Genomic DNA, 72,089 nt, shown 5'->3' on the forward strand with positions numbered 1-72,089 from the left:
AATTGAGGGGGAATTTGTTGATAAATTGATAAGTCAAACGCGTTAAGATGAATGTCTCAAATCGTGTTGAATAGAACAGTCGTCTGACGATATTGTGCATCAGACGGGTTGTGCTTAAGCAACTTGCAATTTAAGCATAGTCAGGCGTTAAGCTGCTAGGCAGACATCTACTGACATTGTTGTTACTATGAGTCATCAGACGTCTTACTTAGCTTAAATGCAAGATATGTGGAAAACACAGATAGACGTCTGTCTACAAGTGCTCTGCAAACGTCTCGTCTTAAGCCGAATGGGACAGCTATCTTAATTTTATTAATTTGTTGTCGTTTTATCTTCCCTCTCAGACAATAAAATGGTCACATTTCAAAATAATTGGAGGGAAAATATTTATTTAATCTTATCTTATAAATATCTTCAAAAACGAATAACATGAAGACATGTGTCTATCATGTCATTAAAATGTGACATACATGCCTGATGTTTCATTACCACACACATATTCTCTTTTAATGATGTTTTTTATGTTACTTACGTCTTTTGTTAATGATGTCTCTTAAGACACATGTCGATAGATTCTATAAAAGGGTGTCTTGCACGCCTAAGACGTCTCACCTTCCATTTGAGTTTTCTGAAACCCTAGATATTTGTTTTCACTCTAAAAAGCTCTTTGTCATCTCTCTATAATATCAGTCGCCCTCTTCTTCATTTAAACCTTAAAATGACTAAGATAGTCTCTTTCGCTCAAAACACAATGCAGGTAGACTTTGAATCGGTGTACGCTTCAGGGTTGTCGGCGATGGTGGCGATGTTCGGAACTTTGGAGGCTTCCGGCCTTAGGAAGTTTCTAGGCGGTCTGTTCATTCTTCACGAACTAGAGGTTCGTGAGTTCTTTGCATCAACGAAGTTGGTCGGGGACTCCATTATAGCAACGGTGAAGGGTGCTGAAATTTCTATCTCCAAAGGTCTTTTTGCCAAGATTCTTGGGCTTCCAACGGAAGGCCTCACAACTTTTGATGAGATTTTGGCCGAGAATGTCTCGGAAATGCAGGTCGTCTTTTCAGACGTCTTTGGTCCGTCGCGGTTCATGGGAATAAGAAGTATCTCAAATTTGAGTATTGTCTTCTTAATGATATTGTTTCTAAGTCTCTTCAAGCGAGAGTAGGGTCATTCGACGCTTACACCCATGAGAGATTTGAGATGATGGTGGTCATATCGAAGGGGATAGCTATCAACTGGGCCTCCATCCTATTCTCTACTCTATGTTTGATGGTATCCATGTCGAAAAAGCGGAGTGTGGGCTTCTTAGTCCAACTCAGTAGGGTTCTTGAGCACCTGCAGGTGCCCTTAGGCAATGGTGCCAATATCAATGTGAGCAGGATCATAAACTACAGTACTGTTAGAAATTACATCATACGGATGAAGGTGGTTAAAGAAGCCAAGTCCACCACATTCGTCCCATAGTTAAGTGTCCAGTCGGTCACTCAGTCTAAGCGTCCTACAACATCCAGTCGTAAAACCACTACAAAGAGGAGAAAGGTGTAGGTTCATGAGTCGACTACAAGTACCACAAGCCCGAAGCACGCTTCTGTCGGAGAAACCACTGAGGTTTCCTCTGTTGCGAAGAAGCCTAGACTGGTATAAGTTCCTTCTACAGAGTTGCCTCCCTTTGTGGCCCATGTTTTGCCTTCGGATGTAGCATCTTTTGAGGCATCTACTGTGAATCAATCTGAAGTACCAGCGTTTATCGAGCCTGCTGCCCAGACTGCTGATATTCCTGCAGGAGAAGCATCTCTTAAGGTAATCTCCCAACCCATTCTGGTCGTAGTGCCTATTGATGTTCCTATTGTGGAACCGATTGCTGAGTTAGTTGGCACTGATGAAGAACGACCTACAGGAGACTTTGATGCTCCCCTACAGCACCAGCGGCTGCTGAAGCTGTTGGTTAGAGTGCTGAAACAGTAGCTATTCAGATTCTTGTTGCAGAACCGGCTGATGCCCCTCATCCTGAAGTTGTTATCTCAACGGCAGTAGTTCCCGTTTCTAGCTTCTCTCCAGCAGCCATAGCGAGACAAATCCAAGCTACCAAAGGAATAACCTTTAGGGAACCTGTCCCTACTGTCAAGTCTGTCGAAGTTGCAAGTAAGGGTAAAGGACCCTTGGTTGATATTCTTGAATCTCTCTTGGAGGTGCAGCAATCTCTTGACCTCATCATGGAGGAGGTTGAGTCCACTACCTCTAAGAGAATATAAACTTTTGACAAATGGTGCATCATAAGACTCCATACAAAGTTCAATGAAGTAATTCAAGGTGCTAATCTAAGTAAGCAGTGGAAGGCGCTGCTCAAGTTGGAGAAATTGGTACTCGCTTTGACCCGCACCAAGGATGTTCATGAGGCTCTCAAGATAAGAGAGCTCGTTGTTGCAGTCGCCAAAGGGCATGCCTTGTTCCCGATTCTTAGTGAAAGGGAGGACAACTATGATTCTTTGGAGAAGACGGATGAGGTAGACGGCAAAGTTAACAGTCGTCTGCAATTAATCTTGGACTCATACAGCTCAACAGCTTTGTGTTTTATTCATGGCATGGAATCATCTAAGACTAAAGAACTTTGTAGGGAGGCATCTAATGTCGAGATGAATAGTTCGGATGCTGAAGAGGAGCTAACATTCGTTGAGAAATTACAGCCTCCTCCTACTCGGTCTGTTGAGGAGATTCGTCTTCTAGATCTTCTCACTACTGAGCAATAGTAGCCTCCTTTAGTTGAAGAGCAGGCGGCTCTTTACACTACTGAGAAGGAGTTGTCTCCTACTGCTGAGCAGCAACATCCCTCTATCGATAAAGAGCAGTTGCTCACATTGGTTAAAGAGTAGGCGGCTCTTCACACCATTGAGCAATAGCAACTATCTCCTACTAAGGAGCTGCCTCAAGTTGCTTCCTCTGCTATTGAGTAGCTCTCAACCCTTGCTTCTAAGCAAAAGTCATCTACTTCGGAGAAGAAGTCTTCTAAAGAAGTTGAGTAATAGACTGCCCCTACTTCCAATAAGGCATCATCTACAGCTGCTCAGCAGCTCCCTTCTTCTCCGTCTGAGAATCAGACTTCTAAGGTCGTTGTGGAGATCTCATCAAACAAGGATATATTTGATGAGAGGTGATCCTCCCACAAGTCCAAACAATCAGCCTCCCTCAAATCTAAACGATCTTCTACTTCTTCATCCAAGAAATCCATCTCTAATAAAACTCTCAGTTCTGAAGAGGTTTTGGGATTTATCAAGGATCTATGCGACGAGATTGAAGCGTAGATAGTGAGTCTCGAGCTATGATCAATGTGAATCGAGCCTCATCTCCAAATAAAGAACCAGAGTCGTCTTCCATTCAAGTAAATATTCGAGCCTCCCCTATTTGATTTGTCCCAACTGGCTCCCATATTGTCTCTTCTACTCCCACTTTCTCTAAGACGTCTTCTCGGGGAACCATCGATCTCCGGAACTTCATTATGGAAGTTCGTGCGCCTATGCAGCAAAGCATCAATTTAATATTCGATAAGTTGGAGATTTTAGAAGAGCGGGCTACTTTGAATTCAAAGGCCTCAGTCGATGTTGTTGCGATGCAAGCAAAAGTTTTTAAAGATACATCGAGGACTTCGGTTGAAGTATCGATGATGAGGAATCAGTTGATCTGGATGAAGTCATCTCTAATCAAGACCTCCTTTGATATTTACAATGAAACAAGGTCTTCAATGAATATGTTCGCCCTTCAGTTGCTCGAAATATCAAAATCCCTCAAGATAGTAGAAGCTGAACGAATCGAATATGTTAAAGCAATCGCTCAACGCTTTTAAGCTGAATAGATGTCGTTGTTAAAGTTGTCGACCTTACTACTGATAATGTTAAAAGGGGGAATGTAGCAATCGAGGGGGAAGAGGTGAAAGTAATACTTGCGGTCGGGGCACTCGTTCCAAGAGGAAGCAAGACCGTGGAGGAAGTCGAGGAAGAAAAAGTCATTGGCAAAGTCTTCTCTTCGGCAAAACCAAAGACGGTCAAAACAAAGGCTGAAGCTTCAAAAATTAAAAAGGGGGGAATCTCAAACATTGTATATTTTATGTATTTCATATTTATACAAAGTTCTTATTCACTTTTAATTGCGTAATTTTAACTTAGTTTTAACATCATCAAAAAAGGGGAAATTATTATATCAAGTTAAATAAAGAAAAAGGAAAATTAATTAAAAGAGAAATAAATAATTAAGGAAAAATGTTTTAATTAATTTAAATGAACTTAGGTGAATAAGTTTAAATCAATACGACATAGTTTTAATGATGTGTTCGTGAACAAAACTAAGTTTTGTAAATTTTCTATGCGCAGGTACGTCTGAAGAAGTGCGCGAGCAGACGTCTTACATCAACAGGCGTTTTGGTCTGAAGAAGTGCGTGAGTAGGCGTCTCACTTCAATAGACACCCTAGTCTAAAAAAGTGTGCGAGCAGACGTCTCACTTCAACAGACGCCCTGATCTGAAGAAGTGCGCGATCAAATGTCTCACTTTAACAGACGTCATGGTCTGAAGAAGTGTGCGAGCAGATGTCTCACTTCAACAAACGCCCTGGTCTAAAGAAGTGCGCGACCAGACATCTCACTTCAACAGACGTCCTGGTTTGAAGAAGTGCGCGAGTAGACGTCTCACTTCAATAGACACCCTGGTCTGAAGAAGTGCGCGAGCAGACGTCTCACTTCAACAGACGCCCTGGTCTGAAGAAGTGCGCAAGTAGACGTCTCACTTCAATAGACGCCCTAGTCTGAAGAAGTGCGCGAGCAGACGTCTCACTTCAACGAGCGCCCTAGTCTGAAGAAGTGCGCAAGCATACGTCCCACTTCAACAAACGCCTTGGTCTGAAAAAGTGTGCGAGTAGACGTCTCACTTCAACAGACGCCTTGGTCTGGAGAAGTGCGCGAGCAGACGTCTCACTTTAATAGACGCTCTGGTTTGAAGAAGTGCACGAACAGACGTCTCACTTCAACAGACGCCCTAGTTTGAAGAAGTGTGAGCAGACGTCTTACTTTAACAGCCGTCTAAAGAAGCGTTTGTCTGTCTGATATGCTCATTAGCATAACAGACAATAGTGCTCGTTATCAGAAGTCTGTCAAGTCATCTTAAACCGCTTAACTTCCAAGTACTCAAATATTCCTTTAGTCCGTGTTCTACTTTTCAGTAAACCTCGTTCTACCTAATATTCTACAGTACAATCTGGTACGCCACGATCCAATGAATATATATTCTTATGTATGATCTAGTACACCTGGCGTACATCTAACGGAAAGCTAACACGTATCCAAGAGAAAGATTTGATTGTTGCTACACTTAAATATAAAAGGTGATCATAGTACAACATCGAATCTCTCGCTTCTCCCATTTGAATGAATTAAGAATTGCTTAGCGGTGTGATTACTTTCTCTCAAAGATTTATCTGTATTTCACTGAGCTAAGTTAAGCTATTGTTTATTGTTTTACCTGAGTGTATTTTCAGCATTGTAAGTTAAACAGAACTTTGTCGGTTCAACAGAGTGATAGCTATGAGTTTAGAAACAGACAGTTGTTAAGTCATGTGTTTCTTACTAGGTTTGTGTAGTTTCTATACGAATCTAAGTCTTCTAGTAAAAAAACTTTCTGGAAACAGAAGAAGGGTGACATAGGAGTTTTATCTCCGAACATTCATAAAACTCCTTGTGTTATTTCATTTCTTCATCTTACAATCGTTTATATGTTGTTTCAAATCTAGCAACCATTTCTGCCCTTGAATTCGTTCAAGAGTTTGCGACGATTTGCGAAGAATAAAAACAGATTTTCATTTCTAACAGAATTAAAATCGAATTGAAAGTTATAATAAACACAACAATATTCAATCCCTTACTATTGTTGTACCCGATCCTAACCGACTACTTTCTAGGGTTGAAGTTTTCAAAGTTTAATGTTCTATTTGATTTTAAAAAAAAATTTTGAGGGTTCCATTTAGTTTGTAACGATTGTGTTTTATAAAGGAAATCAATTTTATTCATTAATCTCAATGTCCGTGACTATGTCGCTCAACTATGTTCAATAATAATTATTATATATTTGGTAAGTTATAAATTTGTTTGAAGTTCAACTTATCAAATTAATTTATTTTGTTTAATAATTTCATCTTAACCTAATTTACTATTTAAATTTAGAAGCTTTCTTCTAAATAAATGTTGCTTTATTGAATGATAGTTATTATATATTTGATAAGTTATAATTTTATTTGAAATTCAACTTCTCACACTAATTTATTTGGTTCAATAATTCTTCAACTAATCTAATTTACTATTCAAATTCAATTACCTTATTTTTTATTATTTTTTATTAATATTATGTCTTATTGTTAAATACATTCTAAATCTAATTTTTATATATTTAAATTATTATTCTTATATAATATATTATAGTACAATACTACTATATAATCAATGTTATATTGACTTAATATTTATATAAATGTTTATTTAATACATAATTTAAAATATTTTAATAATTATTACAATAACTTAATAATTAATAAAAAGAATTACAATCATCTTATTATAAAATTATTGAGATACACTCTATAAATTTATTGGCTACATCTTTCACAAAATTATAGTCTTTCTAAGTTATTCATTTTAGTTGGAATTTATTAATTTAAAATTTTACAAATTATAATAAAATATAAAAAAAATATATAATTAAAGTTATGATAATAATTCTAATATAATATATAAAAATTATAATTTAATATAAATAAGTTATAATATTTAAAATAAATTATAATCTATCATAATTATAACTGTACGTAAATATAGATATAAAAAATAGAAATAATTAAATTTAAAATATATTAATAGGAATATAAAATAATATAATATAAAAAATAAATTATAACTGTATAAATATAGATATAAAAAAAATTTAATTATTAAATTTAAATACTATTTAATAATATAAAAAATAAAAGAAGTGAGATTGATTAATAAACTATGTTTTGGGAATATAAACTTTAATCGAAGTTAATTTGAGAAACTTTGGACAATGATCCTAGTAAGAAGAGGAGGAGAGCTCGGACAATGATAATAAGAGCATGCCTTCCTTGACCAGACTCTTAGGTTGTCCTTTATCTTTAACTGTATCAATATCTAATTACATTGGTAAAAAAAAATTCACTTAAATATATATAAATTAGTGTTTTATTTGTAAACTAAAGAAGTCTTTTTAGATAATAAAAAAGAAGATTGAATTTGGTCAATATAATATTGGTAGGATCGAAGTTCTAAATGAACTTTATTATTAGTAATTTTTAGTTATAGACTGGGTTGTTCTTGTTAGTTTGCTTAAACTTGTTAGGCTTACTCTTTACCCTATGGGTAGCTTTGCTGGAATAAAATGTGTAGGCTCTATCTATTTAGAATTAATTTATGTTTAAATTAAGTTCTATATTTGCAAAGTTGTAAGTTGTAACCTAAGATTTGATAAATAAGTAAATAAATGAATCATTATTTTATAAAATATTTATAGAATAGGATTACCAAAAACACGTACATTATTAGTTGAGCCTTTATAAATATAGTTTGCTGGGATGCAAGTTGTTACTTTGCTTAAAAGATTCAATCTATGCTCTTATTTAATTAAGATCATTGGGATTGAAGACAAATTGCAAACAACCCAATAATAGTTCTCAGTGGTATTGAAAGGAAGTTGTAATTGAATGAAGAAGTACCTACATTTGAGAGTCAATAGCTAGAGAGATAATTATGTTAGTATTGAGTTACACATAGATGATAGATAGATAGATAGTCCAAATCCCCAAAGAAAAGAAAGAGTAACTAATTAATTAATTAATTAATATGTAGCCCACAATCTTATAAGGCAACCCTAAACCGGGTGTCTTTATCTGAAATATGTAAAACCCTAAAACATTACATTTGTGTCATTCCCAAGAAGATCCGGCAGGGCACGATCGTCTCTTCAGATGCCGGCGGCGCCGAGTTCTCATAATTCTTCATGTTTTTCAGAGACTGCGATGCACCATTAACAATACGCATGTTATATTATTATTATTATTATTTATACATTTCTCCTCTATCACTCTACTCTACCTAATTCTAGTCAGTCCTATATATAATTATTCTTTAAATTTTAAAAAAAAAAAAAAATACAAAACAATGGGTTGAGAATCTCAAGTCGTTGAGATAAACATAAAATTGGCTCAGGGAGGAATTAAGTGACTGTTTCACTTAATTTAACATTAATCAGTATTCATTATTACAATTTAATAAATTTATTAAGAATTTATTTTCAGAAAAAATTATAAATAAAAAAAAAAGTGAACATATAAATGATCATTATGTAAAAGTATATGGTCTATATATAAAGGAGATAAGCTAGTACTAGCAATTACCATTTGCTGGATACTTACTGATCACACTACTCCATATATTCTCTCTCTCTCTCTCTCTTTCTCTTTAATTAAAACCCTAGAAAATTAAATGGTCGACGGTGGCAGTGAGGCGGCGGCGGAGAGTAATTCGAGGTGGACACCGACGAAGGAACAGATAAGCATGCTTGAGTGTCTCTACAAGCAAGGGATTAGAACTCCGACGACGGATCAGATTCAAGAAATCACGAAAAGGCTCAAAACCATAGGCAACATAGAGGGCAAGAATGTGTTCTATTGGTTCCAAAATCACAAAGCCCGACTAAGACAGAAGCAGAAACAACAGCAGCAGCACCACCATCGTCTCACTTACTTCCGACGCCAGCTTCTTCTTCACAATCATCCTCTTCCTCCTACAAGTAATAATTCTTTCTTTTTTGATTAAGCAAGTTATTATAATTAAAGTGAGAGGATTTGAGTGATGTGATTAATTTGATTTACAGACTACAAATATGTTATGCAAGTGAATGATTTTGGAATGAACAAGTTTGCAATTCCCTCCCAATGCACAAGTTTGAACATGAATAATACTATTAATAGCAGCACCACTACCAACTTGAGAAGTAGAAGAAGAAGTACTGTTGAAGTTTTGCCCTTGTTCCCACTTGAACCTAGCGGCACCTTGAGAGAGAGATCAACCGTCACCACCGCCCCCGCCGCCGCGGCAACAATATCACCACCGGAGGAGAAACCCTACTTTGATTTCTTCAACATGAAGGGATCATCTAGCTAGAGATGGAGATCTTTCTTGGTGTTTTGTGTTTTCAGATGTTTAATTTTATTATGTCACAATGAATCATGCATGCATTCGGTTATTTTATTTTTATAAACTATAATTTGCTGGTTTGATTGATATAATCTTATGCATCCAGATCATGTATGTGGTTTCTGTATTGGAAAAATAATATAGAAATTAAACAAGGGAGATGATCAGATGGAATTAATTGAACATATATACTAAATATATACACCTTTAAACTATGAATTCAGATGATTTAAGTTTCTTCACTTGTGGTAAAGCCCTTGACCAAGCTCTGACAAATTATGTCCTAGCAACTTGATATCGATCAGTGAGATGCAGCTGTTATATATGTTTTGACAACTTATATTAGCTAGCTGAAATGGTACAAGTTTTTAATTCTTTACCTAATTTGTGTTCTTGTGTTAATTTTGTGTACTTATATCACACTTCATGTCATCAACCACTCTAATTATATATTATAGTAACTCATCCATCTCCCATTATCACATACTAAATCTACCATAACTTTTTAAATCCACCTAATGCATTCTTATTATAGTAATTATATGAGTAACAGTTTTTATGGTAAATTATGTAAGAAAGATGGGTGATATAATAAATTAAGCCTTTCATGAGTTCCTTATTAATTTAGTAGTCTTTCTGTAAAAAAGAAAAAGAAAAAAGGACAACTGGTATGTTTCTATATTACAATAATCTCACCCCAAACATTATACATTTATGTAATTGTGTTTTGTTAAGAAATACGTCGTGGAGCTCAAAGCCGAGTTGTAGATTCACAACTTTTTTAAGTTATCGAGTAAAGTTTAGTTAAAGTTAATTGTGTTGATAATTTAAATTAATAATGTAATTATATTGACGAAAAATGAAACTCATTAAATAGTTAATAATGAATCTTATTTAAGAGATAAAATGTTTCAAGTTGATTATTACTATAAACAATTTAATATGAGAATAAATGGTAGGTGTCTTTCATATAATTAAATCATAAAATAATTTTTTGAAACCAAGACCATCAAGTTTAAACATTAATTTTTACTTAATAATTAATATTTTATGACAATCATAATTTTAGAAAAATTGTTATAGTTAAAATTTAAAAAAACAGACTTTTTCGGTTTAGTAAGATATCATGGTTAAAATTGTGATATTATTTTATTTTATTTTGCATAGATATCAAATTATAATGTGATTGTTGATAACTTTCTCTGATTCCCTGAATCCAAACCTAAAAATAAAGATTATATATTTGAGATAGGCCCTTTAATTAACCTTTTGTAAAGAAAATAAAAAATTACAAGAGGACAACTTTAGTAAGTAGACAGTGTATTTATAAAACCGAGAAAGGGAGGTCCTCTTAGGTAAATTTCACGAAAAGATACCAATAAGAGGTGAAATTCAAGGTTAATAATATTTGCAAAACTGATATTTTGAACATGTAAAATGTCTATATTGTCTTGTGCGTCACACGAATATATATATATATAATGTGTGATGCGAATATGTATACAATTCGCGTCACGAACTATATAATTCGTGTCATATGACTATATTTTGTTTAAATAGAATATTTCAAGTACATGAATATATTTAAGACATCCTGTCAAGTTCGTAGACAAATTTAGTATTATTCACATTTATAAGACCGGAAAGGGATGCCCAGGATGTGATTTTTTTTATAAAATTAACTTAATCAAAGTTTGGGTAACTCTATGTCATCACTTACCCTACTCAATTGTTACAAAAAATTACGTTACAGAAACTTCACAGGTATCAATAACGGCGTTCGAAAACCGTTACTGATAGTCATGGAATAACAGTAACGGTTCTAGCCGTCTAAAAACCGTCACAGAAACAACGCTAGCATCTGTAACGGTTTTCGAAAACCGTTACAGATAGTAATGGAACAATAGTAACGGTTTTAGCCGGCTAAAAACCGTTACTGAAAGACTATCTGTAACGGTTTTCGAAAACCGTTACAGATGCTAGCGTTGTTTCTGTGACGGTTTTTTATTTGTTAAACCGTTACAGTTAGATTTATAGTAACGATTTTTGAAATTATTAAACCGTTACTAAACCCTAATAGTTTTTTGTTTTTTTTACAAATTTTTACCTATTTAAAACCTCAATCATCAATAACCAATAACCAAAAACCAAAAAGCACACAATCATCAATAACCAAAACCCAAAACTACAATCATTAATTCAAAACAATAATCATCCACAAACTACAATCCATCCAAAAACTACAATCATATCACAAATTCACAAAACCATTAATTAACGTATTTCAAATTACATTTCAACTAACCAGAATTGAAATGGGAAAGCGACGATCAAGTGAAGGGGATCATCTCTAAGTAGGAGGGGCATCATCTCGAGTGGGAGGGGCAGGTGGAAGTTGATCACGGGGAATCCTGGATAATAAGAAGTTCATCGTCGATCTCATCTCAAGCATTTCATCCCGCATTCTCTCACGCTCCCTTCGAGCTTCTTCACGTTCATCTTCACGCTGCATCAATAACTCTTCGCGCTCCATTTCACGTTGCCTTTGTGCTTCCTCACGCTCCATTTGACGCTCGATTAAGGCTTCTTTGCGCTCTCTCCGTGACTGAAGCTTCTCAGCTTCACGCTCCTCTCGCATCTTCTGTATCTCCTCAAGTAAAAGTGCGTTTTGCGTGTCACTGCGCTGTGTGCTAGTACCACCACGAGCATCAGGTCTAAAAGATCTTGGTGTTACACCGGAGCCCAAACCCACAACTCGCCCATGTCCCTGAGACCCGAATGCGCACTCAGCCAACTGCAATTCATTTCTATTCGGGTCTTCTTCTATAGCAGTTCGCAAGGCAGTCTACAAACACAAATTACATTTGATTACATACATACATATGATAAATAAAAGAAATATAACTAATAAGCACGACTTACCACTTTTTCTTGAATAATAGGGGGAACCTCCGAATTTGGATCTTGTAGAGTTGGTTTTGTTGTATGAGTGTGCAGAAATAATTCCGCAAAATTAGGCGACGTACCGGTAGTCTTCTCCTGTACAAATTTAATTATTAATAAAAACGTAATAACATTATAAACTTTGTTATTCAATGATAAAACGAACCATTTGCTTCTCCACTTGCGAAAATGAGATGCTGCCCGCATGATTCTTGTACACAACATGCGACCTATTTTGCGCATTCACAACACTTGTTTTCTGCTAATAAGAAAACATTTGTGTTTAATGAATGATTAATGTAAGAGCTATTTATAAACACATTAATTTACCTTGAATTCCGGCGTGAGAAAGCGACGATCAAGTATATAATTCCAATCACTAATTTCGATCTCGGGAGGGGGATTTGCCCTAATCGCTTGCTCGTCACCTTCACGGGATTTAATGTACATGGTGTTCCAATGACATCTCCATCTATCCCATAATTTGTTGGCTTGAAATAAACTTTGTCTTCGATAGTTGTTGATGTCATCCCCCACAGCCACAAAAGGATCCTAAATAGTAAACATTAAAATACGATTATAGATTGTGTTGAATACATAATGGACTTAATAATATAAAAAGTTACCGTGATAGCCATCCATATGTGATCTAGCTGTGTGGAGCTCAGGTCCGACCAACGCAAAGTCCTATGAGGTAGTGCATTGGAGTCTCGAATGACACTCCCAATATGCCTCGACCAAGCTGTCCTATTCTCGCACATTGGTTTACCATCAACAGGGTTAAATTGTAGAGTCATCTTTTGCCCCGCTTGCAATCTACCAACAGTTTTATTCTTGTTCTTGCCCCGTCTCCTTCTCGAAATAGATCCTAAAATTAAACAAAAAATTATATAGGATCACAACAACTAACTTAAGCAAAAACACAAGTACCTCCATCTTGCTCCTCAGACGGGGGTTGTGTCTCATCATCATCATCATCACCGGGGATAGTGTTGGGTACACTATCAACATTCATAACATCATCAAGGTCCAAATCAATTTCCCCGATAGAGTTACACAATTGCACGGGATCTTCTGAATGCTCCTCGGTCCTTCGTACAAGGTCGTGTAGCGCGCTGCTTAAACTCTTACCTTGCATTCTTTTAGGTGCCATGATAGCTGAAAATATTGAATGTAATGTTTATAAGACAAATTTACAAGTAACCCTTCATAGAAATTAATTCAACCTTAATTAGAATAACGGGGATTTATTGGTGTCACAATTTTCCATTCAAGCCTTGATGCCATATCTGTAGAGTAAAAGACTTGTTGTGTTTGGCTTGCCATTATGAAAGGTTCATTTAATTGAGTCTGTAGAATCCTGTTGATATTTATACTAACATAACCATACTTATCAACTTTAATGCCCCGATCTTTGTGATAAACATCAAACCATTTGCATTTGAAAAGAATCACTCGTCTTCCACAAAAGAATATCACTTCTATGATTTCATTGATCACTCCATAGTAGTTAATAGTCTCGGTCCCATTATTACCAACAACCAAAACCCCGCTATTTTGGGTAGTCAAGCTCTCGTCATGTTTTTCAGTGTTAAACTTGTACCCATTTATTTTGCACGAGTTATATTTTTTTGCATACAATGTAGGCCCACGTCCTAAAATCTTAAGATTCGTTGTCCTATCGGATTGATCGGTTAGTTGCTCCACCTATATATTCATTAGAAATTATTGTTAAACTAATTGTCATATACTAAAAAAGAAAATTGTTAAGGCGATTACTTACTCTTTCTTGGAAATATCTAACGTATTGTTTATCCCGAGCCTCATTGGAAATATTTGGAGGGCGTGATTAAACGAAATCGCTGCGCAAATGACAGATTAAATTATTACTTAAAGCATAGCTCATAATGACATTAATGGACTTACTTATAATATTCTTCAGTTTCGCAACAATTTTTTAAAATGTACCAATGAGCACGCTCACGATCACCCGGTTCATATGTGTAGGATGTGCCATTAGATAAGTCTTCCATAGTGATGAAAATGGAGAATGTTGTACTTGTATTTATGGATTCATCATTTGACTCTTGATCGTCCAAATATCGGGCACACATGCTCATACTCTCATTCAAAAGGTAACTCTCGCTGATTGAACTTTCTGGAAAGTTCCTGTTCCTAAGGTATTTCTTGAGTGTGCTCATATATTGTTCAACTAGATACATCCATCGATACTGAACGGGCCCTCCAAGACAAGCTTCAAAAGCTAAATGAACTGGCAAATGCACCATTATATCAAAGAAAGAAGGTGGAAAGATCTTCTCCAATTTGTAAAGTGTCAAGACAATGTCATCATGTAATGTTTCCAATTGCCCGCGTTGTAAACTTTTTTGGCAAAGCAACCGAAAGAACCTTGCTAAATTCACCACGGCATCGTACACATCATCGGGAAGTAGGCCACGTGTAGCTAGTGGAAGGAGATATTGTAATAGAATGTGACAATCGTGACTCTTCAATCCTGATATTTTTTTCTCCTCCATGTTTACACACGCCCCAATATTTGAACAAAAACCGTCGGGCATTTTAATATCTTTCAAAAACTGACATAAACGTTTCTTATGTTCTGAGGACAATGCATATGGGGTCGGCAGACACCGAATAACACCATCAACTTCAACCGGATGTAACGAATGTTTTATGTTCATTATGATCAAATCTTTCCTTGCTTTAATTCCATCCTTGGTCTTTTCTTTGAAATTCATTAAAGTTCCCAACAAACTATCACATATATTCTTCTCAATATGCATTACATCCAAATTATGTCTCAACATCAAAGATTTCCAGTAAGGCAATTGAAAGAATATACTGAATTTGTTCCAATTATCACCTCGGGATTCATGTATAACTTTCGTTTTCTTAGGCAGGTACTTTGTCAAACAAATTACCTTTAGATCTCGCGCTTGCAATTGAATTTCGGAACCCGATAATAGTACAGGAGGATCTCTATGCTTCGTATGCCCGTCAAACGTATCGGTCTCTTTGCGCCATCGATGATTAGACGGGAGGAATCGTCGATGATTCATGTAACACTCCTTCTGGCAATTTGTTAACCTCAAAGACGCGGTGTTCTGATTACAAGACGGACATGCCAATTTACCCTTTGTACTCCATTCAGACAAATTTGCATAAGCCGGAAAATCATTAATAGTCCACATAAGAGCTGCCCGTAAATTAAAATATTGTTTTCTGCTTGCATCGTATGTCTTCACACCGGTATTCCACAATTTCGTCAACTCTTCAATAAGTGGCTCTAGAAATACGTCAATACAATCACCAGGACTTTTTGGTCCTGGAATGAGCATTGAAAGAAGAAAATTGTTTTTATCCATACATGTGGTAGGAGAGACGTTGTAAGGGATTAGAATAACTGGCCAAATGTTGTACGATGTTTTTCCGCTAGCAAAAGGTTGAAAACCATCACTAGCCAAACCAAGTCGCATATTTCGAGGTTCTGTTGAGAAATTTGGGTACAAGTTATCAAAGGTCTTCCATGTCATTGAATTAGCAGGATGCCTCAGCACATCATCTTCGGGATTGTTATCTTTATGCCAAGTCATGTGTGGAGCAGTTTTGGAACACATGTATAATCTTTGCAACCTCGGTTTTAATGGAAATAGCGCAGCGACTTGTTAGCTATATACTTACCATTCACCTTCGTTCGAATTGCACCATTAGATTTATTGACATTCCACCTAGAAAGCCCACAAACTTTACATTGCTGCAAATCCTTATCCTCTTTACGAAAAAGCATGCAATCATTCTTACACGCGTCAATTGTTTCGTACGATAGGCCCATGTCTTTAATGAATTTCTTGCACTCATAATACGAATTCGGTAGTTGATTATGAATTGGCAGTATTTCCTCCTTCAATAAACTCAACAATAAATCAAATGACGTGTTTGTCCACTGACCTACATTCTTGATGTGAAGAAGTTTAAGAAGAGTTGAGGCTTTGGAAATGCGAGAACCTTCATACAAAGGTAGTTTCGAATCGTCCAACAATTTGTAAAACGTATTAGCATCATCAACGGGAGGCTCATTTTCACTCGACCGTTCATTATCAATGTTGACATTAGGGTACAAATCACCAATAATATCTTCCATTAGATGATCCTCAACAATAATATTTTCCATTAGATGATCCTCACAAACTTCAACAGGTTCGTCTTCCATGATATTAGTCTCGTTATTTGGTGGTTCATTGATCGGTTCGTCTTCAATTTCATCATCTGATTCATCTTCCTCCACATTCTCGGTAACAGCATTTACAAGTTGACGTCCAATTGATCTCTTTTCACCGTGAAAATACCAAAAACCATAATTTTGTCTTATGCCGTACACAATTAGATGGGATCTAACCACACTCTTATTCTCATATACTCGATTTGCACACCTTACACAAGGACATGCAATCGATGATCTACCCGTAGACCTTTCAGCAAATTCTATGAATTTGTCAACCCCCTCACTATATTTAGGATCGGTACGAAGTATAGTCATCCATGTTTTGTCTGGGATTTCCATCTAACCTAACATACAAATTAATAATCCAACAATCTAACATCAATAACCTAACATACAAATCATTTATTAATCTAATAATCCTATAATCTAACTTAATCAAATAAACCAACAATCCATCAATAATCTAACATACAAATAATCTAACTTAATCTATCAATCCAATAATAATCTAACATACAAATAATCTAACTTAATCTATCAATCCATCGTTAATATAACATATATACAAATTATCCACTAACCTAACATACAATTATCCACTAACCTAACATACAAATAATCTAACTTAATCTATCAATCCATCGATAATCTAACATATATACAAATTATTCACTAACCTAACATACAAATTATCCACTAACCTAACATACAAATTATCCACTAACCTAACATACAAATTATCCACTAACCTAACCTACAAATTATCCACTAACCTAACATCAATAATCTACTTATAACAATCTAACATTGATTGTAAATAAGAACTAACCTGGATTTTGAAGTGCAAACTACAATTCGCGGCAGCAAAGACAATGGAAAATTGAAACTCCGATAGAATTGAAATGGATGCAACCTAATTCAACAGTTCAAACGCAAAAGTGATAATGAAAACCTGATTCAACAGTTCAACATATAAGAAGTAACATGATTGAATACCTGATTATACCGTTCAAACGACAGTGAAGAACGAATTCAACAATTCAAACGTGGAAATTCAAAATTATCTGCCAAATAGAGAAATAGAAATCGAATCAACTAACCTGGATTTATGAAAGACATTCAAAAATAAACAAATTCTGCAAAATGATTTTAGTTAAAGAAAAGCCAACAACTGTCACTTTTTTCTTGAATCTATGTCCTTTATGAGAATATCATACTTTAATTACTTGACCTAATTAAGGGGAAAAAACCCATAAATAGAGTGAAATAACAGAAGAAAGGGAAATGTCATTTCTATTCAAAGCTCACAGAGCAAATGTTCATCGCCAAAATCAAATAAACACCACAAAAGCTGAGTAAACAATAACAGTTAAAGAAGGCACCAACAGATATGTAAATGATATTACCATTGCATATTAGTACCATTTTACAAGATAAGAGAAAACGTAAATCAATCAACTATCATTATTTGAGAACTTGATATCCATCAGAACATAAAAAAGCAGAAAACAGTAAAGATCAATCAACCCAGTCCAAATGCAAAAAACCCAGTATAATCAATAGAATCAGATACGAACTAATTACTAACTAACTAACCCTATATATCAAACCCATATAGAAATCCTACATCTATTCAAGAAGATTATTACACAATCAGTTGTTTAAGTGGAAAAAGAAGAACAACACTTACCAAAGGCACTGAGGAGCAGTTCACTATCTCCACTTCCCAATGAAGAAATCCAAGATCAGTCAATGTCAAAATTACCACCCTGATCAAAGATTTTAAGAAATCAAATAATTTTAAATTTCAAAAAGAGAATCTCAATAATAATCAAAGATTTGGAATGAATTCCTTAATCAGAATCAGAATCCAAAAAACCTATATATAGGTTATACACAACAAACCTATATCAGAATCAGAATCCAAACCCTAAATTTTAAAGTAAATTTGATTCTGATTAAGTAAATCTATTGATAAAGTAAATATATACGTTTCCTATATATATATACGTTAAACCCTAAACAGTTGATAAAGTAAATCTATTTCTTCTTTGAATAGATATAGGATTTAGAAATTCATCAATGAATAGATGTAGGATACACTTACAGTCGGATCAAAGCAAGTGGTCGCTGAGACAGAACGGCGGTTGGAAGAATATAGAATCGATGATCGGCGGATATTGGCGGCGGTTCGATGATCGATGAAGGAAGAATAGGGGAAGAAAACTTACCTGGCGGCGACTTCAACAGACGGCGGCGCTGATCGGGAAGAAGAGGAGCGAAAGCGCGGAGGAAGAAAAGAAAAGAAAGAAAAGAAAGAGTTTGCGTGTTAATTAAAGACTATCTGTAACGGTTTTCGGAAACCGTTACAGATAGTCAACCATCTTTTCGTCTTCCTTTCCAATATCTGTAACGGTTATTGAGACACCGTTACAGATACCTGATCCAAAAACGTTATATTTAAGTATTATCAGTAACGGTTATGGTGAAAACCGTTACAGATATTGGAATGAGAATGAAGTGACGGCTCGCTTATCTGTAACGGTTATTGAGGAAACCGTTACAAATAACACATTTGTAACAGTTTGATCCAGAACCGTTACTAATATGCAATAATATTCACGTTATTATTAATGCATATCTGTAACGATTTTTCAATATGCCGTTACTAATATAGTGTCTGTAACGGTTATTGACAAAACCGTTACAGATATGCAATAATAATAACGTTATGATTGAAGGCATATCTGTAACGGTTTTGTCAATAACCGTTACAGACACTATATTAGTAACGGCATATTGAAAAACCGTTACAGATATGCATTAATAATAACGTTAAATTAAGTAATATTTGTAACGGTTTACATTGCCGTTACTAATGTCCTAATAACAGTAATGGTTTTTCATAGCCGTTACTGATAAAATATATTAGTAAGGGCGTTCGAGCGCCGTTACTAGAAGTCGTTACAGAAGACATAATTTCTACTAGTGTGTCTTTGCTGCCGTGGATTGTAGTTTGTCCTTTAAAATCCAGGTTAGTTCTTATTTACAATTAATGTTAGATTGTTAGATTAGTAGATTATGGATGTTAGGTTAGTGAATAATTTGTATGTTAGGTTAGATAATATTGAATGCTAAGTTATATTAAGTTAGATTATTTGAATGTTAGATTATTGGATTGGTAGATTAAGTTAGATTATTTGTATGTTAGATTATTGATGGATTAATGTTGGTTTATTTGATTAAGTTAGATTATAGGATTGTTAGATTAATAGATGATTTGTATGTTTAATTATTGATGTTAGGTTATTGGATTATTATTTTGTATGTTAGGTTAGATTAGATTATTGGATTATTGATGTTAGGTTATTGGATTATTAATTTGTATGTTAGGTTAGATGGAAGTCCCTGACAAAACATGGATGACTATAGTTCGTACCGATCCAAAATATATTAAGGGGGTTGACAAATTCATAAAATTTGCTGAAAGGTCTACGGGTAGATCATCGATTGCATGTCCTTGTGTAAGGTGTGCAAATCGAGTATATGAGAATAAGATTGTGGTTAGATCCCATCTGATTGTATTCAGATTAAGACAAAACTATGATTTTTGGTATTTTCACGATAAAAAGAGAATTGAACGTCTGAATGTTAATGTTGTTAGTGAGAATGTGGATGAGGATGAGTTTGAAGACAAACCGATCACTAAATATAAAGAGTAATATCATGGAAGATGAACATGTTGACGTTTGTGAGGATCATCTAATGGAAGATATTATTGTTGATTTGTACCCTAATGTCAACAATGATAATGAACATCCGAGTGAAAATGAGCATCCCGTTGATGATGCTAAGACGTTTTACAAATTGTTGGATGATTCGAAGCTCCCTTTGTATGAAAGTTCTCGCATTTCCAAAGCCTCATCTCTTCTTAAACTTCTTCACATAAAAAATGTAGGTCAATGGACAAACACGTCATTTGATTTGTTGTTGAGTTTATTGAAGGATGAAATACTATCAGTTCATAATTAGCTACCAAATTCGTATTATGAGTGCAAGAAATTCATTATAGACATGGGTCTATCGTACGAAAAAATTGACGCGTGTAAGAATGATTGCATGCTTTTTCGTAAAGAGGATAAGGATTTGCAGCAATGTAAAGTTTATGGGCTTTCTAGATGGAATATCAATAAATCTAGTGGTGCAATTCGAACGGAGGTGAATGATAAGTATATACCCAATAAAGTGCTATGGTATTTTCTATTAAAACCGAGGTTGCAAAGATTATACATGTGTTCCAAAACTGCTCCACGCATGACTTGGCATAAAGATAACAATCTCGAAGATGATGTGTTGAGGTATCCTACTAATTCAATGACATAAAAGATCTTTGATAACTTGTACCCAAATTTCTCAGTAGAACCTCAAAATGTGCGACTTTGTTTGGCAAGTAATGGTTTTCAACCCTTTGCTAGCGGAAAAACATCATACAACATTTGGCTAGTTATTCTCATCCCTTACAACGTCACTCCCACCACATGTATGGACAAAAGCAATTTTCTTCTATCAATGCTAATTCCATGACCAAAAAGTCCCGGAGATTGCATTGACGTATTTCTTGAGCCACTTATTGAAGAGTTGACGGAATTGTGGAAGACCGGTGTGAAGACATACGATGCAAACAAAAAATAATATTTTAAGTTGCGGGCAGCTCTTATGTGGACTATTAATGATTTCCCGACATATGCAAATTTGTCTAGATGGAGTACAAAGGGGAAATTGGTATGTCCGTCTTGTAATCAGAACATTGCATCATTGAGGTTAACAAATTGCCAGAAAGAGTGTTACATGAATTATCGATGATTCCTCCCGCTTAATCATCAATGGCACAAAGAGACTGATACGTTTGACGGGTGTACTGAGCATAGAGGTCCTCATGTTCTACTATCAGGTTCCGAAATTCAATTGCAGGCACGAGATCTAAAGGAAATTTGTTTGATAAAGTACATGCCCAATAAAACGAAAGTTATTCATGAATCCTGGGATGATAACTAGAACAAATTCAGTATATTCTTTCAATTGTCTTACTGGAAATCTTTGATGTTGAGACATAACTTGGATGTAATGCATATTGAGAAGAATATATATGATAGTTTGTTGGGAACTTTAATGAATTTCAAATAAAAGTCCAATGATGGAATTAAAGCGAGGAAAGATTTGGTCATAATGAACATAAAACATTCCTTACATCCGGTTGAAGTTGATGGTGTTCTTCGGTGTCCGGCAGGCCCCTATGCATTGTCATCAGAACACAAGAAACGTTTATTCCAGTTTCTGAAAAATATTAAAATGTCAGACGGTTTTTGTTCAAATATTGGTGCGTGTGTAAACATGGAGGAGAAAAAAATTTAAGGATTGAAGAGTCACGATTGTCATATTTTATTACAATATCTCATTCCACTATCTACACGTGGCCTACTGCTCGATGATGTATACGATGTTGTGGTGAATTTATCAAGGTTCTTTCGGTTGCTTTGCCAAAAAAGTTTACAACACGGGTAATTGGAAACACTACATGACGACATTGTCTTGACACTTTGCAAATTGGAGAAGATCTTTTCACCTTCTTTTTTTGATATAATGGTGCACTTACCAGTTCATTTAGCTTTTGAAGCTTGTCTTGGAGGACCCGTTCAGTATCAATGGATGTATCCAGTTGAACAATATATGACCACACTAAAGAAATACCTTAGGAACAGGAACTTTCTAGAAGGTTCAATCAGCGAGAGCTACCTTGTGAATGAGAGTATGAGCATGTGTGCCCGATATTTGGACGATCAAGAGTCAGTGTGCTCATTAGTACAACATTCAATACATACAAGATGCATCAATACATACAAGTCAGAAGATGCATCAATACATACAAGTACAACATTCTCCATATGCATTGCTATGGAAGACTTATCTAATGGCACAGCCTACACATACCAACCGGGTGATCGTGAGTGTGCTCATTAGTACATCTTAAAAAATTGTCGCGAAGCTGAAGAATATTATAAGTAAGTCCATCAATTTCATATGAGGTATGATTTAAGTAATAATTTAATCTATCATTTGCGCAGCAATTTTGTTCAATCATGCCCACCTAATATTTCCAATGAAGCTCGGGATAAACAATACGTTAGATATTTCCAAGAAAGAGTAAGTAATCGTCTCAACAATTTCTTTTTAGTAGATGACAATTAGTTTAATAACAATTTCTAATTAATAGGTGGAGCAATTAACCGATCAATCTGATATAATAGTGTATCTTAAGATTTTAGGAGGTGGGCCTACAATGTATACAAAGAAATATAACTCGTGCAAAATAAATGGGTACAAGTTTAACACTGAGAAACATGACGAGAGCTTGACCACCCAAAATAGCGGGGTTTTGGTTGTTGGTAATAATGGGGTGAGACTATTAACTAATATGGAGTGATCAATAAAATCATAGAAGTGATATTCTTTTGTGGAAGACGAGTAGTTCTCTTCAAATGCAAATGGTTTGATGTTCATCACAAAGATCGGGGCATTAAAGTTGATAAGTATGGTTATGTTAGTATAAATATCAACATGACTCTACAGACTCAATTAAATGAATCATTCATAATGGCAAGCCAAGCACAACAAGTCTTTTACTCTACAGATATGGCATCAAGGCTTGGATGGAAAATTGTGATACCAATAAATCCCTAATTAAGGTTGAACTATTTCTATTAAGAGTTACTTGTATATTTTTCTTATAAACATTAAATTCTATATTTGCAGCTATCATGGCACCTAAAAGAGTAATAGGTAAGGGTTTTACCAGCGCGCTAACAGACCTTATACAAAGGACCGGGGAGCATTCAGAAGACCCTTTGGCACTACTTAACTCTATTGAGGACCTTGATTTGGGAGGTATAATAGGTAGTGATGATGATGACATGAACGTTGATAGTGTACCAAACACTAACCTCGATGTTGATGATGATGAGACACAACCCCCGTCTGAGGAGCAAGATGGAGGTATCGGTGTTTGATTACGTATTTTGTTATGATCCTATATAATTTTGTGTTTAATTTTAGAATTTATTTCGAGGAAGAGACGGGGTAAGAACAAAAATACAGTAGTTGGTAGATTGCAAGCGGGACAGAAGATGACTCTTATGTTCAACCCGATAGATGGTAAGCCAATGTGCGAGAATAGGACAGCTCGGTCGAGGCATATTGGGAGTGTCATTCGAGACTCCAATGCACTACCTCACAAGACTTTGCGTTGGTCGGACCTGAGCTCCACATATCTAGATCACATATGGATGGATATCACGGTAAGTTATTAGTTTTGATGTATTAATCACAATCCATAATTGTATTTTTAATGTTGACTTTTCAGGATCCTTTCGAGGCTCTTGGGAAGGACATTAACATCTATCGTTGCCAAGGTCTACATCAAGCTAACAAATTATGGGATAGATGGAGATGTCAATGGAACACCTTATACGTTAAAGCTCGTGAAGGTGACGAGGCAGTGATTAGGGCAAATCCCCCTCCGGAGATCACCCTAAGTGATTGTCATTATCTTCTTGATCGTCGTTTTCTCACTCTAGAGTTCAAGGTAAGTTAATTTTTTTAAAGAGCTCTTACATTAATCATTCATTAAACACAAATATTTTCTTATTTGTAGAAAACAAGTAATGTCAATGCGCTTAATAGGTCGCGTGTTGTGTACAAGAATCATGCGGGCAGCATCTCATTTTCACAAATCAAGAGGCAAATGGTTCGTTTTATCATTAAATACAAAGTTTATAATGTTATTACGTTTTTATCAATTATTAAATTTGTATAGGAGAAGACTATCGGTATCTCGCCTAATTTTGTTGACTTATTTCTCCACACTCATACAAAAAAAACAACTCTACAAGATCCAAATCCGGAGGTCCCCCTATTATTCAAGAAAAAGTGGTAAGTCGTGTTTATTAGTTTCATTTATTTTATGTTAGGTTGGATTATTGAGTGTTAGGTTAGATTATATTATAATTTGGTTTATTGAATGTTAGGTTGGATTATTTGGTTTATTGAATGTTAGGTTAGATTATTGAATTGTTGGATTATTGAATTGTATGTTGATTAGGTTATGATAGTTTATTTAATTATATGTTAAATTATTTGGTGTATGTAATCAAATGTAATTTGTGTTTGTAGACTGCATTGCGAACTGCTATAGAAGAAGATCCGAGTAGGAATGATCTATAGTTGGCTGAGTACGCGTTCGGGTCTCAGGGACATGGGCGAGTCGTGGGTATGGGCTCAAGTGTCACACCTACATCTTTTAGAGCAAATGCCCGTGGGGGTTCTAGCACTCCGCACAGTGACACACAACAGATCCGTGAGGAAAACCGAGTTTTACTTGAGGAGATACAAAGAATGTGAGAGGAGCGTGAAGCTGAGAAACTTTAGTCATAGAGAGAGCGTGAAGAAGCATTATTGGAGCGTGAAATGGAGCGTGAAGAAGCACAAAGGCAGCGTCAAATGAAGCGTGAAGTAGCACAAAGGGAGAGACAACAATCAATACAAGAGCGTGAACAAATACAGAATGAGATGATTGAGATGAGGGAGCAGATGACCTTCATATTATCCTTGATTTCCGTTAACTCTCGCCCTCCACGTCCCCCTGCCCCTCCCACTAGAGATGATGCTCCTCTCACTTAAATTCTGGTTAGTTTAAAGTTTATGTGGTTTTGAAGTCTAGTTAGTTAATGGTTTATGTGCTTTTTGAAGTAGGTTAATTTATGGTTTTTGTGGATTGATGAATTATAGATTTATGATTGTAGTTTGTGGATGATTGTTGTTTTGGATTGATGATTGTGATTTTTTGAATGTATTAATGGTTTTGCAAAATGGATAATTATTATTATTGTTTATATAGGTAAAATATGAAATATTCAAAAAAATAAATAAATAAAAATGATTATGTTATTTAGTAACGGTTTTATACATTCAAAAATCGTTACCAATATAAATTTATCTGTAACGGTTTAACAAATAAGAAAATCGTTACTAAAACTCTCCCAACAACAGCAACGTCTTTCAAAACCGTTATTGAAACTCGTCCAACAACAGTAATGGCTTTCGAAAATCATTACTGAAACCCGCCCAACAACAGTAACGGTTTTATACATAAGAAAATCGTTACTAACGTAACTTTATCTGTAACGGTTAAACCTCGGCTAAAACAGTTACTGTTGTTAGGCGAGTTTCAGTAACGGTTTTCGAAAGCCGTTACTGATACCATAGAAGTATCAGTAACACTCATTTTTGTAACGAATGGTAACAGTTTTATTCGTCGTTACATAAAGTTATCAGTAACGGCTTCTGAGGCTTTCAGTAACGGTTTTCGCCTTTACTGATACCCCTTTTTCAACTAGTGAAATATTGGACTGTGGAGAGTAATAAAATAACAAAGCCTTCAAATATAGATGGAAGTATGGATGCCAACAAGTACTTTACATGTTGGGAGTAGAGTACTCGTTCCCGAATTCGGTTTATATTTTACTATTCGATTTTGATCCCAACCCCAACGAGTATCTATATTTATATATATATATATCCTCAATACGATGGATACCCGATCCCCAATTGGTACTTCATTACCAGATTAAATATTTATAAGATTGTAGATGTCGAAAAAAAATATAATTTTATTAAATTATAAATATTAACTTTAAAATTATAACTATAATATCAAAATATTAAAAAAAATTAATAAAATATTGGTTACATACATACTTATATTGTAGATGAGGAAGAAGATAATAATTTTATCATTACTAGAGTTAAAAAAAATTTAAATAGTAAATGTTGTAAGATGAAGGATGAAAAAAGAGAAATAACATTTTGATATAGAAAAAAAGTTGAAGATAGAGAATAAAGGAAAATTTGAAAAAATGACTCTAAAAATGTCTTAAATGTGTTAATGACCAGCGCATAAATTTAATTGTGTAAATGACCACTTCAAAATATTCTGACGAAATTACCTTCGTCGCGTAATGTGAATGGCAAGATCGTTACGCGAAGGGAAAGCCTGTGAAATTACTCTCGTCGCGTAACACGAGGGACACGATCGTCACGCGAAGGGCACGATCGTCACGCGAAGGGCACAATCGTCACGCGAAGGACACGGTTGTCACGCGAAGAGCACGATCATTCTGAATTTTTCACAAGCTTTTCCTTCGCGAGACGATCTTGCATTCGCGTTACGCGATCAGAGTAATTTCGTTAAAATATTTTAAAGTTGTCATTTGCGCAATTATATTTAAGGAATTTTTTAGGATCGTTTCGTCAAATTTCCCCAAGATGAAACCGCCTATTTAGAGAGAAATAATTTTTGGGAAATATTAAAAATTAAAAATTAAAATAAAATGTGGATAAAACAAAATAAATTATGTATTTATTGTAATGTTCAACAGCATTTTAAAGGGGCAATTTCACGAAATGGCCTTAAAGATGGACTTATTTGATTTTTTGACCAGCGCATATAATTAAATGCGCTGGTGACACCTTTATATATGTTTTGATAAAATTGCCATGTCGCGAGACGCAACCGGATGGCATGTGAAAAGTCGACAATACTTTGTGAAAAAGTCTACAATCGCGAGACGCAACCGGCATTCGCGAGACACGCAATTTTTTATTATTATTTTTTTTTAATTTATAAAAAAAATTGTGTCTCACGATTGTCGGTTGCGTCTCACGAATACCGGTACAAAAGTGTCATCAACGCATTTAATTTTATGCACCGTCAAAAAAATCAAATAAAATATCTTTAGGGTCTAAAAGTTCATATTAAGCCTTAAGATAAAAAATATATATATATTATTTTTTATATTAATATCCACCGTTTGAGTTTCGGTTGTCTCCGAACCCCAATCGGTACTCTCCCCTCCCCTACCATCCCGATCCTGATTACGCTTAAAAATACCCAGACACAGCCGATCGAATACCCACGGGTACTATTGTCATACATAGATGGAAGCAAATGTTTCCAGAGGTGAAATTAAGCGTTCAATTCAAGTAATATTGGTATGAAAAGGAGTAAACTTGACTTGAACAAGTTGCCTGGAGAAGAAGGGAAATTTGCTGATGAAAATGAAGCAAGAGCAGAGCAAACTTATAAACTCTGAAGACCACATGAAGATTCAAAACTTAATAAGCTTGTTGCTGAAAATGGTCCACATAATTGGAACTTCATTGCTGAAAATTTTGAAGACATTTTTTTGTTAATTTTCTGCTGGCTAGTTCTCTCTTAATTTGTGATAAAATTGTCAGTTTAACAAGTATTCATTCTTTGTTGCGGTTAAAGAATCCAATCATATCAAATTTCTGTTTCAATTTCTATACAACAATCCAATAAAAGAACAGGGAAAGGTAGTAATTAAGTACACAATAAATTAATCAATTTTTTTCACTCAAATCCTAACGTTTCCTAGTCCACAACTTGTTAAATCCACCACTTGGTTGCGTCGATTCGCTTATCCTCGGCAAGAACACTTCCCTTTCGAGCGAAACATGTAAACAAGACAAAATCTTTACAAACGAAGCCCAAAGTGCCGGAGTGCAGCAACATGTGTATCCAAACACAGACAAAGCCCTCACAACACCATCATTATACCAAGGATATGCCATCACACAAAGTGCCCCCAAAATACTTAACCATGGCACCAAAACTGCCAACCAAGGAAGTAGAAACGCGTTTATCGTTATACAAGCAAGCGCAAAACTTCCCAACAAGTATAACCCCCATCCCAATAAAGGATGGATTGTGGTGGGAATGATGAAGAATGGAATCGTGTAAGCAACCACAATTGACCAAAGTGCAACCAACTTCAATCCTGTTTGAATCAAGAAGAAGTTCTTGTCTGTCTGCCGGTAACACACTTTCGATAAGTTAGGCCTTGCTAAACGTGTCATTGCAATGACACTTAAGTAAATTATCGCTTGGATGAACATGAGAGGCGTCTCTGTTCCATATCCAATAGTTGTAAGACGTTGGGCATGCCATTGAAGACCTAATGGAAGAACAGGCCACGACCACCAATACCACGGTTTCAACCATGATGCGCCTGGAAACGTAATCACGCTGTTGGGACCGCAAGGAACGTTCCATCTCAAACGAAGATCTGTAACACATCTTCTATTATTGTAACTAACGAATCTAGAAGAATTCAGAACAATTGAAAATATACATAATTAGTAAACTCACAGTAATAAGTAGCATCCATTTGATATCCCAAAGGAAGTCTATAACTTCCATTAAGTTTGGAACCATTAAGAGGAGGATGAAACATGGGTTGATCTAGCAAATCAGGGAAATATCCACCGATGAAACCCTGATCAGCTCCGTCTGGATTCGATCTCCCAACAGCCAATTGATGAACCATGTCATTGAAAACAGGAATGGATGGTTGGAGAACGAAGAGGCCGGTGTGGAAGATGCAGGGGTTGATGAAGGAAGCGCAGAATTGACCGCACTGGAAAAGCTCGTCGGTTTTTTGAAGGAAAAGATTATCAACGTCGAGCATTACTACCCTTTCGTAATCAACTAAACTCCATGCGTATAGCTTATTCAAAGTCAGCTTGAATCTCTTCTGATGCCTGTATGGATTGTGCAAGTTTTCCACTTTCACAACTCTTGCTCCATCTTCTTCCTCGCTGATTAAATTCAAGTTTCAGATATTGAACTAATTCAAAATAAAGATTAAAAATGACTTACAATGCTTGAACCCAACGGGGAGGAACATCGGCGGAAGCAATAACGACGAGATCGGCGTCAACGTTGAGTTTGGACAGAGATCTAAGCATGACACGAGTCGCTACGTAGAACTCGTAATCCCTCGGTGTTCCCACGTACATCATTGTAGCGTAGGCATTCTTTCGAGGAAACGATGTTGTCGCTGCTTCCGAGGACGGGAATACGATGGCGCCGGAAAACAAGAGAAGAAGAATGATGGCCGGCAGCGCCGCCGCGGCCTCTGTTTTACGCGGCATTAGTATTGGTTTTCTCTCCTGTTTTTATTTCTTTAAATTAAATTAAGGCAGAAAGTATATGTAGCTGATTTTAATATTTGCAAAATGAATTCTTGGGGGGAAGATTTAAAGGATAAGAAAGAATAAGGTTTGCGGATTCGTCCCACTTTCCTTTAGTACTGTTTTAATTGGTCAACTGTTCGGTTGGTCAGTCTCCACGGTCTGTCTGAGATGACTAAATCAACTAGGGCTTTGTTTGTTTTTTTGTTTTTCCTTTCTTTACATTCATAATTTTTATAAAACTTAACCAACACAATTTTGTTATTTAGAGTTTGTTCGGTGCCACAACAGGTAATTTTGAGGAAGTGTTTTTTTTATATATAAAATACTTCAAAAAATATTAATATATATTGATAAAATAAAATAAATAAATAAATAAAATATATTGTAATTGAGTGATTTAGGGCTCTTTTAATTTTTTATAAACCGCGTATAGGCGTTTGCGTAATATGTTGCTACAATAACTTTGCGTAATAAGCTTGCAAAAAATTATAATCAAACACACTTTTACTTTTAAACTCAATTTTCTCCCTAACTCCTTCTTCTTTCATTTTTAAAATTACAATTAAAGTGTGATTTTTTCTTTTATTATTTTAAATATTTTTTATTCATTTTCTTTCATTTATTTCATTCATTTCTAATTATTTTTTTCATTTTTTTCATTTATTTAATCTTTTTTTAATTATTTTATTCATTCTCTCTTATTTATTCCATATATTTATAATATTTTTATATATTTATATAAATTTATTATAATAAAAAAAACATACATTTAAATATATTTTATTTATTATTTATAATATATATGTTAATTAAACTAGCCTTAATTATTTAAAAATATAGATTAAAATTAAAATGAATAATAATATGAAAAGGATGAGAGTGTTCAAAAATAAATTGATAATAAAAAAATATTAAATTAGAGAGAGAGTGTAAAAAGGGAAAAAATATATAATAATAATGATAAATTATTTTCTTTATTCATATAATTTATTTTAAAATATATTATTTTTTAATTTAAGTGATTTATTATTAATATAATTTATTTTAAAATATATACTATTTTTTAATTTAAATTATTTATTAATATTTAAAATAAAATGAATAAATATATATAACATTATATATAATATTAATTATTAAATAATATGATAAATATAAAAGTAAATAAGTTGAATCAAAGGATTAAATAAACTAACAGATAGATAATAAGTTGGATAAGATGCTTCAATAAGCTAAATCAAGTGAATTAAATAATATTTAATTTTGATTGGGTTTATAACCCAACCGGACAAGCTTATAGAAACCAAATAAATAATTCAAAGACTTGTGTTAACCAAAAATCCATAACTATGGCCTGTTATATTTTTTATAAAAAATTCCAATTAAATATTTGAATCAGAACTACTTCCACGGGAAAGTTTGCAATTAGAGAGTTGTTACTGTTCTCTAATCAAGATAAGTAGTCATAATTTTGAAGCTTTTATTTGGATTAGAAATAAAAATAATATTAGATTATACATTAGGATATAAATGATTCCTTACATAAATTAAATCCTTGGGTATGGACACGGAAAAGTGACTGGTTTAATACTTTAAATGATTGCGTACGATCGAATAATAAATATTGGTCAAACTTCAAACGCGGGGTCGGTCTTCACATAACTAGTCAGAGTCTAAATCAGACGGCCGATAGAAAAGTATACACCTATTTCAATTTTATCTTTATACATATATAATTCACTATTTTATTTTATTTTTTAGAAACAGGAAATAAATGTATTATTATTCCCTACCATAAAACATAAAACAAACAAAAAATTGTATCATTTTATCCAGATGAATAACAATAAACAGTTAACAAAGAGAATGAAAATACTCAGAAAGATTATCTTAATACAAATAATGCAGCAAGTAAGTCCTACTACTTGCGACGGTTTTCCTTCTCCTCAATACCTGATTTTGAGAAGCGTTTCCTCAAGATCTCCATAACATCTTCGACTTTCACACCTCTAAGTCCCAACAGGGCCATCGAATGGTAAAGAACATCCGCCATCTCTGAGGCTGTCCGAGTTTCATCCTCATTTTCCTCTAGAGTTCTACAAAGCTCGTCTGCTTCTTCCCTGTAACATAAACAACGTCTATTATTATGCATAATTTGTTACATATTATAGATTCAAACAAATTCCATGCAGATTACCTGATTTTCGAGCAGAGCAATTTATCGTTAGTCAATAAACGCCTTGTCCATGATGGTTTCCCTTCCACCGGCAGTGACAGCTCTTCTTTCCGTTGAGATATAATTGATTCAAGGGAATACAGAGTGGTCAAAGCAACCCCTTTTTCTTCAACCTATCACAATTTTTTATTGAAAAACCAAAAATGTAATGGACAATATTCCAGAACAGTTAATAATCAATAAGAAACCTGTGGATTCTTTAACGAATCAAACACCGAAGTGTAGTAACAAGTCTCCGCCCCTGTATGGCAAGTAGGACCATCAGGCTTTCCAAGATATATTATCTGAAACATTTTAAAAAATGAATTCTAGTCACATATAACAGCATGCCATTAAATATGTAAAAACTCAATCAGGACTTACAGAATCATAGTCACAATCAAAAAATATTTCATTAACTTGAATGAAGTTCATAGACGTCTCTCCCTTGATCCATAATTTTGACCTCGACCTGCTATAGAATGTTGCCTTGCGCGAGGAAATGGTAACTTCCAAGGCTTCCTTGTTCACAAACCCTTGCATTAAGATGGCTCCTGTGTCTATGTTCTGGGCTATAGCAACAGCCAAACCTTTGTCATCCCATTTGACCCTGTTCAGTAACAAGTCGATCTAGACTAATTGTTAGTTAAATATATAGTTCTATATCAAATAAAAACAAATGTTAAAAAAAAATACAGCAAAATAAACGCAAATAGAGATCATTTTACAAGAAACAGAGAAACATTAAATTAAGCTCCCTGAAAGTATAAAAGCAACTGATAATATAAAGCTCTCCAAGACAAAACAGGTGTTACCTAATAGATCTCGTCATACTTGTTAATCTTCTAAATCTAAAACATTAGTTGGTCTCTTCTTTTCTTAATTATTCCTTTAATACCAAGTACTAAATTGCATTAGAAGATTAATCTGGTATATTGCTACAGTCTTTAACCTTGATAATCAAACTATTCAGGGAAACTCTACCAAACTTACACTACTTCTATTACGAATTAAGTTTTCAACACTATTATGTATATCCTTTTGAAAATCTACCACTCCTTTTCAAGTTATTTACTAATAATTCTCTTTTACACATGATTTGTTGTGTTTTATAATACACATAAAACAATTGTAGAGATTCTAATTAAACTACTCTATAGTATATAAATGAATAACATATTGAAAAACAAAACAAAACAAAACGGGAGCTTGAACAACAAAGAGATAACAATGAATCTTCCTACTCGAAGTACCTCGGGTGCAGGGGAGACAACTTTATCTGATATTGGAAGACAAGAAGCAATAAGGGGATATCCTTGTTGTTGAATTCTGGTAAATTTGATGCTCTGATACTTCTGTCTTACAGGAGAAGAAAAGAGACAGAGCTGGCCCTTGTGAGGAAGCAACTTCACTGGGTGAAGGCAGGTAAAGTCCATAGCAGCCATTACACTTGCTGTTTACTTTCAAGATTGAGATGCTTCCTTAGGATTGAACAGTCCAGCCGCTTGAGTGCCAAACTGAAGTAAAAAGAATGAGTTACTATATAAACAGATTAATACAGTGGTCATATGAATGTTGAAATATATCACTCTGTGTTTTAATAGTTAGCAAGCAAGATTATACAGTAAAACCATTAACTTTCTACAGATTGTTGTATAAATTTGTGTATAATATAGTAACAAATTTCAGAAGTCTAACAATTCATCCAACAACAAGACCTCGGATACTACAAACACAACAGAGATATAAGTCGTGAAGGTGTGATTGGAAGAGAAGATGAAAATGAAAAGAAAATTGAAACTGTGAAGGTGTGACATTGAATTTGATGAAATACTTAACCACATTCAATTACACTAAAGTTTGGAAAGGGAAGATAGAGAATTTGATTTCAATGGCATTGGTAAGTTGAATCAGAATTTATAATAGTAATGGGTTCTCTTCTTTCCAGAACAAAGAAAGAATGTAGATTTACCGTTGTTCTTCTATCAATTGTTCTGAGACCAGAGGACAATCGATCTGCTTCTGCCGCTAACGTTGGAGAATATAGAAAACGATCCCTTGTCGCTGCCGCGGACCACCGTTAACAATGGTGAAATGGAATCCACTGGCTCAAGAAGATCGGACGCTGTATAAGTAGGATGTCTAGCTAGCTCTTGCGAGATAACTTCCGCCGGTCCGTCACAGAATCACAGCTGGAGAAGAAATCCTGACAGACGTTGTATACATTGAAAGAAGACGGATACCTAAACCCGACCCGGATCTCTTTTGTCCAAACCCTTAATCTAGTTCATAATCTAGTTCAGAGATTACATATGTGAACGGGTTTAATTTTAAGCATTTAATCATCTGATACATAATTTTGCATAATATGTAAAAAAAAAAATTATAATAAAAAAAAGCACGTTTAAATGTAATTTTCTCTTTTATCTTCCTCGTTTAACTGAATAAATTCGTTTATGTTCTTCCTTATAACGTCAATACTATCACATATTATGGGTAACATAAGAGAAATTATAAAATAAGTATAAAATATATTTTATGCAACATATTTGTGAATAAATGGTATCGAATAAGTTGAATATAAACGGAAACAAACTTATCCTATATTATAATATTTTATTTATATTATAAATTTATATTATATTTTATGCAACATATTTGTGAATAAATGGTATCGAATAAGTTGAATATAAACGGAAACAAACTTATCCTATATTATAATATTTTATTTATATTATAAATTCGTTGGAATTGAGTTTATAAACTTTTTTAATTTTAAATATATTTTTTCAAATATTAAATTGTGAGGTTCCTTAATATTAAAGTTATACAAAACAAACTTAAAACAGTTAAATTATTATTATCTTAATGATATATATAAATAAATAAAATATTCATATCACTAATTTAATTTATGATTTTAACTAAAAAAATGTTTTAACTATAAAATTTGAAAGAATGAAAAGTAAAAACTTTTAATTCATTAAAATTTAATAATTAAATTATTATCATAAATATTTTATTTGTTTTTTATACTTATCATATAGATAAGTTAACTCGTTTGAAACATGGCTATCTATAATTTTAACAATAATGAATTATTAAATTGTGAGATGAAAAAATAAATCCAAATCTCAATTGCCCTCATAAAAATCCCAATTTTACAATTTAGCCTTATAAATTTTATAAAATATTATATATTTGACTATAAATTTTTTAATTATTATATTTAAATTTGAAAATTATATTTTTAGATAAAAATAAAATAAGTAAGCCGTCCGATAAGATGGAATCAAACCAGCTCAGTGTGGTGGGTTGGTAGCGAATTTAATTAAACTTTAAAAATAAATAAACAAATAAAAAGAAGCCATGTTTTTGTTTACGCGAGAGCCAAACAAGGCCGAGGAATAATCGATAAGCGTTATGACGACGTTACACTTGCCGTTTACTCTGTGACCATATTTGCTTCTCTCTCCTCTTCTCTTCCTTCTCTTCTCTGTGCGTGTACGTGTTTGACTGTTTGAAGTAGATAACTGGGGATCATTGCTTTCGGAAGTTCTTTCAGGATTTACAGAAACCCATCTCCAAAGGTAATTAATTTCTTGGAAATCTTGCGTTTCATCTTCACATTACTACTTGTAAGGATTACTCTATCCTTCGATCCTTGTCTTATGAAGAAGATTCATTTCTTAGGGTTCCAATGAATTCCTGTTTAGTTTCCTTGCAGATTTAGTTCCATGTACAATTGTTTTTCACCTTCAATTTTATTTCTGGTAATTTCTAATTTGTCTGATAGATAGATACATACATACATATAGAAGTGTTGCTGTAAACATGGGAGAAGATTTACTTGCTGGTTTATCAATGGAGAATTATCACCCATCGACGTTTCTATCCATGGATTCGATTGCTGGAAATCATGAAGAAACCGACCGAGATATGAATAGGCAGGTTCCTCTATCTCGTCCTCCAGATATCAATCTGCCTCTATCAGCTGAACGTAGTCCTCCCCCACCTTCATATCATGATGCTTTCGATATGCTTGATGTTGGACTTGGACATCAAATCAATGATTCTGATCCCCTCATGTGCTTGACAAAAAACGGCAGGAAATGCGCTAGAAGGACTGACAGTGTTTGGGGTGCTTGGTTTTTCTTTACCTTCTATTTCAAGCCAGTTCTGAAAGACAAGTCGAAATCTATTGTAACCAGAGACTGTAACAATGGAGTGTCCGGATTCGACAAGTCAGACCTCCAGCTCGAGGTGTTTTTGGTTCAACATGATATGGAGAACATATACATGTGGGTGTTTAAGGAGAGGCCAGATAATGCTTTAGGGAAAATGCAGTTAAGGAGTTATATGAATGGGCATTCTCGCCAGGGAGATCGTCCATTTCCTTTTAGCGCGGATAAGGGTTTTGTTCGATCACATAGAATGCAGAGGAAACATTACAGAGGGTTGTCGAATCCTCAGTGCTTACATGGGATTGAGCTTGTTCGATCGCCAAACCTTATTGGAATTGATGAAGAAGATCAGAAGAAATGGATTGAGCTTACTGGTAGAGATTTGAATTTCACTGTCCCTTCTGAAGCAAACGAGTACAGTTCGTGGAGGACCCTGCCAAATACTGATTTCGAGCTTGATAGGCCGATTACTTCTGTAAAGAAGAAACCCGTTCATGGTTCTGGTTTGAATTTATCGGGGCAGCCATCAAATCACACAAACGGTAGTTTAATGGATCATCATCACTCGCACTTGTGTAATAACAATAAGAGGAAGAAAGATCTCTTCCCACATGGTGGTAACGATGAGGATTGTTGTTTCCCTTTAAATCCACATTCTGAACGACATCTAGATATCGATATGAATCCAGTTGAACCGGCTTGGATGAACGAATTCAGCGGTGTGATGAGGAACAACAACACATACGGTCCTGCTACAGCTGCCAAGACTTTATATGAAGACGAAGAAGGATACCTAATCATCATCTCCTTACCATTATCAGATCCAGAAAAAGTTAAAGTTCATTGGTGGAACAGTCTAACTCACGGAATCATCAAGATCTCATCTGTGAGCACGGCTGGCTTACCATTTATCCAGAGAAACGATAGAACGTTTAAGCTCACCGACCCGTCACCAGAGCATTGCCCACCTGGCGAATTCAAACGGGAAATCCCACTTCCCACTCGAATACCCGACGATGCTAAACTTGAAGCTTACTTTGACAAAAGTGGAACCGTTCTTGAGATAATGGTGCCAAAACATAGAGTTGGACCCGAGGAGCACGAAGTACCGATTTGCCTTCATCCGCCTAACGATTTCCTGTTATCTTGACTGAACATCCGAACAATGGAGATGGGGAATGTAATGTTATTCTTATTCTTATAATATCTATAAATTCTTTCATGATTACTGAATATGATAATAGTCTTTGTAGTTTTGGATTAGAATGAATTTTAATAATTTTGGGTTGTTTTGTAATTTGGATGTAGCTTGATCCTGAATTCAATCAAGCTTGATAGTTGGAAATACAAATCAGTGGTATATGTCATGCCACATAATTTTATACATATCTTAAATGTTGAATTCTCAATGCAAATCATGTGACTATTTCCACTCATTTCTTACTTACCATGCAAATAATCCCTCCCCTCATCTCTCCTTTCCTGACTATTATATTTTCATAACATTGCATACCCATCATGATCTCTTCTTCTATCAACCTTCAAAAATGGTATCATCTAACCAATTTTCACTCATCTTTCTCCTCCTCCTGTTAGCCATTATCAACTTCACCCACAGCACGGACCTAACAATAACAATAGTCAACAACTGTCCCTACACCATCTGGCCAGCCATTCAACCCACCGCCGGCTACCCCATCTTAGACCACACCGGTTTCCAACTCGAAAAACTAACCCACTTCTCCTTTCCCGCTCCCCAAACGCAGTGGTCCGGTCGTATCTGGGCTCGAACGGGATGCATAGAATCCCTAGACCGTTTCACATGTGCCACCGGAGACTGCGGAGGGCATCTCGAGTGTGTCTTGATGGGAGGTGCTACCCCAACAACCCTAGCCCAAATCAGCGTTCACAATCCACCCAACGACGATTGTTCATACGATGTGAGTCTGTTGGATGGTTTCAACATCCCGATGACAGTTACCCCACACGAGGGGAAAGGGAACTGCCCAGTAGTTGGGTGCCGGGAAGATATTTTGGCGACTTGCCCAGATCCATTGAGGATGCGGTCGTCTTCGGGAGCGGTAGTGGGGTGCATGAGCGGGTGTGAGGTGTTTGGGACCGACGAGTTATGTTGTCGGAATCATTATAACAGCCCACAGACTTGTAAGGCTTCGAATTACTCGGAGTTCTTTAAGGTGGCTTGTCCGGATACGGTTACCTACGCACATGACTCGTTGGCTTTGTATGAATGCTCGTCTGTGCGCGAGCTTAAGGTCATATTTTGTCATTGATCTGCATTCTAGTCATAATAAATGAGCTCAAAATTGTTATATCTACAAATTGTTCTTCCAAACTATACAAAATAAACTAAGAATAAAATAATTTGTATATTTAGTTAATGCCAGGATAAACTTTTGTGTAAAATATAAATTAGAAAGAAAAAAAAAAATCATTTTATTGGTGTCATTTGTTCTTACTATACGGTAGGCCATTGGAATTGCATGAGGAAAGGATAGTTATGTTCAAATATCAAATATGTTTATTTTTAGGTTGGTTGATCATGTTTCCGGTTAAATATTGGGACTATTTAACACGTGAGAGTGAAGGTGTGAGGATAAATAAATAAATATTTAAAAGAATAAAAATAAATAAATAATAATTTTAGGTTAAATCAATGTGTGTTTTTGAACAATAAAATTACTATTAATAATTATTCATTTAAATTTAAAATGCTTTTAAAGCGAGAATTAAACGCGTTTTTAAGTAAGAATTAAACTCTCAATATTCTTATATTTTAAACAAAACTCATCCCATTTGATATTTTAAACAGTTAATTAATTATTAATATTTGTGTGTTAAATAATAAATATATAAACATATCTTATATGTTATCAATACTGCATACATACATGGTTTAAACAACTTGCCTTGAATTGGAATGCTTCTCAATCCTCAGGATTAAGAAGAACAAAGAGGAGTAAAACATGATATCAATTATTTATAACACTTTAAAATATTATAGTCATTCTATCTAAAATAATAATAGTTTGTTTTCTACCAACATTTTTATTTAATAGTTGATTTTACATCAAATAAATTAGTCAGAATCATTAGTTAAAATAACAAAATAAGTTTTTGTATTTTATATAGTTAAAAAAATAAAAATTAATAATATTTTGAATCATATAACCCATTTTAAAATATTATTTATCATCAAGATTTTTTTTTAAAATTATATTAAATTTAAGTTAGATTGAGTTTGAATTTTTTTTTTTATTAATATATAAAATTAAAACATATTTTACAATATTATTTAAAAAAAATATATTTTCCAAATAATATTTTATTTTTGTACAAACTTAAATTCAGCTCATAGTTTGTTTAAAAGAAAATATAAATTACAATTAAAACTAAAAATATATCTACAGTTCATATTATTGATCTTCACACACGCTACGCGGATAGACATTGTCAGCCGTTAGATGCAGATCATCAACACAAGCAAAGCATACAAATACAGAGAGAGACAAACACCTTATTCTCCAAATCAAATCTCAAACACTTTCTTCTTCTCCAAATCAAATTGTCGGATCATTCTCTCTCTATTGAAAAATGTCAGGCCGAGGTAAGGGAGGCAAGGGGTTGGGAAAGGGAGGTGCTAAAAGGCATCGTAAGGTTCTTAGAGACAACATCCAAGGTATTACGAAGCCAGCCATTCGTCGTCTGGCCAGAAGAGGTGGAGTCAAGCGAATCTCTGGTCTGATCTATGAGGAGACAAGAGGGGTACTAAAGATCTTCCTTGAGAATGTTATCCGTGATGCTGTCACTTACACTGAGCACGCTCGCAGGAAGACTGTCACCGCCATGGATGTGGTTTACGCCCTTAAGAGACAGGGCAGAACCCTATACGGTTTCGGCGGCTAGGGTTTTAACCCTTTTAGTTTCACGTGAATTGTTTCATTATGTTCCTTATCTGTCGATTTAGTTCTAGTGCGTCTTCTATAAACTAAATGTTATCAAGATTTAATTGATGCCCCACATTAAATCTTGGAGAATTGATGTCGATGTAGAAGTAGATTGATGGGTTTTAATCTTCTATGGCCAATACAGCCATTAATCGCTGAATCCATGCCTATAGTTTTCTTGTTCTTCCATTCATCAATTGTTGCTAATTTGACATCATTTTGTCGACAGATGTATGCCTATCTGGTTGTTTTAAAGGGTGAAAATATTATTGTGTCAACAACTTTGATTGTTTTCTTACTTTAACTTTAGAGTTTCTATGTTAGACCCATGTGTGTTAAGAATCATAATTATACATCAAAACTGCTGAATAATAATAACAATAATTTTATATACTAAATAATTTGTGTATCATAATAATATAAATGAAATAAGTTCATAACAATTAAGTTCATTTTCTATTAAAAGTTTATTTAATGATATTCAAATAACTATAAAATATAATAAATAATCATAAATAAAATTGTACAAATAATTATGCAAATTAAAATATAATAATAAAGAAAATGCACAGTTCCTACATTATTTAAATGTAAAATTTACTTAAAAGAGTGTTTGAAAAAAAATTATTAATTACAAAATTATGTAAAAATATTTAAAATTTTTATTATTTTGCTCCAAGTTATATTTTTAATCTAATAAAAAAATATCAAATTAGTTTTGTAAATAAATTATTATCAGTGAATAAATAGTTTATATATATTTATATTATATTGAGAAATAAATTATGAAAGAATATTTATTTTTATAATAAAGAATTATATAAATATATTATTATTAAGAGAGCAAATATTTATATAAATTTATATTATATAGTGAAAAATAAATGAAAAGAGATAATATTATAATTTTTTTTCTTTATTTATGGTGATATATATATATATATATATAGTATTTAAATAATATAATTTAAAATTAAATATTTATAATATGTTATTTTCTAAGTTTTAAATTAATTAGTAATTCACAACTTAACCTTATTGTATTAAATGATTAATATTATGTATAATAAAATGAATAGAAATAGTGGAAGTGGTAAACGATTACAAACAAAAAAAAAAAATTATAAAGCTACTTTATTATATATAACAAAATTAAAATAAAAAAAACTTATAACATATAAATCATTAATTAAATTGTTTAGTATTAGATTAATATAGGTATATAAAATATTTAAAATAATATATGTTTATTAAAATGAAAATAATGCATATAAATTTATTAAAAAAATTAAAAACAACATATTATAAATATTTATTTGATAAGTTAAAGTAAATTAATCAACTATTTAATGATAAAAAATTAGATTAAAAATATTAGTTTAATTGTTGTTAAAAGGTTATATTATAATAATTTATATTTTTTATTAAAAAGTTACTGTTTTTCATAATGAAGTGTTTAGTTTCCGGTTTGATATACTCAATTGTGGCTTATTAAATTTTTTTAATAGGGTTGATTGGCACAGGATCCTCTATGACTGAATAAACACGTTGCCCTCACAAATGGATGTGTTGAAAATTAATATTTTATTGCTATTATTATCTAATCTACAAAATATGTTTTTTTTTATAATAATGGTCAAAATTAAAATTAAAATTAAAATTGATTTTATTTATATTTGTTAAATAAATTATAATTGAATTTGATGATTTTTTTGTAAAGTTAAGTGAAAAAAAATTTATTATATATTTTTTATAAAATATTCTAAAAAGAATTACAATCTTTTTTAAATAAATAATTTGAGTTTTAGAAAAAAACTCAAATAGAAAATAAAAGCTTCAAAAATGTATTAGGCGCGAGTTGTGTATTTTAAAAATGTTTGATTTCCCTCCTTAATTTGGAATAGGTAATTAATTATAAAGATAACCTTCCTTTTGTGCCCTAACATATATCATCCACGGTTGATATTATTAATCTTCACACAGGTGACGCGGATAGATATTCTCAGCCGTTGGATTCAGAATCCGAACACAAGCAAAACATCTACAAATACAGAGAGAGAAACACATTCTTCTCCAAATCAAATCTCAAACGCCTTCTTCTTCTTCTTCTCCAAATCAAATTGTCGGATCATTCTCTCTCTCTATTGAAAAATGTCAGGCCGCGGTAAGGGAGGCAAGGGTTTGGGAAAGGGAGGAGCCAAGAGGCATCGTAAAGTGCTTAGAGACAACATCCAAGGTATTACGAAGCCAGCCATTCGTCGTCTGGCCAGAAGAGGTGGAGTCAAGCGAATCTCTGGTCTGATCTACGAGGAGACAAGAGGGGTACTCAAGATCTTCCTTGAGAATGTGATTCGTGATGCTGTCACTTACACTGAGCACGCTCGCAGGAAGACGGTCACCGCCATGGATGTGGTTTACGCCCTCAAGCGTCAGGGAAGAACCCTATACGGTTTCGGCGGCTAGGGTTGTAACCCTTTTAGTTTCATATCAATTTAGTTATTGTGTTAGATTGATAGAATTTAGTTAATTTGCTATGCTATGCTCAATTCAGTCAGTAATGACTGAAATTATGCCTAGAATATTCTTGTTTGACACATATGAATCTTACATTGCCAAATGAAATCAAGTCCATTCATCAAGTGTTGATAATTTGATCTTACTTTGTACACAGATGATGTCTATTTGGTTGTTTTAAATGGTGAAAATATTATTATGTGAACAACTTTGACTGTTTTCTTGCTTTAACTTTTGATTTTCTCTGTTGAGATCCATGTCATGTTAAGAATCATAAACATGCAACAAATCTGTTGAATAATAATAAAAAATCTTGAAATTCCTATCCAGTATTCTTAGGAATCACCATTTAAGTTGCAGGAGCTTTGAATTATCCAAAAACTGATAAGATTTGAGATTTTCATGGTGTATAAACTATTTGATCTTGCTTTTATGTTGAATCAGGGGTATAATTAGTGTACTGTTTTTGAATAAATGAATAACATTGAGTTTTCATCATCATATTTATACGTTTATGGGAAGATATGAGAAATTTAATCATAACTGAGCATCTGAACCTGCCTTGGTTTGTTTTTATAAATTTATGTATGACCTTTCTTAAGGTATTAAGAAGTACCTCGAAATAGAATGACCTGATACAACATGTATGTTAGTCTTATCTCCCACACATTTCTAGATCTTTTGTCTGTTTGTCTATGTTAGTGTTATCTCTCACACATTTCTAATGATTTTTTGTTTGTTTGTTTGTTTGTTTGAGTATAAGGAGAGGTGCTCAAAAGAACATGTAGAAATTGTCGGGTTCTTTTGATTATGGCTTATTTTGCTTTGGCTCTTCTTCTCCTAGCATATGTTTTAACTTCTGATTGAGCAATCCAAATGTTTTGCTCTAATGAAATCCTCACATCTTTTAATCTCCTGAAGTCAACAAGTTACAATCCAAATATTGTGCTAGAAAGCGTTTGGATCGGCTAGGGTTTTGAAAGGATGCCAGAAAATGAGCTTACAGTTACTTGTGTTTTACTACTCTGTGCTTTTGTTTATACATGTTCTATGCAATTGGAAACCTGACAGATTTTACTGAAAATCTTGTCTTTTTTAAGATATTGTTCATGTTGACACTTATCTTTTTATTTTTAGAAGTTACAGTATACATTGATTTTTTTATTTATTTGTTTGATTTATCTATTAAATGGTTATGTTTTTATTTTTTATTTTAATGGACCATTTAAAATTATTTATGCCAAATCAAAATGTAAACAGTGCACCAATTGTAACCAAATTTGGGGTAGTTGATGTATACATTTTTTTTTTTTGTTTATTTTTATTTATTTTGTAATTAAAAAAAATTCACTACCTCATTATAATGATGGTTATTTTTTGGTTGTTATATAGAAAAAATTGAATCAGGGACTTTTTATCTTATATATATGTTTTTTAACATTACAGTTAAAAAGATTAATAAGTTAATCAAGAAATTATATATTGTTAGGCGATAACAAGTCAAGAAGATGATGAGAATAATTGTGGTGTTTTAATTGACTATAGGGGTTATTTAAATATTCGTCGACATATCATTTATTTTTTTATTATTTAATTATTCAATTAAAATATTATTAATTTTTTTTATTAAATATTAATATTTTAAACATTTCTTTACTTAATAATCAAACTTCTTTATAATATTAAACTAAACAAATAAAAATTGTTTAATTAATTACAATGAAATTTGAGATGGAATATTAAAATTTAAACATATCAAACTAAAATTTTGAGAAAGTATTACGCTTAAGGACTTTTAATTTATTTATTTTTGATTTCCCTCCACTCCTCCATTGGTAACAGGAGATAATAAATAATTAAAAGATATCCTTCCTTTTTTGCCCCTTAAATATATATATATATATATATCTACGGTTGATATTATTAATCTTCACATACGCGACGCGGATAGACATTATCAGCCGTTGGATTCAGATCCGCAACACAAGCAGAACATCTACAAATACAGAGAGACAAACACATTTTTCTCCAAATCAAATCTCAAACACCTTCTTCTTCTCCAAATCAAATTGTCGGATCATTCTGTCTCTATTGAAAAATGTCAGGCCGCGGAAAGGGAGGGAAGGGTTTGGGAAAGGGAGGAGCCAAGAGGCATCGTAAGGTTCTTAGAGACAACATCCAAGGTATTACCAAGCCAGCCATTCGTCGTCTGGCTAGAAGAGGTGGAGTCAAGCGTATCTCTGGTCTGATCTACGAGGAGACAAGAGGGGTACTCAAGATCTTTCTTGAGAATGTGATTCGCGATGCTGTCACTTACACTGAGCATGCTCGCAGGAAGACGGTGACTGCCATGGATGTGGTTTACGCCCTTAAGCGTCAGGGAAGAACCCTATACGGTTTCGGCGGCTAGGGTCTTAATCTGTCAAATTTCTGTAACTGTTCTTTATTTTTTGAGAATTGATGGTTCAGTTTTCATACATCTTTACCCTAAACTGTTGTCAGCTTGGTTGAAATTCAACTGGGTTCTTCTGATTACATAGAATTGTAATTCGATTGATGATTAAATGAAATATAATCTTGGCGCAAACTGGCGATTTGTTTGAAAGACAACAAGAACATCAACCCTAAAACTAAATCCAAGCATTGATTTACATGTTTTAGTTTAGATCAAGTTTGCTTCTTTTAAACCCTTTCATTATTATCTTTTAGAGATATTGTGTGCTCATTCTTTTCATGGGAACATGGCCCATGATGTGATTCAAACAGTAGCAACTGATTGAACATTTCCGGGATATATTGACAAAGGAAGATGCATTTCCTTTGAATTGGGTTTCAATATTATTTTCTGTCTCTTGGCTCGGTCTATTAAGAAACATTTAGCATTTGTTTCTTCTGTTATTTCTCATAAGTATTGTAGACAGTGTGTTGAAGAATGTCTTATGGATGATTGTGTTCTTTATTATCAGAATTAGTTTGCATAGACCAGCGGGTTCTTTATTCTGGAACCTGCCGATATCTTTCCACAATTTGAGTTCTTGATAATCAAATTCTAGCATCATATCCTCAAAATATTTTAATATATTTTTAAATATTAGAAATGATTTCAATGTTTTTATAGAAAAGCATGAAAAACTATATTTTCTTTGTATGTATATGAGTTGGATTAAAAATCTAATCTGAGTAAATTTTTAAATGTTTATTCTACTAATTCTCCACCCAAAAAATTCTTAATATGAATTTTCTTTTACGGTTTTAGAAAAGTAATGTTATCTCTTCTTCTTCTTCAAGTTGCCATTGATACATTATATAAATTGGTAATTTGTCAATTGGAAGAATAAAGGTTGAATTTAGCATTTGCTCTTTAGTATTGAGTTCAACTCTTGGTTTCTTCTCTACTTAAATTCTACAAATGGACAATTTAGGCTGACCCTAACATTGACCGAGCCAGTTATCACTTATCTGTAATGTAAATAAAATAAATTATCCAAATAGATTTTATCCTTAAATTTTGTGTGCGATTCAATTTTCCTTGTAGTTTTCAAGTTTTAGGTTGTTTTTAAGAATTCAAAATTCAAAATTAGTTAATCTTAAATATATTTTATAGACTAAATATGAGTTTGGAGGATAAATTATTTTCCCAACAAAATTAGTTAATGAAACAAAGTTTTAATTTTTTATACATGTATTTTGATTTTCTCTATTTTTTAGTTATGATTTTGGTATTTAATAGATAAAAAAGAGTGATTAAAATTTAATATATATATATATATATATATATAAATAAATAAATAAATAAATGTGGAACTCAAGCCTTAGAGGAGATAGTTTGATTACTTATAATATTGTTTTTTTAAATCTCTTGACATATTATTATTATTTTATAATCAAATTACTTTATTAATCAATTAAAATATTAAAATATATTTATTAAAATTTAAAAGTAAATAGACACTTTGATACTTCATCATAATTTTTATTTTTTTTATAAATAACCTATTAATATTGAACAATTAAAAATAAAAAAAATCAAACAAGTCCTAATTTAACTCAAAAAATTATTTTAAAATTACAAAAAAATTTATACATTTTATGATAAGCGGGAAAAACAAATTGCTGACCCAAAAAAAGTTGCACGCGCCTTCTGTATTTTAAAAACTTTGCTGTGTATTCAATTATCCCTCCACTTCATGTTACATATATCAACTGTGCATATTAATCCTTACTCAAGCGATGCAGATAGACATTCTCAACCGTCGATCAGAAGCAATAAGCATCTACAAATACTAAGACAACTAGTTCATTCCCAATCATTTGCCTCGCTCATCAGAATCACATTAATACTCCACAAAAGACTTCAAATATCAATCACCATCGAAAATTAATACAAAATAAGTGAGTTGTCGATTCAATTTTCGTGACACATGCATATGACTAACCATAATACAATATTTTTTCATTCAAATATCATTCGTTAGAATTCCACCATTAATAACGCTACATTCAAAAAACGAGATTTTAGATGCAATTTTTGACTCTTAAAGTTTTTCCTAACAAAAATTATATGAAATAATCTTAACGAACAACTTGTAGCAATGCTCACATGAAAACTAACCATATTTCAACGCATAACATCTTGTTTAGACGGTGACACTTGATTGCGTCCTATCAAAAGTAAACTCTATTATGAGACAAAGTCTCCATAATGTTTAATCTCATTCTATATCTAATTCGTTAGCGAAACCACTAGACCGATGATCAAATATAGTTTTAACTATGACATTTCTATATATTAATGGAAGTACGCTCATGATACGTTGTAGCTAAATTTTGACACTACCAAATGCCGTCATAAAATCTAATTAAAGAACCATCTCCATAATGAATCTAGACGTTTCACAAAAACTTTTCTACATAAAATAATTTTCCCTCCAAATTTTATACCCTACTGGATAATTAAACATTTTAGTGAACCAACTAGGCCAATCATTACCATACTTAATCTGATTATCGATGCCCAAAAATTATTTAACTCCATTGTAAATCTACTACACCATTTGATAGAAAAGCCTTATCCCAACTAACTAACACCATTTGATAGAAAAGCCTTATCCCAACTAACTAATTGACAAAATAATGAGTTAGAAGATTCCAATAAAAATTTACACATTATTCTCTCTATTTTCACCGTCACTCTTTGGGAGAATGAATAATGACTCATTTTTATGTAATATTAATTTATTATTATGAATAATTTTTTTTTAAAATGTATTAGTATTACTAATTATTTATGAAGATGATGAAATTAATATTTATTATTATATAAAATAATAATTTAAATGTATAAATATATTTAAAATATAAATAATTAAATTTATTTAAAAAAAATTAAAATAGTAATATTAAAATTATATATAATCAAATTAAAAACAACAATTTAAATATATGCATATATATATATATTAAAATATAATAAAGTTAATAAATATATGAATTTTATGAATTTATTTGTTATTAAATTATCATTTTGTTTTGTAGGTATTTAAAAATAATAAAAATATAAGTCGCCAAAATTTTGGCCAGAAAAGTTGGCATCGAGGAGCCTCCCTTATTGGGTGAAGGTCAAAGGACCAGACAAGTGGTCAACTGAGCCAGGACCATGCACAAGTCTAGACTCAAGCCCAGAAAGATGTGCAACCAAGGCAATCTCCTTCTCGGTCCTGACTGTTCTTGGTGGCCTTCAACACGTTATTCATGTGTTCTTTGCAAAAGCCAACAACTAGACTAGACGCGTGAGTCCCTTTGGTTTCGTAGAATGACGATATCTCCCTTAACATTTGATCTAATTAAGCTATAAAAAAAGCTATGTAAGAAATCTAATAATGCCAACAGTTTTGGAAAAAAAATTAACACACCCACAATTAATTCGGAAGGACTAGTGTTATAGCTAAAATCGACTAACAGATAATTTTTTTTATCCTAGCTTATAATACCATAGGCTAGCTACCATAACACCTTCTCAAATTGAATAGAACCCTGATTTTTTAATTTTTAAGTAAATCACCAAATTTGTCTTCTTGGTATCTATATTTAAGTATTTTTCTTTTGACTCATTTTCATTTCTTTCATTTTTTTGTAAGCCCATTTTAATAAATCAAAATATTGACATTTCTGAAATTCTCTATGCGTGTGATGTTTGAATTGATATCATGCATATCTGAGTGATTTTAAAGCTTTTTATATTCTCAAAATTTGCTAATTCATTCGCAATTAAAAACGCCCATATTTGAAAAATCTATTTTGATTTAAATTGGCCATGTTCTTTGGAACCTTGTTTGTGAATAAGGCTCAAGAAAATGTGTATTATTTTATGTAACATAAATATGGTGTTTGTTGCCTCTAAAAATACAATTTAGAATGACTTTAATTTTTTCTTGAACTTAGATTTCTCTAAACTTATTGGTTGATTGATGTTATGATTAATGATTTAATGTTGGATTAATGTTTTAGAATCATGAATTAACGTTTGTGTTGAGTTAAATTTTGTTTTATGTCAATTTTTAGGTACTAGATGTTCTTGGCCAAGAATACCCGACCGTGAAAAAAGACTAGTGGCTAAGTTTTCTAGCCATGGCCCGATTTTCGATTGAGAAAACTAGCCATGGCTTGATTTATGACCGAGAAAAGGAGCAGCGGCTGAGGTTTTTGACCGAGAAAACTAGCCATGACCTGTTTTCATGACCTGTTTTCTTACCGCATTTTTCCTGAGCGCCCGAGAAAACTAATTTGTTATTTTACAAAGACTTTTGATTCGATTTATCTCAAAAAAGAATAATTCTTTAAGTGACGTAACTTAGAAAAGTTTAGCGGTTTTTATGGTGTACAGTTTCTTGCGACTCTGTTGGAGATATTTAGAAAACTATTTTACCATTTTTAAACTTTATTTGTCCAATGTGCATCGAAGCTATATGATCTCTTTACTTTCAAGAATGGGAAAGTGAGCGCATATTTTACGCTTTAGGACATGTATGCATATGAGTATACGTATTACTCTTTTTCTCTTTTCGTTTATTCTTTAACCATCACTCTATCTCGACAGAGCCGACATATTCACTACATGCACGTTCCTACATGACGTTTCATTAAGAAGACATCTAACAAACAAACGAGTTTCTCTTAGCTCAGAATTCACGACACGCTGTGAAATTCCTTCAATCATTTATCGACGAACGCACATACGTTACTAAACTTAGAGCTCACGACTCTTCGTGACATTTCTCATTTTTCGATGAACGTACAAGCGTCATTCAGATCAGAATTCATGACTCTTCATTTAATTCCTCCTATCATTTGTCGAAAAAAGCACCTTCCATTCTCCCTTGTTGAACAAATGAGCTTAACTTAGCTCATTATTCACGACTATTCATTAAATTCCTTATGATCCTTCCTTTATTGATTCCTAAAGTCACGTGACAAGAAGAAGGTGGGACATTACATACCTAGATCCATGTCACGTTATACTTAGAGCTTGAAGTCTCCTCGTCGTCCCCTTTTCGAAGAATATTGGAATTCGATTAAACGAGAAGGATAACTAAAAAAATCAATCATACGACGATAATCAATATGTTGTGGATTTACAATCATCTGAGAGGTAAACATTCTATCGAATGAGGAGCTTATTATAGCCCTAATGAGAGATTTTAAAAAGTTATTTAAGTGTAGAAGATGACATCTCAAGGTAGTGGGTATGAGATGAGGACCTAAGTAATGTGGTTTGAGATTGTTGGGACGATTGACTATTTCTTTAGATTCACGTTTGCTTGTGTATATTAGTAGCCTAATTGTACTCTCACTAACTTTTCTTCTTTTTTATAGAACCAACGATCACCATGGGAACTCTACGCGATCACACTACCGGCTGTTTTACTAGAAGCATGTAGGACGAGGAAACACCTTTGGTATACAACCCTTCCTCAAGTCGAAGGGATATGAGATCCATTATTAATGAGGAAGGAATTATTACAAAGACCGATTTGCAAGCGATTTGCAAGCTATTGATGAGAAGATGATTAACTTCATGGAATGTTTATCGACATCAGTACCCTCTTCTTATCAACCACCTACCTATGACACATTTCTAACCACCCTTATTCAACACAATGAATGACAATTTGAAACCGTCCCGCGGTAACCGATCCGAATTGCCTCGTTTGGGGTGTTTTTCCCCCGGTTTGACTTGTAGTTGACTGAGGATGGAACGAAAATGGTATCCCGATCTCACCCCGAACACTATAAACACAATTAAATATTTAAAATCATCAATATATTTATTTATTATAATATTTTATAAGAGTTGTAAGTTTATTTATTTATAATAACATAAAATTTCAATATATTACAAAATATATTATATTAAAAAATACGTTTATATAATTTTATTTTATAATTTTTTTTTAAATATGGTATAAACGATGCCCACGGGGATTCTCCGAAACCGAACGGTGTGGGGATGATATGAAAAAATCTCCAAAGTAAAAACAGGGCAAGGATGGTAAATACATTCCCCGCCATGAATTGCCCCATTCCATCCCTATTAAACACCTCTCAAACTAACCCCTTATTCCCACCCAAACCTATTACTAAAAATCCGGAGGAAGTTATAGCGGAAGAGTGGTACGATTGCAATGAGGAAACCATGCTGAGGAAGAAATGCAATTAGTCTAGATTAATTAAATCAGAAAGGGGAAGATGTTGAGGTGTTCCTTGCCATTGCGGGCGGGTTTTTTAAATTTCGGGTAAACGGGTCAGGTTTTTCTGTTATGAAAACGGGTTAGAGTATAAATACTTTTTTTGGGCATTTTCTCATAATATACAATAAAGTTGAGAGAGTGAATTACAGATCTAGGGTTTTCTAGTTTCCTTCTTCTTCTTGTTCTTTGGCTGATCTAGAGAGAAAGATTGGGGGAGCTTTTGATTATGGAGTAGTCCAATCATTCCTAGTGTAATCACTTCTTTCATTTGAGAGCAGGGCATGTAAGTTTCTACTATTGACATTTCTTTGATTTAGTGAAACTTATCCCTCCCGTGGACGTAGGTCAATTTTAACCGAACCACGTATATTGTGTTGTCGTTTATTGCTTTGTGCTATTTCAGTTTCGTAATCTGTTTGTCGTCATAGACGATTTGGAAACTGATTTGTTACAGGTTTGATTTCGAAGAAGATCCATAGTTTTGCTCTTGCAAAACCCAACAGTGGTATCAGAGCAGTATTGATTGATTATCTGTTTTAACATTGGAGTAGAGTGCTCTGCTGGTTACTTGACGAAATTCAAAGAGGAGATCAACTGGTTTCTTTGTTGGGGTTTTTGTTAGTTGTTAAGGCAGTAATAATGGGAAAATCTAGACCTGATATGGTGAGTCTGAATGGTACAAACTACAAGCAATGTAAACTGATGATTAGTGATCTGTTAGTTTCAGATGATTTGAATGAAGCAATTGAAAATGAGGGTGTTAGACTTGAGACTACAAAAGAAGCTGATTGAAAAAAAGACAGATAGAAAAGCCCGCAGCTTTATTCGTTCCTGGGTTGGTGTAAATGTTGCGCACCATGTTGAGAATGAGACTACAGTGTATGGTGTGTGGAGTAAACATGAAGCTCTCTATGCTGGGAGGTCAACAGAGAATAAAGCAGCACTGGTACGAAGACTGATGAATCTGAAGTATATTGATAATAAATCAATTGCTGAGCATTTGAATGAATTTCAAAATATTCAGTTGAGTAGTATGAAGATAAACTTTGATGATGAGGTGCATACACTTTTAGTCCTTGGATCTTTGCCTACAAGTTGGGAGACACTTATTATCACTCTTAGTAACTCAGCACCAAATGGTAAAGTCAACATGGCATTTGTCACAAGTTCCTTACTTGATGAGGAGAATCGAAAGGGGATAAACCATCTAAGTCTGATATGTTTGTGGCTGATAGAGGAAGATCAAAGGATAATAGAAGTGGTTCGAGCAGGGGCAAGTCTAGAAGCAAGTCTAGAGCTCCAAAGAAGGATGGTGCTTGCCATTACTGTGGCAAATTGGGTCATTGGAAAAACAAGTGCTGAAAATTTAAAAATGATAAAGCGAAGGGTACAGTAAAGCCCAGAGAAAAGAAAGAACAGAGTGCAGATACATCTGCTTATGCTTCAGATGGTAAACTGACATATGCTTCTAACTGTCAAGACTCTTGTCTTAGCACATCTTCAAATGAAACAACATGAATTGTTGACACAGGTGCCTCATTCCATATTACTCCACACAAAGGTTACTTCCAGTCCTACAAAGCTGGTGATTATGGTGAGGTTTGCATGGGTAACAATGGTGTGTCCAAGATAGTTGGTCTTGGTGATGTTAGAATCGAGACAAACATGGGTTGTTTCCTGACATTGAGATATGTAAGACATGTTCCTGATTTGAGAATGAATTTGATTTCAGCAGGTAAGCTCGATGATGGAGGCTACCATAATGTTTTCAGTGGTGGAGCATGGAAGCTAAGCAAGGGTTCATTGGTTATTGCACGAGGTAAGAAATGGTGTTCCTTATATAAGAAAAATTTGAAAATTGTCTATGATGCGACATATTCTGTTTTGATGGAGTCATCCTCTAAGTTGTGGCACAAGAGACTAGGTCATATTAGTGAAAAGGGGATGAATGTTTTGATCAAGAGGAATGAGTTGCTGAATCTCAAGGATGCTTTTCTTGAAAATTGTGAGCATTTCTTGAAGGGTAAGCAGAACAGAGTCTCCTTCAGTAAGTCAAAAGTAGAACTGAAAAAGAATGTCCTTGAACTTGTCCATACAGATGTTTGTGGTCTTATGAAGATTAAATCCATAGGCGATGCTTCATATTTTGTAACCTTCATAGACGATGCATCTAGGAAAGTTTGGGCCTATGCTAAAAAGTCCAAGGATGAGGTTGTAGCAAGGTTTGAGGTCTTCAACAAGCTGGTTGAAAGAGAGACAGGAAGAAAACTGATGAGGGTGCGGTCAGATAATGGGGGAGAGTACATAAGCTCATTTGATGATTATTGCAAAGAGCAGAGTATTCGACATGAACAGATTGTGCCCAAGACTCCACAATAAAATGGTGTGGCAGAGAGGATGAACAGAACAATGTTAGAACGGATGAGGAGTATGCTCTCCCATGCCAGGTTGGCTAAGCATTTCTGGGCTGAAGCCATGAGCACTGCAGTGTATGTGATCAACGGTTCTCCCTCCAAGCCATTGAATAATAAGTGTGCAGAAAGCGTCTGTTCAGGTAAAGATGTTAATTATGACTATTTACGTGTTTTTTGTTGCAGAGCTTTTGTGCATGTTCCAAAAGATGAGAGGTCTAAGCTAGATGCAAAAACCAGACAATGCATATTTTTGGGGTATGGTGATGAAAAGTGGGGATACAGGTGTTATGACCCAGTTGATAAGAAGGTTTTGAGAAGTCGAGATGTGGTATTTCTTGAAGATCAGACTATTGAGAATTTTGAAGATGGTGAAAAGTTTAATGCATACATACGTGACCTTTCTGGTCTTGAGCTGTCACATGATGTTGAGGAGACAAGACCACATGTAGCTTTAGACTCAGATAGTGATGATGATGTTCCTCAAGGTCAAGCTATAGGCCATGAAAATGATACTGATACTGATCTTGGTGATAATGTTGAGGCTGATTTTGAAGTTCAACAAGAAGATGGAAATCAACAAAATCAACAAACAGAGGTACTTAGGAGGTCTACTAGGGAGAAAAAATCAAGTTCTAAGTACCCTGCTACAAAGTATGTCCTTCTAACTAATTGTGGGGAGCCTATATGTTACAAGGAGGCTCTTGAGGATGCTCATAAGGAAGAATGGATAGCTGCCATGGATGAAGAGATGAAGTCATTGCTGAAAAATGACACATATGAACTGGTTCAAAGACCAAAGAACATAAAAGTATTACAAAATAAATGGGTGTACAAGATCAAGCAAGAAGGTGATGATAACAAGACAAGATACAAGGCTAGGCTGGTTGTCAAAGTTTTTGGCCAGAGGCATGGAATCGATTATGATGAGATTTTCTCACCGGTAGTGAAGATGACTTCTATCCGGGTGGTGTTAAGTCTAGCTGCTTGTATGGATCTTGAGGTTGAACAACTTGATGTCAAGACTGCATTTCTCCATGGTGATTTGGATGAAGATGTTTATATGAAGCAACCTGAAGGTTATAATACGAAAGGTGAGGAAAACAAGGTGTGCAAACTTGTCAAAAGTCTATACGGTTTGAAGCAAGCACCAAGGCAGTGGTATCTTAAGTTTGAGCCGTTCATGACCATCCATGGGTACATTAAGACGTCTACAAATCACTATATCTTTGTGCAAAAGTTTGTTTCTAATGATTTTATTATACTTCTCCTATATGTTGATGACATGCTGATTGTTGGGAGAGACAAACTCAAGTTTGCCAAGTTGAAAAAGGATTTGGCTAAGTCTTTTGAGATGAAAGACTTGGGTCAAGCAAGAAAAATTCTTGGAATGCAGGTCATTTGTGATCGGGTGAAGAAAAGGCTATGGTTGTCTCAAGAGAGATATATTGAGAAGATTCTAAAACGATTCTATATGGACAAGGCAAAGCCAATTGCTTGTCCATTGGCTACACACTTGAAAATAAACAAGACAATGTCTCCCAAGGATGAATATGAAAGACAAGAAATGTGCAGTGTTCCATATGCTTCAGCAATAGGCAGTCTGATGTATGCAATGGTCTGTACAAGACCGGATATAGCTCATGCGGTTATAGTACTTAGTCGTTTCCTTTCAAATCCTGGTAAGACACACTGGGAAGCGGTTAAGTGGCTAATGAGATATCTTCGAGGGACCTCCAAATACTCTTTGTGTTATGGTACTGGAAAGCCACATGTTGAAGGGTTTTCTAATTCAGATATGAGTGGTGATATTGACACACTAAGATCAACTTCAGGGTATTTGTTTACCTTTGGAGGAGGAGCTGTATCATGGCAGTCTCGTCTATAGAAATGTGTTGCTTTGTCTACTACAGAAGCTGAATATATTTTCATTACTGAATGTTGTAAGAAAATGATATGGATGAAAGAATTGTTGAAAGAAATAAGCATTGCACAAGACAGGTTTGTGGTGTTTAGTGACTCACAAAGTGCTATACATGTGAGCAAGAATCCAAGTTTCCATTCACGTTCAAAACACATCCAAAGAAGGTACCATTGGATTCGTAAAGTACTCTAGAAGAAGGAGTTATACTTGGAGAAAGTGCATACAGATGAAAACTAGTCAGATATGGTTACAAAGGGCTTTCCAAGAGGCAAGCATGAGATATGTTGTGCCAAAGCCGGAATGGTTCTGGCAGAAGCATCACGATGATGAATGTTTATAGCAACATTCTCCCATGGCTCGAAAGGGGGAGAATTATTGAGGTGTTCCTTGCCATTGCGGGCGGGTTTTTTAAATTCTGGGTAAACGGGTCAGGGTTTTCTGTTATGAAAACAGGTTAGAGTATAAATACTTTTTTGGGGTATTTTCTCATAATATACAGTAAGGTTGAGAGAGAGTGAATTACAGATCTAGGGTTTTCTAGTTTCCTTCTTCTTCTTGTTCTTTGGCTGATCTAGAGAGAAAGATTGGGGGAGCTTTTGATTATGGAGTAGTCCAATCATTCCTAGTGTAATCACTTCTTTCATTTGAGAGCAGGGAATGTAAGTTTCTACTATTGACATTTCTTTGATTTAGTGAAACTTATCCCTCCCGTGTACGTAGGTCGATTTTAACCGAACCACGTATATTGTGTTGTCGTTTATTGCTTTGTGCTATTTCAGTTTCGTAATCTGTTTATCGTCATAAACGATTTGGAAACTGATTTGTTACAGGATTGATTTCGAAGAAGATCCATAGTTTTGCTGTTGCAAAACCCAATAGAAGAAAACCATTGAAAGGTCAAAGATTGAGGACGAAAATGCGAAATTGCGTGAAACTACTAAGAAGACATATAAAGAAGGCATCATCCGGAAATTGGGATTTTTGGGTTCATGGACGGATAAGCCCCTAAGCCTTCAGTACATAGTGGTGGATAAGACAATGAAATGACTAAGATGAGGGCAGTACAAGCCCAAATTCTTAAGAAGTTGGATGAGACTCTAAGTAGAGGTGCTACTCGTGCATATGTGACTTGGAATTTCAAACTAGAGGCAACTATGAAATCTATCATTCCACACAGACTGAAATTTCATAATATTACCATGTTCGTTGGGAGGAGAGATACAACAATCTCCATGACGAAGTACACAACCAATCTGATGCCTCTTCAATTAGGAGAGACGATGATTGTCCAGATCTTCCCTCATTACTTAGCGGATACTATCAGGTTTTCTACAAAGCATTATGGCCGCACAACGGAAGTAACATTGAAAAAATTTCGCAAACCATGATTCTTTTAATTGTTCTTAATGATTAAATCATAACAAGTATACTAACATGGTTCCCTTTTATATGATTATCGAGACGCTACTTGATGCGAATGTCCTCTATTAGTATATATCCACACGTGAGCGAGAATCCAACGCCTTGGATTCTTGTCTACTAGGACTCTTCATTTTTATATAAACCCTTAAAAACCCTTTTCAATGGTATATATATATATCTTGATAAGTTTTAATAAAACCCTAATAATAACTTTATGGGTTTCATAAGCCCATCAAAATTTGGACCTTAGCTTTATTTTTTAAAACTCGCTCAGTCGTGCAAATCAATAGGCTTATTTAATATGGTAGTGAGCCTAAAATATTTTTATGGTCCACAAGTTGTAATTGGTCTCTAGCAAGTCATTACTACTACCCATATTAAATGAAGAAGTAATCTATGAATTGCCTATTTATAATTATTTTTAAAATTCCCTTGTCTCATGATATCTATGATTGAACATAAGGTGTTAGGATCTGTGTTGACAATAGAGACTAAAGTCTGACTATTGTGAACAACTTATGATTTTCAATTCGGTTTTAAATTTGTTAGAAGTTAAAACCTATTTCTATTCTTCACAAATCTTCACAAACTCTTGAACAAGTTCAAGTGCAGAACCATTTGTTGGATTTGAAGCTTTAGATGAATGTAAATGACAAAAAGTAAAGAACACAGAGAGTTTTATGGATGTTTGGAGATAAAACTCCTACGTCACCCCTTCTTCCACAACCGGAAGGATATCCACTAGAAGTCTTTGGTTGGTATAAAACACACTATACAATGCTAGTAAGAAACCATAGGGCTTAACAATTACCTGCTTATGAACTTCTAGCTAACTTTTTATTGAACATAACAACCTCTGTTCAACTTACAATACTGAGATTTCACACAAAGAATAGTGAATGAATTACTGAGTAATCACACAGTGAGTAGTTTTGTACTTGAGCTTGAGAGATTGAATAATCAAAGAGAGAGCTTAAGCGATAGTGTTTGAAGCACGCGTAAATTCAAGGCTAAAAGAAGGCAAGTAAAGTTCGGTCGGTGTTTTGTCCGTTGTCCTTGGGTTTATATTTATAATTTAAGTGCACTAACGGTCAAAACTTATTTGAGGACACATGTCCTCATTTTGTTGGACGACCGCCAATAGTACGAGAGTACAACAGACTCTAAGCATTAGGATCGTAGCCGTACCAGACATGTAGTGCGCCGAATATCCTTTGATATTCTATTGTACTAGATCATGGACAATTTGAATATTAGAGTACATGGAAGTTGTCCATTCGTTGTTGTGGCTGAGTTGTCAGACTGTTGAAAACGATAACTATAGATGAGCTAAGTGAGTACGTAGTTAGACGCTCCTTAGGACGTCTAATCAAGTTAGACGATGTCTAACTGCGCTTCCCTTTAGACCACGTCTAAAGGAGTTAGACCGCGTCTAACTTCACTTCCCTATAGACCACGTCTAAAGGAGTTAGACCACGTCTAACCGCGCTTTCCTTTAGACCACGTCTAAAGGAGTTAGACCGTGTCTAACCGCGCTTCTCTTTAGACCGCGTTTAAAGGAGTTATACATCGTCTAAATGCGCTTCCCTTTAGACCACGTTTAAAGGAGTTATACCTCGTCTAACTACGCTTTCTTTTTAGACCACGTCTAAAGGAGTTATACTGCGTCTAACTGCATACTCTAGACTCCGTCTAAAGTAGCCAGACGTCTAAAGGCACCTGCTTCAGACCACGTCTAAAGAGGTTAGACATTGTCTACCGACTAAGACATATACTTATGTTTTCTTGAAATGTGCCTGCACAAAGACAGTTTCACAGTTTAGTCTTATTCGTTTGCAGCATTAAATTAAGCTCTCCAATTTTGCTTGTGCATAACTAAGTTTTATTTTAATTAATCCGCACATCATCAAAATAATCTCAGCTCATAATTAGAACAATGTTGATTTAAATAAACTTATTTCTTAAGTTCATTTTTAATTGACTCAACATAAGGCATGGATAAAGCCATCTTATCAAATTTAAACATTTTTCTATCGATAAATAGACTGACCTATTAAATGATATTAATACAGTTATTATTCATTTATAGTACAACCATGCGTTTCTCATTCATTCTTACACGAGGACCCAAAGATATCACTCTCATAATAAGAGGAACAAATCTCATCCCACTTATTCACTATCCATCACATAATTCAGAATATGTTTGATCACAACTTTTATAATCATTCAGTTAAAGATGACGTTTGATTGTGTCAAAAAAATATTGATCTTTTATACATAATTTTATGGTAACCTCAGGTCCAAGAATTACAACAATCAATCATTATGAAATTACTTATGACTTATAACCATGTAGTAATTTCCCGTGGGTCGGTCCACTCTCTTATACTCTTATAGAAAACCCATGATTATGATTTATGTTTTCACATAAATAACTATCTTATGATTATCAATCATAACTCATAGTAGTCTTAATTTATTATTGTTCTCAAAATAATAATTAACTAGAGACCTTTTAGAATACATCAGATATATTAATGGATCTTTATTAAAAATACACATGCAATTGGATAATAATAATAAAAGGAAAAGAAAATTTATATCATCTATATAATTATTCTAGAGCACTAGAACCAACAATGTCCCACTTTCTCTATACATAATCTACTAGGTATCAAATACCCATGGCCTTCACATGACCATTATGCTTTGACTATGAGAGAAGTTTATTCAAAGGATCAACCACATTTTTATTTGTAGAAACTCTTCATATTTTCACTTCTTTCTTTTTCTATAATCTCTCGAATGAGTTAAAATCGCCTGAGTATGTGTTTAGACCACTAATGTGACCTGGGTTCCTTTGCTTGTGCGATAGCCCCATTGTTGTCACAATACAAAGCAATGAGGTTCATAATGCTAAGAAAAACTCCAAGTTCATTGATAAACTTTCTTAACCAAATAGGCTCCTTAGCCGCGTATGAAGCAACTATATACTCTGCCTCTATAGTAGAATCATCAACATTTGCTTGTTTAGAATTTTTCCAACTTATAACACCTCCATTTAAGAAAAATACATAACTTGACAGCAATCTATAGCCACATTTGTCGGACTGGAAACTAGCATCTATATAACCACTTATAACTAGTGCGTCATCAACTCCTCCATATACCAAGAATTCATCCTTAGTCATTCTCAAGTACTTAAGAATATTCTTGACTGATATCTAGTGTTCCTCACCTGGATCCGACTGATATCTACTGGTCAAAATTAACGCACATGATACATTATGTTGAGTGCATACCATGACATACATAATAGATCCTATTATAGAAGCATATGTATCCTTTGCATTCGATCTCGTTCATCTTGTGTCTCTGGACATTAATTCTTGTAGAGAATTATTCCATGTGTCATTGGCAAGAATCCTCTATTGGAGTCTTGTATACTAAACTTCTTTAATATTTTATTAATGTAAGCACTTTGACTTAGGCCTATGAGCTTCCTAGATCTATCTCTATAGATCTTGATGCCTAAAATGTAAGCAACCTCGCCTAAGTCTTTCATTGAGAATCATTTTCCTAACCAAGAATTGACACTCTTTAAGGTAGGTATGTCATTTCCAATGAGCAATATATCATCAACATAAAGAACAAGGAAGACATCTTCACTCCCACTAACCTTCTTGTAGACACATGGCTCATCTTCATTTTTGATGAATCCAAACTCTTTGATTGTTTAATCAAAATGAAGATTCCAACTCCTTGAAGCCTATTTCAATCCATAAATGAATCTCTAAAGCTTGCACACTTTACTAATATTCTTAGGATCGACAAAACCCCCGGGTTGTGTCATGTACACATCCTCGATCAAGTTTCCGTTAAGAAACGATGTTTTGACATCCATTTTCCAAATCTCATAATCATAGCATGAAGCAATGTCAATAAGAATTTTTATTGATTTAAGCATCTCCACCGATGAAAAGGTCTCATCATAGTCCACACCATGAATTTGTCAAAAACCTTTTGCAACCAATCATGCTTTATAAGTGTGCACGTTGCCGTCCATGTAAAATTTCTTCTTGTAAAACCATTTGCATCCGATGATTTTTAAACCTTTAGATGCATCAATCAAGAACCATACTTGATTTTCATACATGGACTACATCTCAGACTTCATGGCGTCAAACCATTCTTCAGAGTCTAGACTTGTCATAGCCTTTTGATAAGATGTCGGCTCATTCTCATTAATAATCATGACATCATCATCACTAGTTACGAGAAATCTATAATTATTAAGCTCATGACGTATCCCACTAGACTTCTGAAGTTCATGTGTCATTGGTACAGTTTCGACAATTACTTGTGAGATTGATTGAGGTTCATCAGCCTCCTCACTTGGTTGAATGTCTGTTTTTGGTTCTCAAATTTCTTTCGAGTTGAAATCTACTTCTACTAGTGTTCTTGGAGAGAAACTCTCTTTCAAAGAAGGTTCAATTCCGAGCCACAAACACTTTGTTCTCGGAAGTGAGATAAAAGTAATATCCTTTAGTTTTTTGGATACCCCTCAAATACACATTTGTTAGATTTGTGTGCTAGTTTATCTGAAATTGGACATTTCACAAAAACTTTACAACCCCAAATCTTCATAAAAGACAAATTTGGACACCTCCTAGTCCATATCTCATATGTTGTCATTTGAACCGCTTTCGTCGGAGTTCTGTTCACATGAACGTTGCAGTTTCTAAAGAAAAACCCCATAAAGATATTGAAAGATCTACTTGACTCATCATAGATCGAACCATATCTAATAAAGTTCGATTCCTCTTTTCAGATACCCCATTACATTGTGGTGTACCTAGTGGAATTAATTGTGAAACAATTTCACAATCTCTAAGATAGTAAATAAATTCTTGACTTAAATATTCTTCACCTCGATCTGATCAAAGTTTCTTAATATTCTTGCCAAGTTGATTTTGTACTTCGTTCTTGAAGGATTTGAACATTTCAAAAGTTTCGGATTTATGCTTTATCAAATAAGCATAACCATATCTATTAAAATTGTCAGTAAAAATCTAAGAGTGGATGAAGAATAAAGCAAAAAGAAAATCCTTCTATGTAAGTATGCTGAAATAATACTTTAGAGCAGTGTCTACAATATCTGGAAAGAAAGAAATTGAAGAACTCATAGTGGAAGAAGTAGAACTACTGAAGATATTTGAGGAGATATAACATCAGATTGAAATGCACTCATTCAATCCTAGAGAGGAATCGAAATGAATGAAGAGAATAGAAAGCCCTGCCAGATATGAGATATTTCATTTGAAAAGTCACAAGTAGAATCAAAGTAAAAACGCTATAGGCGCAAATTGATTATTATTGTTGTTGTTTGTAATTCAATTATTGTTTCATTGTCAAATCTAGAAATTGTCTAGATTTGATCTTAATTTTTTGTATTTTTTCCCTCTTTTTTTATAATGAAATGACACTAAACTGTTTTCCTAAAAATTAAAAAATTGTCAGTAAATGTAAAGAAATACTAATAACCTCCTCTAGAGGGTGAGTTCATTAGTCCACATACATTAGTGTGTATTAGATTTAAAAGCTCGATTGTCCTTTCACATTTTTCCGTGAAAGGGCTCTTTGTCATTTTTCCTAATAAACAAGATTCAAATGATTCAAAATCAAAAGAATTCAGAAACCCATTCTTATGGAGCCTAGATATACACTTCTCATTTATGTGCCCCAAACGACAATGCTAGAAGTATGTCGGGTTTAGATCATTGCATTTAAACCTTTTAGTTTCAATGTTATATATAGACTTACCAATGGATGATTCATTGTTCAGAACATAAAGACCATTAAATAAGTAACCATTACCATAAAAAATGTCTTCTTTAATTATAGAAAAATTATTATTCTAAATTACAAATCGAAAATCATCCAAATCCAAACATGAAATAGAAATAATGTTTCTGCTCATAGCAGACACATAATAACAATTATTTAATTTTAAAATAAGTCTAGAAGGTAAAATAAAATTATATGTTCCGACGGCCAACACAACAACTCTTGCTCCATTCCCGACGCAAAGATTGATTTCACCTTTAGCCAACGTCCTACTCTCTCTTAGTCCCTGCACACTTGCACAAATACGAGAACCACATTCAGTATCTAATACTCAAGATGTTGAAGTAGATATATTTACTTCAATAACAAAGATACATGAAGTGGTAGTTTCACTACCCTTCTTCTTCTTTAGATCCTCTAGATAGAGTTTGCAATTCCATTTCCAATGGCCATTATAATGGCTGAAAAAACATTGTTGTCCCTTTTTATCTTTCCTTACCTTAGTATTATATTTAGTCGTGGAGTTGACATCAAAATCTGGTGCCTTGGCTTTACCTTTACCCTTTCCTTGATTTTCCCCTTTCTTGAGATTCTTCCTATTTTGAACTATCATAACATCTGGGATAGACTTGATATTTTTCTTAGTAGTTTTAAGCATCCCATGCAGCTCAGTCAATATTTTTTCCATGCCATGCATATTATAGTTTAGAACAAACTGATTAAAAGTATCAGGCAAGTATTGGAGAACCAAGTCTATAGCCAACTCACGGTTAATCTCTAGGCCTAGCCTCTAAAGTTTCTCAATATAACTCTTCATTTTGAGAACATGAGGGCTTATTTGACTACCTCTATATCTAGCTTGTAGTTGATAAATTCCTTGATGGTGTTAAATCTCTCTTGCCTTGCTTGTTCTTGAAACATTGCCTTTAGTTGATCCATCATTATAAATGTTTCCATTTCCTCGAATTGCTTCTGAAACTCTGAGGTCATGGAGGCAAGCATAAAATAAGTAACATCAATATAATCATTAAGATGCGTCTGATAAGTATCTTTTGACTTTTTGATGCATTAGCTGAAGGCTTCTCATCAGGAACTTCCTCATCTAGGACATACAACTCTCTCTTGCCTAAGAACAATTCTCAAGTTTTGAGACCAGTCAAGGAAGTTGGTTCCATTAAGTTTTTCCTTCTCAAGGATAGATCGCATAAACGAGTTAGACGTAGTGCCATAAGATGCCATAATTTACATAACATATATGAAATGAAAACATGAAATGAAAATATTAAAGATCATATTATAGGATGATAAATAAATAAAATATTCCCACTAAGAATTATACTCAAAATAATTATTCATAATAACTAAAATTTAAACTTACCAGACTAAGATCCATATTTCACATAATTTCAAGTCATCTTTGACATGACACTAAAAATTAGGTTATTTAGGTAGATAACAACTTATCAATTACATCTCTTATAATTATTAGATAATTTATGAGATCATGATATCAAATATTATAGCATGTTTAAAAAATCTCATCTAATACCATTAGGACCAAAACTGTTTTGATATTCTAATAAGTCTAACCATATTCAAACATATGATTAGCACTATTACTCCATCATGCCTAACCAAGATAGCAAAATGCACTCCTACTTTAGTAGAACCAACATTAAGTGATCACAACCTTGACAAGTATTGATATATGTGTGGTATAAAACTTAAATTTCAAGTGAGGGTCATTTTATACCATTTGTCTTACAATGCATATAAACACATGGGCTGATTATCATATAAACACTGATGATGAAAATTAAGCACGTTAAAAGACATTGTATGACATAGTTTTCATCTCATAAAAATAATGTGATTGACCAGTCATTTTCTTTGCTGAATTCATATGTATTTGTCACCATGATGTCATGAGGATAAGGGGGAAATGATCATTGGGTCATCATGATAATTTCCCCTTTTTGAATCATTCCATTTGGTGGAGTAACAAAAGAAATATATATTTTAACATTTGTTTTTTCAAATGATTGACCACCTTTTTGGAAACGTTAATGGACAATCGACATATTCTCTCACAACACTCAGAATTATAAGATTCAAAAGAAAGGGGAAATATTTTATTTCATTTCCATTGTGTTTCTTCATGCAGCTATTCTATTTATAATAGAACAATTTTTTTTTAAACTTCTAAAACCTCATTGACTCTTAAACTTTTAAAATTAACGTTTATTAAGAAACCTATTAAACAAAAGATAACAACTTCTACTATTAACTAGACCTTAAACTTTCAGACGACTCTTTGATTTCTTAATTAATTTTATTTTCAACACTCTCCCGTAAAATTAATTATTCTCCATGATTCTAAGTATACTCCTCATTCTACTAAAAACCTCCACTCTAAGAGGCTTTGTAAAATATCTGCAACTTGATCAACATATTTTACATATTCAAGTCTAATCTCTTTTTTGTAACACTCTCTCAGATGAAGTGATAGCGTGTATCGATGTGTTTACTTCGATCATGAAAAACATGTTTCCTAGATAGAGCTTGAGTAGACTTGTTGTCGACAAAATTTGTGGACGCTTCATTCTTTAACAAACCTATATCCTTCAACATTCTTCTTAGCCAGATTGTGTGACAAACGCATGTTGTCATCGCAACATATTAGCTTCACAAAATGATTGAGAGACTATTGCTTATTTATTCGAAGTTCACAAAATTACATTAGACCCCATAAAAAAACACAAATCTAGTTGTTCTCTTCCGATCATCTATATCTCTAACAAAATCACTATCGGAATATCCAACAAGTTAAAGTTAATTGGACGATGAATAAACTAGTCCAAAATCAATAGTACATTTTAAATATCTCAAAATCCTCTTTGTTGCCTTCATGTGCTCTGTCGTGGGCACCTGCATAAATTGACAAATAATTTCCACACTAAAAAGAATATTTGACCGATTACATGTCAAATAACTTAGTCATCGAACAAAACTTTTGAATAGTGTGGGATCCAATTTTTCTCCCTTTTTATCCTTGCTCAATTTAACTCCAACCTCCATAGGAGTAGCCACCGATTTACTATTTGACATATTGAATCTATTAAGAGTTTCCTTCACATATGCTTGTTGCCCAACAAAAATTCCATCATCCGATTGACACACTTATAATTCGAGGTAAATGACATTAAGCCAATATATGTCGTCTCAAATTCTCGGGCCATATCATTCTTAAAATCTTCAAAAAGACTCAGATTATTTCATGTGAAAATAATATCATCCACGTATAGGTAAACGATCAAACAATATTCATTTTTATCCATTTTACATAAAATGCATACTCATGTGGACATATTTCAAATCACTTCTCACGAAAATAAGCATCAATCCGACTATATCTTTCGTGATCCTTCATTAGTGTTTCCACTTAATGAAGATGCACTAGTAGATGTGTTCATTGTCATCGTAGGAAACACGAGTTTCCGTGTTTCTTCTCCTTGGTTATTCTCATCGAAGAATGAGAAGAATTCGTTGACAAAATCTTCATGTACTTCCCAATTCCAAGAAGCATGTTCATCAAACTTCATATCACGACTCACAACAATCTTTCTGTTGATAGGATTATAGAGCTTGTACCCCTTTGATTTTCTGTCATAGCTGATGACCAAAAACGTCTCGCTTTTATCATGAAGTTTGGTTCTCTCTTGCTCCGGCACATGATTGTAAGTAATACTCCTAAAAATCCTTAGGTTAGATGCATATGACTTCTTTCCGCTCTAAGCTTCAATTGGTGTTAGGTCTTTCACGCTTTGGGTGGGACAACGGTTGAGGAGATACACTAAACAAGCTACTACTTCCATACAAAATTCTTGTGGAATCTTATTATGTATCATAATGCTCCAACCATGTTGAGGATGAACCGATTCTTTCTTTCAGCTATTCCATTTTGTTGTGGGGATCTTGGAGTTGTAAGGAAACGCCTCATTCCATTTTCTTCACAAAAACGGTTAAAGACATCATAAATAAGTTATCCCCCTTTATTGGTTCTAAACTCCGAATCATATAGCCAGACTCTTTATCCACCAAAGTTCTAAAATTCTTAAAAGTATCAAAACTTTTAGATTTTTCTTTCAAGAAATAAACCCAAGTCTTCTAACTAAAATTATCGATGAAAAGTAAGAAATAATTACTTTTACCATAAGACGATGGATTGATCGGTTCACAAACAACGTCATGAATTAATTTGAGTGGCTTTGTTTTCTCTTGACGTTGCTTCCTTCTGAAAGTTTTTTCTTCTGTGTTTTCCTAGAAGACACACTTTACAATGTGGATCCGAATGATTGATCAAAGACATCCCCATCATCATTTTATTTTCGGACATCATTTTTAGGCTACTAAAATTGAGATGTTCCTTTCTAATGTGCTTGCACCACGCTGGATCTGTCACTAACACTTGTAAGTAATTTGGCCATTCAGTTTGAACTGGGAGTGAAAACATCTTATTCTTCGACATTGTCATCTTCACAATTAGTTTAGCGCTTCCATCTCGTAGCCAAAGATTACGATATCCATTCTCCTATCCGTCACTTCCTTGTTCTCATCCTCGTCTATGTCCTCTTTTACTTCCTCTACCACTACCTCTTGGATTTCCTCGAGACTTTTCATCATTTGCTCTCTCGATATCTGGATTTATGCCATATCCTCAACCGCCACCACGAAAATAACCTCGACCTCGACCTCAACCTCAATGAACTACACTCCCCCTTTTGCCAAACGAATGCTTGACTAGAAGGGCTTGCTCTAAAGGCTCCTTCTTGTGTGTGTTCATCCGTTTCTTGTGCACCCGTAATGATCCATTTAATTCGTCGATTGCGAGTTTCTCCTAATCTCTATTCTCTTTGATTGCAACCACTGCATGGTCAAATCTTTGATGTAGAGAGTGAAAATTTTCTCGATTACTCAAACGCCTTCTATGTTTTCGCCATTTCGCTTTATCTGGTTGACGATAGATAAGATCCACGTGAAATAGTCAAAATAGACTCCAACGCTTCCTAATGAAGACCTTCAAATTCTCCCCGTAAAATTTGAAGCCACACTTTGTTTTACCTTAATAATTCCTATGTGGGAATTTTCTAGAATTCCCCATGCCTCCTTAAACGTTGAGGCATTTGCTACTTTCTTACAAATAACATCATCCAAACACTGGTGAATGCTAGAAAGGGCATGCTGATCTTTTTTTATTCTTCTTGAACGCTTGAATCAAGGCCAACGTCGCATCCTCGGTAGGGTCGACAATCCCATCGCTAGCAATTTCCCATGCACCTTGGGAACCAAGTAACACCTTTACTCATATAGACCAACTATGATAAATGTCATTCATAAGAAGCGGATATTAGAACATCAAATACATCCTCGCTCTGATACCACTTTGTTGGAAATATTAGCGGACAATCAACGTATTCACTAACAACACTCAAAATAATAAGATTCAAAAGAAAGGGAATATACTTTATTTTATTTCAATAGTGTTTCTTCACGTTACTCGCATACAACTATTCTATTTATAATAGAATAAAAAAACTCTTAAACTTCTAAAACCTCATTGACTCTTAAACTTTCAGAATTAACGTTTATTAAGAAACTTATCAAACAAAAAAGATAATAACTTCTACTATTAAATAAAACTATAAACTTTAAGACGATTCTTCAATTTTATTTTCAACACACCTCGTGTCAACGTTATGAGGAAGAATATTGATGTCTAATGAAACAACATCGTTTTGGTGTATTGGAGACTAACCATATACGATTGTCTGGCGGCCGTACACGGCGATCGTTGGCCACCTTCCGTCAACATTTTTTCTTGCAAAACAAACCTAAACAAAATTAATTATATATATATATATTTTATTTAGCCAATTTCATTAATTTAATTTGAACCATTCTAGGTTTTATTTGAAAATAGTTCAGTTTTTAATTATTTTGAAAACGTTTGATATGAAATTGTTCCCAAATTAATTCTTTATTTTGATCTCGTACAATGAGCTCGTATATAAATTTTTAGAAAATAATTTTCGATGACTCAAATTATTTTAAAATTGCAATTGAGGTGTAAAAAATAAGTGTGTACAATATTACTCTCATGATACAAATTTTTTTTCTTCAAAATAAAAGCTCTTATTTCGAATTCAAAGTTTTCTTCTTTCATTTTTTATAGTATTTTTTTCTCGTTTGAAAAAAAAAAGAAGAGAATACCAATATTCCCTTTAATGAGTTTTCTTTATGCTAGAACCCCCAACTTTATTTTCTTATGATATTCTTGATTTAAAAATCACATTGCGATCAAGCCTTCTTGTAAATACGTGTGTAAATATGTTTTTAACTTTTTATTTTCAAATTCAAGAATTTCTTTAATGAGGTCGAGCAAGATGTAAACTTGTTTTAAACATTTAATAGATACCTAAGAAAAAGTATTATAGTCAATTATAAATGAAACACCCAAATTGCAAGAAATATTAAACTTGGAATAGATTCCTACACTTCTATCAATCTGTTACGGTCCACGAATAAGAAACAACACCCTCCACGGTCCTATGGAACACTTGGGCTAGAGACTCGGTCGGGAATTCTATTTTCGTAGCATAATAATATTTTAATTATGTTTTTCTACTTCCCACAAAACTGATTGTTGATTAAGTCCCTAAAAGTTGTTGTAACAAAATTATAACCGACTACTCTTGGGTAATTCAGCCGCTATATATGCTGATGCCCACTCCTTTTTTGGGTATGAATGAAAGCTTTGTGAAAGTTCTTACTCTTAATTCTCGGTCTTGAACCTCTATCCTAGACTGTTAGGTATATTCTAGTAGTATTCTCTTCTCATATTTGTTTCTTCTTTCCTCTAACCTTGAATTCTCTTCTCATACTATTTCCATTGCGCTTGATTATAGAATTCTCACTTGGTCCCATCAATCAAGAACTTGATTCTTGAAATAAAGAACTCAGAAAACTAAGTTATAATTCAAGCCTTAACATATTGGTATCAGAGCTAGTCAATTCTCCAAATGGTAGAAACTCACCAACAGGCAGAAATGGATGCGTTTAAGGCCCTTATTGAAAATTTGTCCCAACAAACAGCTGCTATGCAAGATGCAATGGACCGAAGATTTGATGCGGCTAAAGAACGAATGGCAGCCTTTGAGAGCGGGGCATCTGGAAATGGGCAAAATCCCCGCAACAGACCTTATGATGATAATTCTTGGCACGGTCCTTCCCCGTTTAGGCCCCAACTCCATAGCCAGAATCGCAACACACACTTTGTTCCTCCAACCCGGCTAACCAAGGTCGACTTTCCTCGATTCGATGGGTCCGATGTGGAGGGCTGACTAATATCCACCAAGCAATTCTTCAGGGTGGACAAGACTAGGGATGCCACTAAACTAGAAATTTCACCCATTCACTTTTCTAGCAAATCAAGAATGTGGTATGGATCTTATCTCTAGAACCGCAACCATATGGAAGCCTTATCTTGGGACGTGTTCAAGAGAGACCTTATGATGCAATTCGGGCCCTCTATACATGATACTTTAATGAAACAATTAATGAATCTGAAACAGATTGATTCTGTTCACGAATACAATCTGTAATACATGTCGATCTCTCAAAAACTCTACAGCATGCCAAAGAAATACGTTATAGATTGCTACTTGTCCGGTCTGAGGGAGGAGATTGCAAACTGTATCAGGTTGTGTTTTCCTGAATATTTAAATGAATCCATGGCCATGACCAAGGTCCAAGAAGCGACATATAAATCCCTGATGAGCAGCGGACACTTATACAGCGCTGAACCACCGCTACTACCCAATCCAATCAATGTTAAACCAAGTTGGCAAAAGCACGAATAGAACTCCATACATCAAGTCGAGCTCATCTTATGGATCCTCTTCAAGTGCAAACTAGGGCCAAATTAAGCAATTAGACCCCGTATCAATGGATGAAAAGAGAAAGAAGAGCCTATGCTACACTTATGATGAAAAATGGCAACCCAACCACATGTGTAAATCAAAGTTATTCATGGTCTTGGCCAATGACCAAGAAAGCGTCCCAAGTTTCCCAAAACCTACTCTAGAGATAATCTTTGATGACTCCCCTTTGCAGCTTGAAGTAGGGGAAGAGCCTTCCATTTCGCTACATGCTTTAAACGGTTCAAAAAATTTCCAAACACTCTAGATTCTTGGTAAGATTGGGAACCTGCCAGTTGTGATTTTAATTGATACAAGCAGCACTCATAACTTCATTAATAGCAGGATAATGAAGAACATTATCCATAACATCCTTCCCACCCAAGTGCTATCAGTTCGAGTGGTAGACGACTCAAACATTCTATGCTTTAGCTTTTTCAAATATCTGAAATGGTCTATGGAAGGTAAATTTTATCAAACAAACATGAAAGTGATAACCATGACAGGGTATGATATTGTGTTGGGCATCGAGTGACTGATTACTCTAGGTCCTTCCAAATGTGACTTTGAAAAACTAACCATTTCTTATGAAAAGGAAGGGATAACCACGGTCCTGCAAGGCATACCCCATACACAGATCAACCTAATGCAGAGTGACCACCTAGAGAAGTTATTAAAGAAAGGCAATGTTTTTGCCCTGGTCCAAATAAAAAGTGAAAACGAAGCACAATTTTTCTCACTCACTATAATGGCGCTAGAAGATATTCCTGAAGACCTTTAGCAAATGTTAGATGACTTCAACCCAATATTCCAGCAACCTAAAGACTTACCACCATCTAGGGAACATGATCACCGCATTCCACTAAAGGAGGGCACAAAAGCTGTATGCCTGCATCCTTACCGGTATCTTGCCTTGCAAAAGACAAAAAATAAACATTTGGTCAACGATATGCTGGACAGGGGAGCCATAAGGAGAAGCCACAACTCTTTTGCCGCCCTTGTGGTACTGGTCCGAAAGAAAGACTTATCCTAGAGAATGTGTATTGATTATAGGCGGCTAAACTCATCAACTATCAAAGATAAGTTTCCTATCTCGGTCATTAAGAATTGCATGGGTCCGGGTTCTTTTCCAAGCTGGATTTGCGTTCAGGATTCCACCAGACTAGGATGCACCCAAGTGACTGCCACAAAACAACATTCCAGACTCACAAAGGCCTGTATGAGTTTGTGGTGATGTCCTTCCGCTTAACCAATGCTCCTTCCTCCTTCTAAAGCTTAATGAATGCAACCCTAAAATCATTCCTAAGGAAATTCGTGCTAGTATTTTTTGATGACATCCTAGTAT

At 34.1% G+C, this 72,089-nt stretch overlaps 8 protein-coding genes across 11 annotated transcripts; 6 read left to right on the forward strand and 2 right to left on the reverse strand.

Moving 5' to 3' along the window:
* The first annotated feature begins 8,526 nt into the window (after positions 1-8,526).
* LOC124929552 (WUSCHEL-related homeobox 2-like) lies at positions 8,527-9,207 on the forward strand. The gene is made up of 2 exons (XM_047469950.1): positions 8,527-8,833; positions 8,918-9,207. Exons 1-2 carry the CDS (start codon positions 8,527-8,529, stop codon positions 9,205-9,207), a joined length of 597 nt encoding a protein of 198 aa, XP_047325906.1.
* Positions 9,208-27,803: 18,596 nt separating this feature from the next.
* On the reverse strand, positions 27,804-29,535 carry LOC124921088 (putative glucuronosyltransferase PGSIP8). The gene is made up of 3 exons (XM_047461697.1): positions 29,220-29,535; positions 28,710-29,158; positions 27,804-28,626 (listed from the first exon to the last, which is right to left on the reverse strand). The coding sequence occupies exons 1-3, from the start codon at positions 29,492-29,494 to the stop codon at positions 27,923-27,925; spliced, it is 1,428 nt and encodes a 475-aa protein (XP_047317653.1). The 5' UTR covers positions 29,495-29,535; the 3' UTR covers positions 27,804-27,922.
* A 1,763-nt stretch (positions 29,536-31,298) lies between these two features.
* Positions 31,299-33,945, reverse strand: LOC124916601 (histidine biosynthesis bifunctional protein hisIE, chloroplastic). Of its 2 annotated transcripts, XM_047457337.1 has the most exons (6): positions 33,724-33,945; positions 33,005-33,268; positions 32,136-32,381; positions 31,961-32,056; positions 31,734-31,885; positions 31,299-31,656 (listed from the first exon to the last, which is right to left on the reverse strand). In XM_047457337.1, the coding sequence occupies exons 2-6, from the start codon at positions 33,194-33,196 to the stop codon at positions 31,458-31,460; spliced, it is 885 nt and encodes a 294-aa protein (XP_047313293.1). In that variant the 5' UTR covers positions 33,197-33,268; positions 33,724-33,945; the 3' UTR covers positions 31,299-31,457. The 2 variants fall into 2 exon arrangements, with proteins under 2 accessions (XP_047313293.1, XP_047313302.1); XM_047457346.1 differs by lacking the exon at positions 33,724-33,945 and having other exon boundaries at positions 32,136-32,361; positions 33,005-33,139.
* Positions 33,946-35,201: 1,256 nt separating this feature from the next.
* Positions 35,202-37,198, forward strand: LOC124916578. 3 transcript variants are annotated; one of them, XM_047457311.1, is made up of 2 exons: positions 35,202-35,341; positions 35,548-37,198. In XM_047457311.1, the coding sequence occupies exon 2, from the start codon at positions 35,586-35,588 to the stop codon at positions 37,083-37,085; it is 1,500 nt and encodes a 499-aa protein (XP_047313267.1). In that variant the 5' UTR covers positions 35,202-35,341; positions 35,548-35,585; the 3' UTR covers positions 37,086-37,198. The 3 variants fall into 3 exon arrangements, with proteins under 3 accessions (XP_047313267.1, XP_047313282.1, XP_047313275.1); XM_047457326.1 differs by having other exon boundaries at positions 35,211-35,341; positions 35,570-37,198; XM_047457319.1 differs by having other exon boundaries at positions 35,268-35,341; positions 35,552-37,198.
* A 284-nt stretch (positions 37,199-37,482) lies between these two features.
* LOC124922557 (osmotin-like protein) lies at positions 37,483-38,226 on the forward strand. Its single transcript, XM_047463281.1, has one exon. The coding sequence runs from the start codon at positions 37,483-37,485 to the stop codon at positions 38,224-38,226; it is 744 nt and encodes a 247-aa protein (XP_047319237.1).
* A 1,266-nt stretch (positions 38,227-39,492) lies between these two features.
* Positions 39,493-40,126, forward strand: LOC124916651 (histone H4). Its single transcript, XM_047457402.1, has one exon. It carries the CDS (start codon positions 39,548-39,550, stop codon positions 39,857-39,859), a length of 312 nt encoding a protein of 103 aa, XP_047313358.1. The 5' UTR covers positions 39,493-39,547; the 3' UTR covers positions 39,860-40,126.
* A 1,862-nt stretch (positions 40,127-41,988) lies between these two features.
* On the forward strand, positions 41,989-42,645 carry LOC124916642 (histone H4). The gene has a single exon (XM_047457390.1). It carries the CDS (start codon positions 42,052-42,054, stop codon positions 42,361-42,363), a length of 312 nt encoding a protein of 103 aa, XP_047313346.1. The 5' UTR covers positions 41,989-42,051; the 3' UTR covers positions 42,364-42,645.
* A 1,812-nt stretch (positions 42,646-44,457) lies between these two features.
* LOC124916671 (histone H4) lies at positions 44,458-45,013 on the forward strand. Its single transcript, XM_047457424.1, has one exon. The coding sequence runs from the start codon at positions 44,513-44,515 to the stop codon at positions 44,822-44,824; it is 312 nt and encodes a 103-aa protein (XP_047313380.1). The 5' UTR covers positions 44,458-44,512; the 3' UTR covers positions 44,825-45,013.
* The last annotated feature ends 27,076 nt before the right edge of the window (positions 45,014-72,089 follow it).

Source organism: Impatiens glandulifera, chromosome 1, assembly GCF_907164915.1.
Source record: "Impatiens glandulifera chromosome 1, dImpGla2.1, whole genome shotgun sequence".
Classification (NCBI taxonomy): domain Eukaryota; kingdom Viridiplantae; phylum Streptophyta; class Magnoliopsida; order Ericales; family Balsaminaceae; genus Impatiens; species Impatiens glandulifera.

Coding starts and splice junctions, on each gene's coding strand:
- LOC124916642 (XM_047457390.1), top strand. CDS start 42,052: ATGTCAGGCCGCGGTAAGGGAGGCAAGGGTTTGGGAAAGGGAGGAGCC.
- LOC124921088 (XM_047461697.1), bottom strand. CDS start 29,494: ATGCCGCGTAAAACAGAGGCCGCGGCGGCGCTGCCGGCCATCATTCTT. Junction 29,159..29,219: donor CCCCGTTGGGTTCAAGCATT/GTAAGTCATTTT, acceptor GAATTTAATCAG/CGAGGAAGAAGATGGAGCAA. Junction 28,627..28,709: donor AATGGATGCTACTTATTACT/GTGAGTTTACTA, acceptor GATGTGTTACAG/ATCTTCGTTTGAGATGGAAC.
- LOC124916671 (XM_047457424.1), top strand. CDS start 44,513: ATGTCAGGCCGCGGAAAGGGAGGGAAGGGTTTGGGAAAGGGAGGAGCC.
- LOC124916601 (XM_047457337.1), bottom strand. CDS start 33,196: ATGGCTGCTATGGACTTTACCTGCCTTCACCCAGTGAAGTTGCTTCCT. Junction 31,886..31,960: donor ATTCGTTAAAGAATCCACAG/GTTTCTTATTGA, acceptor AAATTGTGATAG/GTTGAAGAAAAAGGGGTTGC. Junction 31,657..31,733: donor TTGCTCTGCTCGAAAATCAG/GTAATCTGCATG, acceptor TTTATGTTACAG/GGAAGAAGCAGACGAGCTTT.
- LOC124916578 (XM_047457311.1), top strand. CDS start 35,586: ATGGGAGAAGATTTACTTGCTGGTTTATCAATGGAGAATTATCACCCA.
- LOC124929552 (XM_047469950.1), top strand. CDS start 8,527: ATGGTCGACGGTGGCAGTGAGGCGGCGGCGGAGAGTAATTCGAGGTGG. Junction 8,834..8,917: donor TCATCCTCTTCCTCCTACAA/GTAATAATTCTT, acceptor TTTGATTTACAG/ACTACAAATATGTTATGCAA.
- LOC124916651 (XM_047457402.1), top strand. CDS start 39,548: ATGTCAGGCCGAGGTAAGGGAGGCAAGGGGTTGGGAAAGGGAGGTGCT.
- LOC124922557 (XM_047463281.1), top strand. CDS start 37,483: ATGGTATCATCTAACCAATTTTCACTCATCTTTCTCCTCCTCCTGTTA.